The 72089-nt window shown below is 45.5% G+C and overlaps 1 protein-coding gene and 1 pseudogene across 1 annotated transcript; one reads left to right on the plus strand and one right to left on the minus strand.

Annotated features, from left to right (window-relative positions):
• Window positions 1–18098: 18098 nt before the first annotated feature.
• LOC138369233 (probable serine/threonine-protein kinase clkA) lies at window positions 18099–18692 on the plus strand. The gene has a single exon (XM_069332174.1). The coding sequence runs from the start codon at window positions 18099–18101 to the stop codon at window positions 18690–18692; it is 594 nt and encodes a 197-aa protein (XP_069188275.1).
• Window positions 18693–31411: 12719 nt separating this feature from the next.
• LOC138369234 (uncharacterized) lies at window positions 31412–40926 on the minus strand (annotated as a pseudogene).
• Window positions 40927–72089: the final 31163 nt, after the last annotated feature.

A 72089-nucleotide genomic window follows, 5' to 3' on the forward strand; every position in this document is an offset into this window, starting at 1 on the left:
GCAGCATCCTCAACCACATGGGGCACCAGGGCAGGCACAGGAGGAAGCGCCGGATCCACCCCATCACCCAGCACAGCCGGAACAGACGGCAAGGGTGCAGGTACAAGGTGAGACGCAGCAGAGGAGGAACTGGAAAACTTGGGATTCGAGCAGAAGGCAGTTGGAAGAACCCCAGGGACACCAGCTGGAGCAGGACGATCACCAAGCGATGACACAACCTCCGGAGGAGAGGCGACAACAACAGGGGGCGCATCATGTGGCGCAACAGGCGACACAGGGGACACATTCGCGACTGAAGAAACGTCCACATCCACCGAAGCCTCCTCCACAGGAAGCAGCGGAAAATCCTCCTCACTGAAGAGGTTCACGGGCGCAACAACAGGCGCAGAACAGTCAACGGCCTGATGGCCCGAGAGGCCACAATGATAACATGTCCGAGGCTGGCGGGCGTAAAACACCCAAACGTTGTATCCCATGAGACGCACAGAGGACAGTATTCTTCTTCTTCTTGAGAATAGGTGCAGTTTGCATGAAGGGGTAACCCTCCCGATGACTGCACCAGGACAGATGTAAGGAGACGCGTTGATGGTGAGGAGGAGAAGAAAGTCAAAAGCGGTAGATGTGATGGGCCGTAGAGAGAGGAGTGGCGACGAAAACAGAGGCGAACGTCAGAGGGAGACTCCCCGCACCGGGGGGCGGGGAGTCGTGGTCACGGCGGCAGCTGATCCAGGCACGGCATAGCCGTGTGCGCAAGATGGGAACTAATACTTCTCCGGAAACTTGCGTATCGGAAAGTGCAAGCAGGACGCTTCCCAAATCACCCACAGGTCGGCGGGCAGCCGGCCATCAGGCAGTACCCTCGGCTGAGACATCCTATCCGGCACCCTATAAACAAACACCTTCTCAGACGATACCCAGATAGTGGACGAGCACCATGGGATCGGAAGCACCCGGGCATCCCAATAAGGGCCCAACTCCGGACCCTCACAGGGCACGACCTCAGCAGACGGGACTAGGCAACCACTAGACCGGGGCAATGAAGGAGGGGGAACAGCAGGGGATGCAGGCGCGGCAGCGACCCCACCACAGGGCACAGGAGCCGAGGCCCCCTGGCGCACATCTTTCCGCAACATCACGACGAGGTCCCGATCATCAGGGACAACCCCCCACTGCGGGGATCCAACAGCAGGTGACACAGGAAGGGGGACACAGGTAGCAACTTCGGAGCCCCGCATAGCACTATCATCCACGGCGGGGGACGCCAGCTGAGCACCATACTCCCCCACCTCCTCCCAAGGCACACCACGAAAGGGAGACACACTCCGACCCCGCCGCAAACGCTTCAAGACAGGCCGCACCACACCACGCCCAGCAGGCCCCTCCGCAGGCACGGCCACCATCGTTACATCCACACAGGCCACACCCGCACCGTCCGAAGAGTCCACAGAGGCCACATCACCCACACTGTCTACATCATCCACGGAAACAGCCACAGAACACCGACGTGCACGCTTCTGCAAAGGAATGGAAAGAGCAGAACTACAGTCGTTAACACACACAGCCACGGCAGGCACCTCACCTTGCCGAAGCACCCCCTCCAAAACAGCAGAACCCGCGTCCCTGGGAGCCGTTACCACATCCACAGGCGGGGGTGGGACATGAACCTCCACCGGGACACCCTGCACTACACGCAGCGCAGGCGACGCCCCGTCACCCTCACACACCGGCTCAACAACCCCAGGGGCCACAGCAGTCACCTGTCGTGTCGCACGGGCCAGAGAACTCGCCTCAACAGGCGGAGCAGCAGACAGGCAGTCAGGCGCCTCAGGCACAGCACCCACACCGTCCGAACGCAACAAGGGCGGAAAATCCTCCGCACGAAGAACATGCACCCGACCGGTTGCTCCCACGTCGCACGCCGCAGCCAGATGACCTTCGTGACCACACCGATAACAGGTGCGCGGTTGACCCCGGTACTGGCAGCGGAGCGTGTAACCCAACACGGACATTGACGACGGTACACTACACTTCAGCGACATCGTCAGGGTGCGGGAGCCGTCAAGCATACCAACACAGTGCCCGGCAACGACCTTATTCCATCGAACACTTAACACAGCCCCAAACCGTTCGGAACAGGAGGTTAAAAAGTCGCCCTGAAATTCGAAGGGGGCACCATGCACCGTCACAGACGTCAAGGTGACACTGAGATTCACTACCTTAACGGAGCCAGCAGTATCAGGGAGAGGGTAAACACGCCCCTCACACCGCTCGAGAAACGCCTGAAAGGCAGCCTGGAGGCGGAACTTGACACCAGCACGGTGGCCCTGAAGCAGCTGGATGCCCACCAGGTCCGACAGCTCCACATGCAGCACGTCCACCAGGGCGACACCAACCAATGGATGGTCCACCGGCACCGTAAACGCCAGACCAGCTGACAGCGTCCTCGTCATTGGAGGGCGAGACGTTCCCATGGCTAAGCAAACGTCACCCTGTCAGTGGCAAACCACCACCAGCAGGGCAACAAGCGATCACCCAACGTAAACACTAGCCAGAAGCGGAGAGACCTCAGGAACGTCCGACCTGGCCGGTGGTCACCACGCAACTCAGGACAGTATTTCTGCCCGGAGCCGCATGCCCAGGGTGCGAATGTTAGTCCTCACACCCTTGAGCAGACTGGAGGAAATCATGTGCAACCGCACACTAACTACGGCGCCAAACCGGCCGAAGTACCGTCGTAGCAGACCCTCTGAAAACTCCAAAGGAGCCCCATGTACACTGACGTAGGTGAGGGCACCACTCCGATCAGAGAGGGTCACAGTGCCCGCACCATCCGCCAAGGGTAAGGTCCTCCTTTCGTATCGACGGAGAAATTCCCGATATACCAACTCCTCCATAAACTTCACGATCGCCCGACGTGCCGTCACTAGCTCGACTCCATAAATTTCTATCACAGGGACATGAAGCAAATCACACACCAGCGCTATCTCCGGGTACCCAGCCCGTCCGGAAAATTCGAGGCCCACAGACTGAGCACGCACTACAGGGGGAAGAGGGACCCCATCGTGAACTCCACATCAGCACAGGCGGGCAGAAACACACACGCCCCTAATCGGCCAAACTGGCAAACAACCACCAACTGCCGGAGAGTGCAGGGAACACGTCCACCCTCCACGACAGCTAGCAGTTCACTCACACTGAGGAAACTAGTATCAAGAGTTGGACATTTATTGTTATGTATGTTTATATTGTATGGGAATATTATGTGAAGGAAAAATGGACTCATTTATATAATCTACGAAGTATGGGTAAATGAGTCATTATAGAGTTTGACTTGGAATCAGGTGTGATGAGGCGAGTGACGTGGCCGGACAGGCGGACGTCGTCTTTTCTTGGTTGGAGGAGCACTGTGTTGACTGATCACTGAAACTTTTGAGGGTTAACTCCTACCAAAAATGCAGATAAACTTACTGTTTATTAAGTTCCAAGATATTATAGAGTAAAAGGAGGTTCTACCAAGTAGGTTCATTTGAGACAGTCCAGGTTTCCTAGTTCACATGTATATATTGTTACAGAAATTCCTTGCTTAGGCAAGGAGATCGTGCCTATTCCTTTACCGCCTATTCAACAACATATCTGCATACTCCAGTGTAAGGAATGAACAACAACAACAACAACAACAGGTGCTCAGAAGCCGTGAAGACAGACACCACCACTACCGTCCCCCCCCCCACAAGTACCCGTTACAACTGCACACCTGCTGTCTGGCGGCCCAGCTCCACTCGCTGGTCAACAAGCCTACTGCTCGTTTGAGACTGCCGGCTGGCAATTACCTGCACTTCAGTGCCACCTACATGGACTCTGCAGTGTATAAAATCAGCTCACCACCAGCTAGACCTCAGAATACTCTTCAGTACTCCAAGCTGCAAGATCTGCTCTCGCTCCCCTGGGTGTCGGTAGTCTCTAGCATTTTATATATTTATTTGACACTTTTAATTTTGAAGGAGGAAGGAATGATCATTCCTTCTGAAGATGTATTAATAAAATACGAAAGTACTTAAGGAAATTCTTGTTTCAATTCTTCCTCCGTGGTCTGACACACATTTTTCATCACGTGCTAATTTTCGTGATTTACACAAATATATATGTGTGACAAATATGCTGCCAGGTGTGGTTCATGTGTAAACTGACTATTGTGGGACCAGTTTAAGGATTACCATATTCCTGGAGTTCTTAGGTGAAGATAACTATTTTGCAGAGAAACTATTAACGAGAATATCACTAAGTTATGAGGAGTTCCTATTCAATATTTTATTAGGTGTATATTTATTTCTGTAAATATATATTGTTAGTGGGATACCCTCCCTACTCAGACGTTTCTCTACTCCTGTTGAAATTTACTTGACTCAACTTGAAGGTTACCATCAGTCATATTTCGTAGACAAATAAGTAAACTGGAATAACTATATGACCAGAACAGTAGTGTAGGGACATGGCCAAACTGGAGATTGGATATTAAGGGCCAGGCCGTGATATCAGTAACTTATAATCTGTAACATAGTAATGGGTGCCAGATGGTCACAGTGAATAGAAACGGAGAGTAGCGGTCTGTTAAACAATTAGTTGACTTGTCCGGCCGAAACCCTTAACAGTGGTCGCCATCACTAAAGTGGGTGGCCTGTCAGAAAGTCCCAAAGGTGTGTAGAAATTTAGACTTTAAATATTGGTATGATATAAGTGTGTTGAATGTGTTTTTTTATTATTTGTGCATAATTCATTAACCTTAATGAAAAATGTTTTCATTATTTTTATATCTGCGTATTCTCTGGTGCAAAAAAATTAACAGTTCAGAAGGCATTCAAGTGAACTACGGTGTCCGTTAGTATCCCAAAGTAATTATAAGTCTAAAAGTAAGTAAGTAATTATCAAAAGAAGGCACCAAACCGGGAAGGCTATGTAGCACCATCAAATACGCAAAATAATCAGTGGGCGCTAAATATCACCAAGGATGCCAATACGAGAACAAAAACGCATAAGGCGAATGATATCAAAAGTATCCGAGTCACCAAGAATTCTATCGAGGGACAGGTGACCGAAAGGCGCGGTCGGAAAGCAAGACACACGCTCGTCCTGGAAGTCAGGACATTCAAGAAGGACATGCACGACCGTAAGAGGGACAATGCAACTAGGACAATAAGGTGCAGGGCGGCGCTCCATCAAGTGACCATGGGTTAAGCGAGTATGGCCAATACGCAACCTCGCCAGAGCTGTTTCCCACCGCCGGGTACGGTGGAAGGAGGACGGCCACGAGGAAACACAACATTTAAGAGTACGTAGCTTGTTACCAGTAACAGACAACCAAGAAGCCTGCCAACGGGTAAGGACTGAGGAATGGATAACCGGGTAAAAGTCGGAATACGGAATACCTTTACGAGAGATGGGACAAGAGCGGACAGCTTCCTTGGCGGCAGCATCCGCACGCTCATTTAAAGACACACCAATATGGCTGGCAACCCAACAAAACTCAACCGACTTAAATTTACTGTGAACAAGAAACAGTCAATGCTGGATCTCGACAACTACTGGATGAACCGATTAAAGGACCCGAGAGCCATGAGGGCACTACGAGAGTCAACAACAACTACAAAGGAAGACTGACAACGAGAAAGCAGGAGACGAAGAGCATAGAGAATAGCATAAAGTTCCGCTGTAAAGATGCTAGTCTCCGGAGGCAAGCGACACATATAAGTGCGATCAGGAAAAACAACAGAGTAGCCAACACCGTCCGCTGACTTAGACCCATCGGTGAAGACAGAAACGGAGCGGGAGTGAGAAGAAAAGTGCTCGAGGAAAAGGCGTTTTAGAACCGTAGGCGGGGTAAAAGCTTTAGTGATACGGGTCAAGGATGTACAAAACCGCGGAAGAGGGACCCTCCACGGGGGCAAAGAAGGAACAACATGAGGAGAAACATCAGAAATACGAACGGAAAGAGAATCCTGTAGGCAAGATAACCGGACAGAAAGAGGGAGGTGGTGAAGAGGAACAGGAACCGCAGGAGGGGTAAAAGTTAAAGTACGACAGAGGCGAGAGGAAGGATGTTGCAAGGACCGCGCAAGATAGCGAAGACAGTAGCGATCACGGCGGTCCTGGAGAGACAGGAAGCCAGTGTCAACATACAAGCTAATGATGGGAGTCGAACGAAAGGCACCAGAACTGAGGCGCAACCCAGTATGGTGCAAAGCATCAAGACGGCGAAGAGTAGAAGGAGAAGCAGACGAGTAGGCAGGGCAACCATAATCGAGCTTAGACAGGACGAGAGAGGAATGTAAAGCAATGATAGTGCGCCTATCTGCCCCCCAAGAAGTATGGGACAAGACCCGAAGGAGGGTAAGGGCCTTAGAGCACTGAACACGGAGGTAAGAGATATGGGGAGACCAAGACAAACGAGTGTCAAGGAATAACCCCAAAAGCTTCGCGGAATCTTTGTATTCAAGGGAATGACCATAAAGTGACAATGAGGGACGAAGAACAACCCGTTTCCGCGTAAAAGTCATGGCATAAGTCTTAGAAGTAGAGAACTTGAAGCCATGATCTGTGGCCCAAGACGACACGGCATCAATTGCAAGTTGAAGCCGGCGTTGAAGGAGAGGCGAATCATCACCCTGACAACAAAGGGTAAGATCATCGACATAGAGAGCAGAGAAGACACCAGAAGGAAGAGAGGAAAGAAGACCATTGAGGGCAACCAGAAAAAGAGTAGTGCTCAGAACACTACCCTGGGGCACACCTTCGTATTGCTGAAAAGAGGGAGAGAGAGCGGTACCAAGGCGCACCTGAAAGGAACGATGAGAGAGGAAGCTGCGGAGAAAGAGAGGGAGATGACCACGAAGGCCAAAAGAATGAAGTTGAGATAGGATATGATAACGCCAAGTGGTGTTGTAAGCCTTTTCTAGGTCAAAAAGGACGGCAACAACGGAGGTCTTCGCAGCAAAAGCAGTACGAATATAGACCTCCAAGTTCACCAGGACATCTGTCGTGCTGCGGCACTTGCGGAAACCAAATTGAGAAGGGGAGAGGTGGTGATGGTGTTCCAGGAACCACATCAGACGAACGTTAACCATACGTTCAAAGAGTTTGCAGACACAACTTGTGAGAGCAATAGGGCGAAAGTCCTTAGGGGAAGTACCCAGAGACCCCGGTTTGCGAACAGGGAGGACAACGGCATCGAGCCAGTCCTCACCCAGCAAACAATTTTAGGTTGCCACAACATATCTGGAAAGTATTTGAAAGTATTGGAAACGTTTGTTTTATCGTATCAGATACGATATTGTGTGTGGACTTAAATAGGTTTCCAAAACTTATAACCAAGACATATGTATCTAACACTAATTTGAGATGTTGTGGCAACTTTACACTCCTAACATGAGTCATTCATAATCCATTCATATACCAATATGAATCTCTTATGAAAGGTTTGAGCCAATAATCTGAACCCTTTTCACATCTTTGTGTGTAAAGTTAAATTTCTTGAAATTAAATTATATTTTATATTATATTATTTTTTATTATATTTTATATTATATTATTTTTATTATATTTTATATTATATTATTATTTTCAATTTTAATATTAAAACCAATTGAAGGGTAAAAAATATCTAATAATTTATATTTCTTGATTATTTACTAACAATTAAAATTATTTACTAATGGAGAGAGGGGAGGCTGTACGGCGGAGAGTGGCAGCTGTGGCGGACAGTGGCGCCGGTGGCGGATAGTGGCGGCGGGCGGAAAGTGGCGGAGGGCGGACAGTGGCGGTGGCGGGCGGACAGTGGCGGCGGGCGGACAGTGGCGGCGGTGGCGGACAGTGGCGGCGGTGGCGGATAGTGGCGGCGGTGGCGGATAGTGGTGGCGGGCGGACAGTGGCGGCGGGCGGACAGTGGCGGCGGTGGCGGATAGTGGCGGCTGTGGCGGATAGTGGCGGCGGGCGGACCGTGGCGGCTTTCGCGGCGGTGGTGGACAGTGGCGGCGGCGGTGGTGGACAGTGGCGGCGGGCGGACAGTGGCGGCGGCGGGCGGACAGTGGCGGCGGCGGGCGGACAGTGGCGGCGGCGGGCGGACAGTGGTGGCGGCGGGCGGACAGTGGTGGCGGCGGGCGGACAGTGGAGGCGGCGGGCGGACAGTGGTGGCGGCGGGCGGACAGTGGTAGCGGCAGGCGGACAGTGGTGGCGGCGGGCGGACAGTGGTGGCGGTGGCAGACAGTGGTGGCGGTGGCGGACAGTGGTGGCGGTGGCGGATAGTGGCAGCGGGCGGACAGTGGCGGCGGGCGGAAAGTGGTGCGGCGGTGGCGGACAGTGGCGTCGGGCGGACAGTGGCGTCGGGCGGACAGTGGCGGCGGTGGCGGATAGTGGTGGCGGGCGGACAGTGGCGGCGGGCGGACAGTGGCGGATAGTGGCGGCGGGCGGACAGGGCGGCGGCGGGCGGACAGTGGCGGCGGGCGGTGAGTAGCGGCGGGAGGACAGTGGCGGCGGTGGCGGATAGTGGCGGCGGGCGGACAGTGGCGGCGGCGGGCGGACAGTGGCGGCGGCGGGCGGACAGTGGCGGCGGCGGGCGGACAGTGGCGGCGGCGGGCGGACAGTGGCGGCGGCGGGCGGACAGTGGCGGCGGCGGGCGGACAGTGGGCGGCGGGCGGACAGTGGCGGCGGCGGGCGGACAGTGGCGGCGGCGGGCGGACAGTGGCGGCGGCGGGCGGACAGTGGCGGCGGCGGGCGGACAGTGGTGGCGGCGGGCGGACAGTGGAGGCGGCGGGCGGACAGTGGAGGCGGCGGGCGGACAGTGGTGGCGGCAGGCGGACAGTGGTGGCGGTGGCAGACAGTGGCGGATAGTGGCGGCGGGCGGACAGGGCGGCGGCGGGCGGACAGTGGCGGCGGGCGGACAGTAGCGGCGGGAGGACAGTGGCGGCGGTGGCGGATAGTGGCGGCGGGCGGACAGTGGCGGCGGGCGGATAGTGGCGGCGGGCGGACCGTGGCGGCTTTGGCGGCGGTGGTGGACAGTGGCGGCGGCGGGCGGACAGTGGCGGCGGCGGGCGGACAGTGGCGGCGGCGGGCGGACAGTGGCGGCGGCGGGCGGACAGTGGCGGCGGCGGGCGGACAGTGGCGGCGGCGGGCGGACAGTGGCGGCGGCGGGCGGACAGTGGCGGCGGCGGGCGGACAGTGGCGGCGGCGGGCGGACAGTGGAGGCGGCGGGCGGACAGTGGAGGCGGCGGGCGGACAGTGGTGGCGGCGGGCGGACAGTGGTGGCGGTGGCAGACAGTGGTGGCGGTGGCGGACAGTGGCGGCGGTGGCGGACAGTGACGGCGGTGGCGGACAGTGGCGGCGGTGGCGGACAGTGGCGGCGGTGGCGGACAGTGGCGGCGGTGGCGGACACTGGCGGCTGTGTCTGGCGGTGGTGGCGGGCGGTGGCGGGTGGCGGCGTCTGTGATGAGTAGTGGCGGCTGGCGGTGGTGGGTGGTGGTGGCGGCGGCGGTGGTGGTGGGTGGTGGTGGCGGCGGCGGTGGTGGTGGTGGGTGGTGGGTGGCGGCGGCGGTGGTGGTGGTGGGTGGTGGGTGGCGGCGGCGGTGGTGGTGGTGGGTGGTGGGTGGCGGCGGCGTGGTGGTGGTGGGTGGGTGGTGGCGGCGGCGGTGGTGGAGGTGGGTGGTGGGTGGCGGCGGCGGTGGTGGTGGTGGTGGGTGGCGGCGGCGGTGGTGGTGGGTGGCGGCGGCGGTGGTGGTGGGTGGTGGGGGGCGGCGGCGGTGGTGGTGGGTGGTGGGTGGCGGCGGTGGGTGGTGGTGGGTGGCGGCGGCGGGTGGTGGTGGTGGGTGGCGGCGGCGGGTGGTGGTGGTGGGTGGCGGCGGCGGGTGGTGGTGGTGGGTGGCGACGGCGGGTGGTGGTGGTGGGTGGTGGCGGCGGGCGGTGGTGGTGGGTGGTGGCGGCGGGCGGTGGCGGGTGGTGGCGGGCGGCGGCGGCTGTGGTGGGTGGTGACGATCGGCGGTGGGGGGGGCTGGTGGCGCCTGGCGGTGGCGGCTTGCGGTGGCGACTGTGGCAACGGGCGGTGACGGCTGATAGCGGGCGGTGGTGGCGGCTGGTGGCAGGTGGTGGCGGCGGTGATGGGTGGTGGCGGCGGCGGTGGTGGTGGGTGGTGGTGGCGGCGGCGGTGATGGGTGGTGGTGGCGGCGGCGGCGGCTGGTGGTGGTGGGTGGTGGTGGTGGTGGGTGGTGGTGGTGGGTGGTGGCGGCGGGTGGTGGCGGCGGGTGGCGGCGGGTGGCGGTGGTGGGTGGCGGTGGCTGGTGGCGGCTGGTGGCGGCGGGTGGTGAGTGGCGGTGGCTGGTGGCGGGTGGCGGCTGGTGGCGGGAGGTGGCGGGTGGTGGCGGGTGGCGGCTGGTGGTGGTGGTGGCGGGTGGCGGCTGGTGGCGGCTGGTGGTGGCTGGTGGTGGGTGGCGGCGGGTGGTGAATGGCGGTGGTGGGTGGCGGTGGCTGGTGGCGGGTGGCGGCTGGTGGTGGGTGGTGGCGGGTGGCGGTGGTGTGTGGCGGTGGCTGGTGGCGGTGGTGGGTGGCGGTGGCTGGTGGTGGGTGGTGGCGGCGGGGTGAGTGGCGGTGGTGGGTGGCGGTGGCTGGTGGCGGGTGGCGGCTGGTGGCGGGTGGCGGCTGGTGGCGGGTGGTGGCGGGTGGCGGCTGGTGGCGGGTGGTGGCGGGTGGCGGCTGGTGGTGGGTGGGTGGCGGGTGGTGGGTGGTGGCGGCGGCGGGTGGTGAGTGGCGGTGGCGGCTGGTGGGTGGCGGCTGGTCGTGGGTGGTGGCGGGTGGCGGCTGGTGGTGGGTGGTGGCGGGTGGCGGCTGGTGGTGGCTGGTGGTGGCTGGTGGTGGGTGGTGTCGGGTGGCGGCTGGTGGTGGGTGGTGTCGGGTGGCGGCTGGTGGTGGGTGTGTCGGGTGGCGGCTGGTGGTGGGTGGTGGCAGGTGGCGGCTGGTGGTGGGTGGCTGCGGGTGGCGGCTGGTGGTGGGTGGCGGCTGGTGGTGGGTGGCGGCGGCTGGTGGCGGGTGGTGGTGGGTGGCGGGTGGCGGCTGGTGGTGGTGGCGGCTGGTGGTGGGTGGTGGTGGGTGGCGGCTGGTGGTGGGCGGCGGGTGGCGGCTGGTGGCGGCGGGTGGCGGCTGGTGGCGGCCAGCTGGGACACACCCTTCACCACTGAAGGTCTGAGTACAACTAACCATATGTCTCTCTCACCCCACCAGCCCAGTGTTGCCAGCTCGCACTCTCAAAATGTTTCCTTCAAAGATTGTATATTATCTTTGAACAACAAGTTTGATTATCAAGGAAATAATGCATATATTATTGTCACATTAATACTGTGCAATATCTTATTACATTCCTGCTAAATAATTATAATTTGAAACAGGACAAAAATCCAACATACATATAAAAACCAACATTAGAGATCACGAGGCCTAGGCCTCGCCTGTGACCACACATCCTGCCTCCCTGGCCTGCTACCCTCTCACACCTCACACTCTTAACTCTCTCATAATCACTCTCACTCTCTTACTCTGTCACTCTTACTCTCTGTCACTCTTACTCTCTGTCACTCTTACTCTCTGTCACTCTTACTCTCTGTCACTCTTACTCTGTCACTCTTTCTCTGTCACTCTTACTCTGTCACTCTTACACTCTTACTCTCTGTCACTCTTACTCTGTCACTCTTACTCACTGTCACTCTTACTCACTGTCACTTACTCACTGTCACTCTTACTCTCTATCACTCTTACTCTGTCACTCTTACTCTCTGTCACTCTTACTCTCTGTCACTCTTACTCTCTGTCACTCTTACTCTCTGTCACTCTTACTCTCTGTCACTCTTACTCTCTGTCACTCTTACTCTGTCACTCTTACTCTGTCACTCTTACTCTCTGTCACTCTTACTCTCTGTCACTCTTACTCTCTGTCACTCTTACTCTCTGTCACTCTTACTCTCTGTCACTCTTACTCTCTGTCACTCTTACTCTCTGTCACTCTTACTCTCTGTCACTCTTACTCTCTGTCACTCTTACTCTCTGTCACTCTTACTCTCTGTCACTCTTACTCTCTGTCACTCTTACTCTCTGTCACTCTTACTCTCTGTCACTCTTACTCTCTGTCACTCTTACTCACTCTCAGTCACCCTTACCCATTCATACTCACTCTCTCACTCTTACTCTCATACTCTTACTCTCAATTACTCTTACTCTCAATCACTCTTACTCCCAATCACTCACTCCCAATCACTCCTACTCTCAATCACTCCTACTCACATCTTACTCTTACTCCCAATCACTCTTACTCTCAATCACTCTTATTCTCATTCTTACTCTTACTCTCACTCTTACTCTTACTCCCAATCACTCTTACTCCCAATCACTCTTACTCTCAATCACTCTTACTCTCAATCACTCTTACTCTCAATCACTCTTACTCTCATTCTTACTCTTACTCACTCTTACTCTCAATCACTCTTATTCTCATTCTTACTCCTACTCCCAATCACTCTTACTCCCAATCACTCTTACTCTCAATCACTCTTACTCCCAATCACTCTTACTCTCAATCACTCTTACTCTCAATCACTCTTACTCTCAATCACTCTTACTCTCATTCTTACTCTTACTCACTCTTACTCTCAATCACTCTTATTCTCATTCTTACTCCTACTCCCAATCACTCTTACTCCCAATCACTCTTACTCTCAATCACTCTTACTCCCAATCACTCTTACTCTCAATCACTCTTACTCTCAATCACTCTTACTCTCACTAACTCTCAATCACTCTTACTCTCACTCTAACTCTCAATCACTCTTACGCACTATTACTCACTCTTTCTCCCAGTCATCCTTACTCACTCTCATACTCACTCTTACTCTGTCACTCTTACTCTCAGTCACTCTTACTTATACTCACTCTTACTCACACTTACACACTCTCTGGCACTCTCACTCACCTTCAGTCACTCTTACTCACTCTTACCCACTCTCGCTCACTCTTACTCACTCTAGTTAATAAGAACACGCCAATATAAGACAACAAACGTTTTCAGATTCTTTCTCACCACTTTCCAGCAACTTTTATAATTTATATAAATTATCTTAGGGAATAATACATAAATTATATATTTAAACATGATATTAGTGTTTAGTGGAATGCATAAGGAGTCAAATTGTGTTAAAAAGAGCGATTTTTAGAAAATTTGGAAACTACTTTTTTCTGTTCATATTATAACTAAATGGATTTTAAAGGTTTCACTCAGCCAATATATATCATTCACAATTTATTAATGAATTTTACAAAAAAAAAAATAAATTTTATATTTAAACATGTAAAAACTATTTGTTTTACATTTGGAAGAAAATAATTGTAGAAAAACTATTTATAATTAAACCTTTGTGTTTGGATTTTTGAGTCAAAGTTTCTCAAGGCTCTCCTGCACCATTCTCAATGCAAATCATTCCCACACCTATGGGAAGAGATAGGCGAACGTTGTGTAGATGATTTGTGTTTGCTGGGCAGGGACTGACGACGACTCCCAGATCCGATTATACAGACTCAGTAAATTCTGAGACGTGCTCGGAGGGAGATGGCGAAGCATCTCATAATGAATACCATCGGAGCCCGCCGCCGTAGAACCGCAGAGGGCCAGGGCAGAACGAAGTTTCAGAGAGAGAGAAGGGATCATTATAGGGAAGCTGAAGAATGAGTGCAGAAATCTAAAGGACGAGACTCAAGGACAGGTTTACGAAGAAGGAAAGATTGGGGAAGATGAAGACCAGAGCTAACAGAAGAAAAGTGGGAACCAGTTCGGAAGCGACCTGCAACGGGTCCGCCACAAGAGTATCATGGAGGTGAAGGACCGGGGAAACATCGGGAACGAACTTACCCGCTATCTTGCGGATACGCTTCCAGATCTGGGCCAGAGGGGTTTTGGACGTAATTGTTGAGACATAAGATGCCCAACATTCACGTTTAGCCGTACAGATGGCCCTACGGGCCACCGCACTCGCCTTTCCGAAAGAAAAGAAAAGAATCGGTCGTCTGCCTACGGCGGTGCCTCTTCCAGGCTGCACGCTTACAGCGGACAGCCCGAGCACAGTACGCATTCCACCAGGGAACGCACTTCCGTGGACCCCGAGAGGAAGAGCGAGGAATAGAGCGGAGGGCAGCGTTGAAGACAGTGTCATGAAAAAGGAGGAGAGCGCGAGAGAGAGGCAGAAGGGAGAGGTCAGAGAGAGCAGCACTGAGGGTAAATAGGGCCAAGTCTGCCTTAGCAAACTGCCACCTAGGGAAAGAGAGGGAAGGGCGAAAAGAGAAAAAGGAAACAAGGATGGGGAAATGATCACTTCCATGGAGGTCATCAAGAGCCTGCCACGTGAAATCTAAGTAAAGAGAAGAAGAGCAGAGAGAAAGATCAAGACAAGAAAAGGTGCGAGTCCAAGAGTCCAAATGAGTGGGCTCACCAGAATTCAGAAGAGACAGGGAAGAAGAGAGGAGAAACGGCTCAAGGAGGCGACCCTGGGTATTCGTCAGGACGTCACCCCAAAGAGAATGACGACAATTGAAGTCACCCAGCAGGAGCACAGGCTCCGGCAAGGAGTCTAGGAGTTGTTTCAAATCAGGAAGAGAGAGCGGGACACTCGGGGGAGATAAATGGAACAAACTGTGTACCATTTCCCACAAAGATACGAGCAGCAGAACAATGGAGAGGCGAAGGAAAAAGTAAAGGAACAAAGGGAACATCTGCACGAATCAAGAGAGCAGAAGAATTAGAAGCCCCAGCAATGGCTGGGGGGGGGGAAAGAAAGGAATAGCCATGAAAACGACCAGGACGAGCACAAGCATTAGCTCCTGGAGACAGACACAAAGGGGCGAAAACCGCGAAATCAGAAGTTGGAGTTCGAGGAAATTGCCGTAATAACCTCGAACGTTCCATTGAAGAATGGACAACGACGAGAAGAGAAAGGACAAAAACAGAGAACAAGGTAGAAACAAAGGCGAAAGAGCAACAGAGCACGTTAAAGAATATCAGGGTTGGGATCAGGGTCAGCAAAGTCAGGTTAGGGGGCATGGGTAAACCGAGCAAAGACGGAGGGAAGGAAACGGGAGAACAGATCAGAGGTGGGCGGGCGGGGTCCGGAGGAGGAGGAGGAGGAGAAAGAGGAGGAGACAACGGAGAGGAGCAGTCAAGGACAGCAGCAGGAAGAGGGGGAGTAGAAAGAGGGGAGCGCACCCCAGCAAGAGCAGCAACCGAAAGGGAAGCAGGGGCCAAAGAAACCTCCATAGCAGGAACAGGGGGCGCAATCACTGAAACGGGAGGGGAAGGAGCAACAGAGCCAGAAGTAGGAGCTGAGGAAGAAAGCGAAGCCTTCTTACCCGCCGGGGAAGAGGAAGGAGAGGAGCCAGGCTTACGCTTCTGACTTAAAGAGACCGGTGTCCCAGCAACTACGTACTGGGCAACGGATTCCAGTGTCTCAACAGGAGAAGCTGAACGAGAGCACACACGACGGCCGTTAGGAGAGCGATGGACATCCGCCCGCACCGACAGGCGGTGGGGAGAGCCGATAGATGGAGGAAGAGGATGGGAAGGAGGATCGGAGGGGGACGAGGAAGAAGACACAGGAGACATGACAGACCGGGTTGAAAGAAGGGGAACCCCAGACAGAGGACCAGGAGGGGGACCCCTCGGGAAAGAACTCAAAGGAACAGAGGAGGGGGCAGGTGGGCGTATCAGGGTCCAAGGCCCGGAAACGGTTGAGAGTCTGAGGAAGGGGGGAAGGACGAGGAAAGGAACAGCGCAACACGCGAGCATAAGAGATGTTAGTATAAGGCGGGAGCCGGCGAACCTGGCGCCTCGCCTCAGGAAAAGATAAACGCTCCCGGTGCTTCAGGTTAAGGACGGCCGCCTCAAGCTTGTAATGGACACAGGCACGGGAGAAGGTAGGATGGGCCTCACCGCAATTGAGGCAGCGAGCTTGGGGAGAAGTGCACTCCGACTTAGAGTGACCTTCACTCCCACACAAAGGACAGAGAGACACAGTCCCAGAGCAGCGGAGGGCACCATGCCCAAACCTCCAGCACTTATTACAAAGTCGAGGAGAAGGAATATACTCCTGGACAGAGCACCTAGCACCAGCAAGAATGACAGAGGATGGAAGGGTCCTACCATCAAAGGTGATCTTCACAACGCGAAGGGGTTGACGGCGACGACCACGAGGGGGACGAGTAAACGAGTCAACCTGGAGGACAGAATGGCCTTGGCATCAAGGATATGCCGAATATCATCGTGGCAATCCTGCAGATTCCGAACACCGGTTGCAACATGGGGTGGGAGGAGAATAGTGCCAACACTGGAATTCATCTGAACGTTCTTGGAGACCCGAACAGGGATCTCGCCAAGGCAAGATAAGGCAGCCAAGCGGGAAGCCGCATCCTGAGAAGGAGCAGCAACGACACGTGTACCGAGACGAGTGGGGTTGAAAGTAACAGACGCATCCACGGAATCTACAAGATGCCGATGGAGGGAGAAATCGTCAGGAGGCGCAGAATCAAGAGGGAGGAGATCAAAGTATTTGGCCCATGAAGCAGGACCAAACGAGGCCTGATACGCATCAGCACGGGAAGGAATCGAGCGAGTGCGGTTGGGGCGCGAACAGCGTTGAGAACCCCTAGAGAGAGAGGGGACAAAAGGCGCAGTAGTCACAACGAAAGACTTAGCCACACCAGGGGACGAAGTGGTCACCACCGGGGGCTGGAGGCTCGACCCAACCCCAGAGGAGGGAGGGGAGCTGGGGGAAGAAGTCAGGACGGTCAAATGAGGAGCAAGGTCGGGGCCCAACGCAGCGGGAGCTACAGAGCCTGGTCTTCCAATACAGGCCGACTCGGGGGCTTGGTCGCCCACCCCACGAGCCTGAGAGGGTACAACGGAAACATTCAACAACATAGAGACGAAAAGTGACAAATTCATCCACGAATGTGCCCCCATACCCACCATGGAGCCACAATTAGAGGCAGGACACCCAACAGGAAGCTATCGCCGATCATGCATGGGCCCCCTAGGGGTGCGTCGTGAGTATACGCCCCACAAACGCCACCTTAAGAACCGTCAGTCCGTCGAGATCGGGTTCAGCGACGAAAGGGGGATTGACAATAAAAGGTTCCCCTCGCTCGAGACGTTGGGTACTACAGTTCTATGGGTGCAAGAGAACCTCCTTAAGCACCCGGGTGTCAAAATAGAAGAAGTCCAAAGAAATAATCCAAAACAAGCAAAAGGTCGGCAGGAAACGACAAGCAGATAGGAGAAGAGGGGGGAGAAAAACGAAACATAAGGAAAAGGAAAAGCGATCCGGCACAATTGGAGAAGACAGCAGCAGGAGTGCAAGGCCAGAAAAGGACAGAGGACTGCCCAACGGAGCATCACACTCCGGCAGCCGTCCACCAAGCCCCCTCACGACGCCAACGGGCCGGATGGGGAGGGGGTCTAAGTCTAAAAGAAAAAGCGCTGGAGCTTAACAAAAATTCCGATTCTAGAGTTAAGTTTGCAAATAAAAATGTATTTAGTAGCACGACAAATTACAGACAATCCATGTGTTGAGGGGTTTAAAGCAGAAAAAAATCCGTGGTGGTTGGTAAGTACTATGGTCTAATATTGCACACGGGAATGATGCAGACAGAACTGCCATTAGAGATTATGACACACAGGGTAGATGCGCAAATTCTCCAACAGGAGATTTTAGAGCAGTCCCCGTCCACCAGTGGTGCAAATATGGAGGCTACAGGAAATGTGGAAACTCAAATGCAGTGGCAGGCAGAATTGGAACTGAGGAAGTTTCGATTTGAGACAAAAGAATCTCCAAGAAATTTGAGGCAGTGCAAACTCAGAAGGTGTTGAAAACATTACTAGCTATAAAATGGTTTAGAACCTTTAAACGAGATTAGACTAACAGAATTGGGAATTAAATAAGAAAACACCGGTATGTTTGATTTGGGACAACCTGGGCAAACAGTTACACAATGGCACCAGTGCACACATTAACACAGAAAGGACATTAAACTCAATGGAACAGGTGCACACAGTAACGACATTGAAAACCAGGGAACCAGTGCACAGTGACACTAGTGAACACAATAGCACCTATGCACAAAGTAACCCCAGTGAATTCAATGGCACCAGTGCACACAATAAGAATATTGAACACAAAGGTATCAGTGTATACAGTAATACCAGTGATCACAATTGCACCAGTGAACACAGTGTCACAAGACCACACACTAAAACCAGTGAACACAATGGCAACAGTGCACACAGTAAGAACATTGAACTCAATAGCACCGGAGCACTCAGAAACACCAGCAAATGCATTGGCACCAGAGCACACAATATAAGCAGTGAACACAATAGCACTAGAACACACAACAAATATATTGAATCCAGTGGCACCAGTGCACACAGTAGGGACACTGAACACAATGACACTAGTGCACACAGAAAGAACATTGAACACAATGGCAACAGTACCCACAGTAACATCATGGAATACAATGGCACCAGTGCACAAAGAATCACTAGTGAACCCAATTTCACCAGTGCACTCAGTAAGGACATTGAACACAATGGTACCATTACACACATGGAATGCATTAGGGGGTGATATGGAATGCATTAGGGGGTGATGTGGTGGAGGCTCACTCCATACACAGTTTCAAGTGTAGATATGACAGAGCCCGATAGGCTCAGGAATCTGTACACCTGTTGATTGACGGTTGAGAGGCGGGACCAAAGAGCCAGAGCTCAACCCCCGCAAACACAACTAGGTGAGTACAACTAGGTGAGTACACAATAACACAAGTGAACACAATGGCACCAGTGCACACAGTAAGGACACTGTACACAATAGCGCCAGTTCACAAAGGAACATTGAAGCCAATGGTACCAGTGCCCACAATAACACCAGTGAACACAATGGCATTAGCGCGCCCCTGACAATCAGTAAGCACAATGGCACTAGTACCCACAGTAACACCAGAGAACTCATTGGCACTGTTACGAACCTTACCTCCTGTGGAGGTTAGTATTTATTATAAACTGTTTTATTAATACAGAGTGGTGGATTAGAGAAGGTTCTTAAAAGAAATCTGCAGCTGGCAACTGGGAAGCCACGATATTACCCAGCCAGCTAATATATATTTTTTTTTTTTTTTTTTTTTTTTTTTACATGCGAACATGCGAATAAATACAATACAATAAATATAATAAAATAAGAACCAATAACAAACAATCAGACAACAAAAAAATACAAAAGCACAAAGCAAATATACACAAAGTAACACAAATACACTAAATACCGGCATGAAGGACCGACAACAAAATCACAACAATGAGCACAAAGAAACAACAATACTGGACGGAAATACAATAAAAACAAAACAACAGTCATGAAAAACACAACACCAGCCTGAAGGGCGCACAATAGGTACAATACATTGCAAACAAACCACAGGTCACAGCAAGCACACAGACTACTCAAATTGTTCATACTTATCCGGCCACTCCGCCGCCGGAACCGAACACAATACGCCTCCCACAGTAACATTACGTCATTCGGAACAGGTACAGTATTAACAGTACGAGGATTAGGCATCAACTCGGGCACACCCACAACAAAACACCGAGCCCGCTGTACCCAGATGGAAGAAGGGCACCACGGAACAGGATGCACGCGGTCAATAATGTAAAACTGCAGAGGATGCTGCGCACCATGCGCCACTCCGGAGGCCAAGATGAGAGGGAGGGGCTCCTTCCCACGAGGCCGGGCAATGGGCAGCGCACTGGGAGCCTCCTCGGCTGCCTCACAGTGCTCCGCGTCAACCACCGAACGTTGTTCCTGCCGGGACCCCCCACGCTTGGCATCCTTCTTCAGTACCAGCTTGATGCCTCGGCGCGTACCAAAACTCTCATCACCCACGTCAGTAGGAGCGACCACCCCCCACTGCGGAGAACCTTCTGCAGGAGAAAGAACAGGAGGTAAATCATAGGTACAACCATCGTCAACAGCAGACACATGGACGTCAGCCACCACCAGCGTCGTAGAGCGCGAAGCACCCGGAGGCGCCACAACATCTCCCGAAGCTCCACCTGCGTCGTAGTCCTCCGCATCAGCCCAAGCAGCAGAAGAACGCCTGGACCGCTTGGGCACTGGCCGCACATCCTCACAGCCGGAGGCGGACCCAGAACCACGGGACTCACGAACCGGGCGAACCGACGCCCGTCGCAGAATGGCAGCAGCCTCTACCACAGGGGGAACCGGACCACACACAGCAGGAGGCACCGCAGCCACCCCAGCACCCAGCACAGGAGGAACCCGAGGGGAGGACGCAGGGCCAGGGTCCACAGTCGAAGGACGAGGAAGCCGACGGCGACGCTCCACAGGGATCACCAGGAAGGTCCATGGGAACGGCAGGGCCAGAGACATGGTCAGGAGGAACATCCGATGGCACCGCAACACCCGGAGGAGGGTCCGCAACAACCAGGGGAACGTCGGGTTGACACTGGGGGAGCCGCAGCAGCGAACGGGACGTTCACCTCCTCACCCCCGGAGTCCTCCTCCAGAGGGAGCGGCGGGAAATCCTCCTCACGGAACAAGTTCACAGGAGCGACCGGATCAGCAGTACACCCGGCAGCCTGATGCCCCAACAAGCCACACCGGAAGCAAGTACGGGGTTGCCGGGCATAAAACACACGCACATAGTACCCCAACAGCCGGACAGAGCACGGTATGTCCGACCTCAGTCGCATCCCGAGGGTCCGAATGCTGGTCTTCACACCCGAATACGTGCCAGACGACAGTGAGTTCATCCGCACACTGACGACAGAGCCGTACCTCTGGAAGAATCGCCGGAGGAGAGTCTCAGGAAACTCCATGGGGGCGCCATGAACACTGACATACGTCACAGCACCACTACGGTCTCAAATGGTCACAGACCCGGTGCCGTCCTGGAGCTGCAAAGTACGTCCCTCGTACCTCCGTAAGAAAGCACGGTACACCGCCTCACCCACAAACTTGACAACAACACGGTGAGCAGTTACCAGCTCAATGCCATATACGTCCCCAACCGGGACACGAAGCATGGCACTCAATACCACGTCCACCAGCGGGTATCCAGCACGGCCAGTAAACTCCAAGCCGATGGAGTTTACCCTCACGACAGGGGGAAGATGGCCGCCCATCGTAGAAGCGCCACGTCCACACCACCAGGAACAGCAGGGAGGGTAGAGACACCCACACCCCCTGCCGGCGAAAACGTTAATCACCTCAAACTACCGGAGCGAGCAGGCGACACGTCCTCACTGCACGGTAGCTCAGGAGCAACTCCTCCAGCCAGCTAATTAGTACCTTTTGAGAAGGAAATTATTCAGGAAGAATGTGTATTGGTATAGCAAAAGTATGTTATTCAATAATTGGCTCAATACAAAAATTGCATGGGGAATATTGTAAATTGAGTCAGTAAAGAGTTTGATTGGAAATGTTGAAAAATACATTACATGACGCAACCAGGGGGGGGGACGACGGACGCCATTTTTTACCTGACGCGGAGCACCAGCTGTCTGACCAGCCCTTGTTTTCTGAGGGATTTCTCCGGCCGTATCATACGATAAGCCACAGGGTTCTATTAACAGGGTTGCAAGGATGAGTAAAATACTCTGATAGCCTACTGGGCAGTTTCTGAAGGAGACAGTCCAGATTTCCTAGGGATTTATATATGTGTCACCGACTGAGAGAGGTTGTGCTGGAGTGCACAGTTCCAGTGTCGGACTAAGAGCTATATGGGGACCTGAGCCCATTTGGGTGATAAGATATAAGTTTGTTTTCCTTCTGAATGCATTGATAATAATGAATGAATTATGTTATGCATTGTTGCGTGTGTTATATAACTAAACATTTGTGTCATTTATCTACTTGATTGTTTCCCTATGCCGTGAATTCCCCTTGGCACAATTAAAAGCCTTATTTCCCTAGACAATAAGGTATATGACGAGAACATGATAGCCACCATTGCAAACAACAAGAACATTGAACACAAGGCAGCAGTGCACACAACAAGAACATTGAACACAATGTCACAAGTGCACACAGTAACACCAGTGAACACAATGGCAACAGTGCACACAGTAAGAACATTGAACATAATAGCACCGTAGCACTCAGAAACACCAGCGAACACAACAACGACATTGAAACCAATGGGACAGTGCCAAAAGAAATACCAGTGAACACAATAGCACCATTGTCCACAGGAACACCAGTAAACACAATTGCACAAGTTAAAAAAATAATGACATTGAACACAATGGAACCAGTGCACACATTATTGACATTAAACACAATGGTACATGTGCACACAATAAGGAAATTGAACACATTTCCACAAGTACACACAGTAAGGATATTGAACACAATTGCACCAGAACACACAGAACATTGAACACTATGGCGCCAGTGAGCAAAGGACATTGATCACTATGGCGCCAGTGAACAAAGTAAGGACATTGAACATAATGCCACCATTACACAGAGCAACACCAGTGAACACAATGACACCAATGCACACAGTAACACCAGTGAGGATAATGGCAACAATGCACATAGTAACACCAGTGAACATAATGGCATCAGTGCCCAGAGAAGTACCAGTGAACAGAATAGCACCAGTGCACACAGCAACACTAGTGAACGCATTAGCATCAACAAAGAATTGCACCAGCGAACACATTAACGCCAATACAGACAATGGCACCATTGCACACATTAAGGACACTGAACACATGGGCACCATTGCACACAGTAAGGACACTGAACACATGGGCACCAGTGCACACAGTAAGGACACTGAACACATGGGCACCAGTGCACACAGTAAGGACACTGAACACATGGGCACCAGTGCACACAGTAAGAACACTGAGCACAATTGCAACAGTATACACAGTAACAATAGTGGACACAATGACAAGAGTGCTTAGAGTAACACCAGTGAACACATTGGCACCGGTACACCGTAAAAATAATGAACACACTGGTACCAGTGCACACAGTAACACCAGTGAACACACTGGCACCAGTGCACACCGGAACACCAGTGAACACAGTGGTATTAGTGCACACAGTAACACCAGTGAACACAGTGGTACCAGTGCACACAGTAACACCAGTGAACACCCTGGCACCAGTGCACACAGGAACACCAGTGAACACAGTGGTATTAGTGCACACAGTAACACCAGTGAACATAATGGCACCAGTGCACACAGTAACACCAGTGAACACAGCGGCACCAGTGCACACAGTAACACCAGTGAACACAGTGGCACCAGTGCACACAGTAACACCAGTGAACACAGTGGCACCAGTGCACACAGTAACACCAGTGAACACAGTGGCACCAGTGCACACAGTAACACCAGTGAACACAGTGGTACCAGTGCACACAGTAACACCAGTGAACATAATGGCACCAGTGCACACAGTAACACCAGTGAACACAGCGGCACCAGTGCACACAGTAACACCAGTGAACACAGTGGTACCAGTGCACACAGTAACACCAGTGAACACAGTGGCACCAGTGCACACAGTAACACCAGTGAACACAGTGGCACCAGTGCACACAGTAACACCAGTGAACACAGTGGCACCAGTGCACACAGTAACACCAGTGCACACAGTAACACCAGTGAACACAGTGGTACCAGTGCACACAATAACACCAGTGAACATAATGGCACCAGTGCGCACAGTAACACCAGTGAACACAGTGGTACCAGTGCACACAGTAACACCAGTGAACACAGTGGCACCAGTGCACACAGTAACACCAGTGAACACAGTGGTACCAGTGCACACAATAACACCAGTGAACATAATGGCACCAGTGCGCACAGTAACACCAGTGAACACAGTGGTACCAGTGCACACAGTAACACCAGTGAACATAATGGCACCAGTGCGCACAGTAACACCAGTGAACACAGTGGTACCAGTGCACACAGTAACACCAGTGAACATAATGGCACCAGTGCGCACAGTAACACCAGTGAACACAGTGGTACCAGTGCACACAATAACACCAGTGAACACACTGGCACCAGTGCACACAGGAACACCAGTGAACACAGTGGCACCAGTCGACATAGTAGATAAAGCAGAGGATGTTGGAATCACTAAGACATGGCATGATTGTAATCAAGTTCATTATGCCCAAGCAGGCAGCGATCTAAAAATATGTATTTCCCTCCTTTTAGATATGGACAAGACAGCCCTGTTTTAAATAAAATCTAAATGAGACTGATTACAAAATAATATGAGATAATTCTTGTATAATTTACCCCAGCACTGTGGCTTAGCACAACAACAAAATAATAGAACCTACTTATATAAACATCAATCCAAATTTTAATATCTGCTCAGGGCAGTGGTTTCCACATGTCGCAAACGATTGTGTAACTTAGAGGTTATTCCCTATTGCTTACACGTCTTCCCAAGACACCTGACTTGACGCTACAAAAGCAGCTACAGCTGGCATTCTCGCAAAGCCTGAGTAACTTCACAATATACACACCAACACCTTAATCATATTGCTCACAATGTACTCAGTAGGCCTGAGAAACTTCACAAGACATTCATCGCCACTGCAACCCGTTACGGGGGTTTTAACAACGACCATACGCTACAAACGCCTAAAAGTCAGGACTCGCCCCATGGACAGTCATGCTTTCACCAAAAGCGACCTCTTGAAGATCCTAAAAGAAGGCGCTAGTATTACACCCAGAGACCTTGGTCAAGAAGGGGGGTGAATATCGTGCTCTTCTTCTCGTGTGTGGAGGATCACGAAAAAATCCAAAAACTCGATCGCACACTTCGCCAAGTGCACCCCCTCTGTCCTCTCTTCCTATTTCAGTACACCGCCGACAGAACAGACTTTATCAGCGTGACCAGCAGCTGGATCGCTGATCAAGGACAAACGAAGATCATTACCAACAACGAGGAAGAAAACCCGAATCTTGGGTTATTCGATGCTACATTATGCAGCACCGACGACGACAAGCGCCCCACCATGAAGATATCCTTCACCACCTTATCCACGGCTAACTAGGCTGCCACACATGGTCTCCACTGCTTCGGCATCAAGATTCCACCCTTTCAAGTGAAGAAGGAACGATTCCACTAGCTCCAACACTACTTTCGGTGCTGCGATTACTCCCACCCCACCAACAAGTTTCAGCACCCTGTCCAGAAGTGCAGCCTTTGCGCCCAGGACCATTATTACTTCATTTGCAAATCCAAAACCTATTGCTGTCTGCTCTGCAGCGGCGATCACACTGCAATTTCCCACCACTGATCCCGCAGACAGGAAATCATTAGGATCCAGACTGAATCCAATAAAGTAAAACCTTCTACTTCCGCCGCTGGAGCCACCGGCACCAAACCCAGCACCTTAGCTCCCACCACCCTACTAGAAGACTTTTCAGTCCTACCAAACAGTGGCTCATCCCAACAGGCCACCCGGCCTCCACAATGGGGACCTAAGGAACAGCTAGCACTCTCACAGTCCCTTGCATCAGGCGCAGGCATTATCCCTGGTCTTATTCGACTAGTGGAGAGGCTTGCCAGACCAGACAATCAACGATTCGTCAAAGAATATAACACGCTGTACCTAGCCAATGGCCTGGACCCCATCCTATCCCCGGGCACAAGTCTCACAATCTCAACTACCACTCTGGAGACTACCACCAGGACCAACACGATGTCTTTCTCAACACAGACTCTAGAACCACCCAAGACCTGGGCAGCACAGAGGTTTGTGCTCCCTCTCCAGCTTCAAACACTCTCCAGCTCCCAACTACCATCATCTCAGCAAGCACGCTAGCAGACGTGCTGTCTTCAAATATTAACAGCAAGACCAACGCTCCTGAAAAAGCTTTTACCACTAATCCACGACACCTGAGCCAACCTCAGACTGTAAGACGAAAGACAAAGCAAGCAACTACGGATGTCACGGACTCCTCATACGAGGAAATATTAGTAGGTGCTCCATCGCCGCAGCACAAATACGACACCTACTCGCTACAAGACCTCCTCATGGAGGCCACCTCACCAAACTCCAATGACAGCACGGCTCAGCCAAAGTCTCAGAAAAAGAAAGAACGGAATACCTATAGCTCTACACTAACCCATCAGCACCATTCCTGTTACAGCCAGCCCTCCGAGGCTGAAATCCACCATGAAGACCTCCCCTCCATCCCCAAACCTGTAGTATGAGCGATTGATATAGATAATGGCTCCAAACAGCCTCCACAAACGGAGCTCCCCATAGCCCGTGCTACTTGGAACTTTTTGTTCTGAGTAGCTGAATCTAAAACAATAACAACAACGTCATTCTTTCTAATTGCTGAAAACGATCCCGGCTAACGACCAAAATATGGAGTCTAAGTTTCTTTGTTTTCAAAAAAGTGGGATTAATATCCTCAAAGAGGAACATAATAGAGCATTACCAGTTAACATAATAGGAATCGGTTCCCTTATTGTTTCAAGTGTAGGTTAGACATCTAAATGAGTTTCGGTGAATATAAATAAACGCTGCCACGTATGGGCCAAAAGGCCTTCTAAAATTGTATTAGTTCTTAAGTCCATAGAATCCCTGGATTATTTAAAAAATGGATTATACATAGATATGAGAGAGCTTACATGCATATAATTAGGAGCTGTCTTGCTTGAGACTTGGCCTCCTGCAGTTTTCTTTATTCTTATGATTTGCAATATTTGCATTATAAATACCAAAAATAATATTTTTTGGCAAATTGTACATTGTTCAATAAGCAACTATTTTGGCTAAGTGTGAGATTGTTACTATGAAATATTGTGACATATCACAATATTCGTCGTCCCTTCACCTTCTAGTGTGTGGTCTGGTCTACTTTAGCCACGTTATTGTAACTCATCGCCTTCGCTTGTGACAAATCATTTGTAATTGTGTGACATTAGCAGCCCATTATCCTGTTTAGGTAATACTTATAGTAAGGATGAGGACCATTGTACATATATTGGTGTAAAAGGCAATTAAATGGCAGAAATCGGTAATATTGAACTTTTACAAACAGGATTTTTTTTGTATTGATGATGCAAAGAAAATTGCACCCAACTTAACTATCCTAGGCCTAATACAAGCTATCTGAGGCCTAATATAATGCATATATGTTAAATACTAGGCCAAGGAATGTGTATGTTTTGTTTTTAGTTTTTGCTTTTCGGACTGTAAAAAGCGAATAGTACCAAACTCTAATAGACAAATAGTAATTGTCAATTACGTCAATGTATGTATGATGGTCCACATAGTTACCAAAAGTACTAGTTAAACAGGAGGATGGGTGGGACATTAGTTATGTAAAGTGCATAACGGTATATAGATGAATCTTACTGTCTCTTTATATGGTGTTGTATGACATTATTAATGTAAAGTGGAAAATGAGGGCATGTGAGTGAGTCTTACGGCGTCTGTTTATGGCGTCGACATCAACTCCGGCTTGGAGGAGCAACTCCACCACGTCGTTGTGACCATTGAACGCTGCATAGTGAAGGGCTGTCCAGCCTGTTGACAAATATCTCCATTAGAATTATGTATAAAGCTTCAGAAGCTTCTGGTATCTATTGAAATATTCTTGCATACTTGCATGAGATAGATATATTAGACGAGGAAGGGGGGAGTAGCCATATATGTTAGAAAACTTTTTATATGTAGTCTCAAAGAGGGAATCAGAACTGTGTCACAAACAAAAACTATTTAGCTAGAATAAAACGAAAACATTAAAATCTTATAATAGGACCTACAATAAAATCAGTATTTGTCATTGCGACTTTCATTTTAGTAGAATGAACCGGCTTAAGAGAACAGGGAATAATGAAGCAGAAGATTTTCTTGAATTATTTGACGATTGCTTCCGTAAGCAAACACATTAAGGAATCAATGGTAGGAAATATTATTTTGGACTTAGTGTAAACTAAGAGGGAAACGCAAATTAATGACATCGAAATAGGAGGTGAGCTAAGAAACAGTGATCACAAAGAAATCGGATTTAGCAGAGAATGGAATAGATTTGTTCGAAAAAAATCCAGAATAGTACCAGATTTTTGAAAAGCTGATTTTAATGTCCTAAGAAATTGTTTGGGTGAAATAGATGTGGGATGAGCTGGTCTTGGAACAAGACAAGAACCCAACGATGAGTGATGTAAAAAAAGATTTTGATGCGGATTCAAAATAAAACTTACTTAAAAATATTTTAAGCAAAGCACAGGAACATAGTATACAATACAAATGAAATAGATCGAATAATAATGACTCGAAATGGATAACAAACAATCTGAAGAACCTCATAATAAAAAAAGCGAGCTTGATACAATTTCATACAAAGGGATTAAGAATAACGAAGTCTGTTATGAACAGGAATTCGTACAACTGGTTAGAAATGTTAAAAAAGAGATTAAGAGGGCAAAAAGAAACTATGAAGTTCGCATAGCAGGGAAATCAAAGACAAATCCTAAAGTTTTTTTTCAGTTATATCAGAAAAAGATTAGAGAAAGGATAGGTCCATTAAAAACTGAGACCAATCAGATAACTGATAATGACGAAGAGACGTGTAGTACTTTTAATAAATATTTTATTCCTTCATTTACTAAAGAAAAACTGAACATTATGCCTTCAGCCAAACATGTGGGTGGGGAAGAGGATAGGTTGATTAATTCAGCAGTTACCAGGGAGGATGCTTTTAAACAAATAGTGAAACTCAAACCAAACAAATCTCCAGGGCCAGACGAAGTGTTTGCCAGGGTGCTTGAGGAATGCAAAAGGGAACTTTGCAAGCCATTGTCTACCATATATAACAGATCACTAGAGTCAGGCAGCATGCCAGAGTCGCAGAGGGTTGCTTATGTGGTACCAGTTTTCAAGAAATGAGATAGATCACTTGCGTCAAACTATCAGTCAAATAGCATAACATCTATTGCGGGAAAGTTACTTGAATCGATAATTGTAAATACCATTCGTCTTCATCTTGAAAAACATAAATTAATAAATAATTCACAATATGGTTTTACAAATGGCCGTTCATGTTTAACAAATTTGCTATCATTTTATTCCAGCATAGTTGAGGCAGTTGATAGTGGCAAAGTTTGTGATGTTGTGTACCATGACTTTGGTCAAGCTTTTGATACAGTGCCCCATGAAAGACTGATTAAAAAGACAGAAGCTCATGGTATTGGGGGTGTTATATTATGTTGTATTAGGGCATTGCTGTACCAAACGAAACAGAGTTAGTGTTAATGGGGTTAAGTCAGAGTGGGAAAATGTTGTATGTGGAGTGACTCAAGGCTTTGTCCTGGGAATCTGTTATTTATAATATATATAAATGATTTAGATTCAGGTTTGAGCAGCAATAATTGCAAATTTGCCGATGATACAAAAATCGGGAGGGAAATAGACACGGAAAAAGACTCCCTATTACTTCAAGACGATGTAAATAGGGTCAAAAGATTGGCAGATGAAGTTTAATGCTGAGAAGGAAAGGATCAGGGGAATAGCGCCAAGCCATTCCGACTATATTGCACTTGGAAGGGATCAGAATAAGGATTTAGGGTTGGACGGGGGGAGGGGGGGGCGGCAGTTACAAGATACGAGGTAGATGGTGTTGAGATTGCGAAGTCGTATTGCGAAACGGATATAGGAGTTTTGATTAGTAAGAATATAAAAGAAAAAAATCATTGCACAAATGTTCGAACTAAGAACATAAGAACAAAGGTAACTGCAGAAGACCTATTGGCCCACACGAAGCAGCTCCTATTTATAACCAGTGAAGCCCACTCATATACATGTCCAATCCACATCTGAAACAATTGATGGACCCCACCTCCACCTAGTTTTGCAGAAATTGGTTCCGCAAATCAACAACCATGTTACTGAACCAGAATTTACCCATGTCTTTCCTAAATCTAAACTTATCCCATTTATACCCTTTGTTTCGTGTTCTGTCTTATGTTGATACTTTAAATACCCTCTTAATATGCCCTTTGTTATGCTCATTCATCCACTTGTACACCTCTATCATGTCAGCCCTAATTCTTCGCCTTTCTGGAGAATGTTATTTAAGGATGTAATGCCCCCTTTTAAGGGGACATTACATCCCGATTTCCCCAAAAAAGCATTAAATGAAAACTGGTTCGATTTCAATCAAAGTTTTTTGACGAGTTGTACATGAAAAGAGTTTCATTTGGCCCAAGTCTCAGCATCGTAGCATAAATAGGAAGGGAGAAAAAAAAGTATTAAAGTAGGTGTCAAAATTATTCCAAAATGGTCAAAAATGATTATCAAACACAAATGTCAACTGAAATCATATCTATGGCTCAGCTATCACAATAACATATACTAAAAAATATTATAATTAGTTTTATTAGAAAAAAAATAGGGTAAAACAAATTTTTTTTTTTTCAAATTTAGTTTTTTGTTTTTTTATCAGACGATTTGCATGAAACTTTTGCACCTGACTGCACATAAGCCTATCTGTAAAGGTGCCAATTTCGGAGAAAACTGGTATGTCAACCTCAGCTACAGATGGCAGCACCTTAGACTTTATTATTTTCGTATTTATTTTCAAATAACCTATACGTTCAAATAACTTTTTCATTTTTTATTCAATTAACATGAACCTTACACCTTCTATGTAAAGTGTATATCTCTAAAATCGGTAGTCAGCGTGTTTTCCTAAGTTCATTTATTAATTTTATAATAGCAACAAAACATGACATATTTGCATAATTTTGGGGGGAACTTTGACTATTTGTATTAAGAAAACTAAAGATATTTTGGAAACTAGCTCACTACCGATCCTTTATTATATGCTAATGTGTCAGAAAAGTGTAATAGAATGATTATATCTGATAAGGTGTGTTATTTTATTTAGACTTGAAAATGTGTAAAATTCGTTGAAAAAAACCAAAGCAAAAAAATCTCCCTTTCTATTTATGCTGCAGTACTGAAACTTGGAACAAATGCAGCTCTTTTCATATTCATCTAGTCAAAAAATAATGGTTGACATTGAAAAACTTTCAATTTACAAATAATGCCACCTAATAAATCCGTGTCCTATTAGCTTTATTACGAACATTTATACATTGATTTTGGGGTTAAATTCTTACTAATCATAACTTCCAGATCCCTTTCACAATCCGTCTTCGCAATCTCAGCACCATCTAGCTAGCTCGTATCTTGTAACCCTATCATCACTAACTAGCCTCAAAACCTTACATTTATCAGCAATAACCTGCATCTACCAATGCAATTTAACGTCCCGGGGCAGTTTAGAAGAACTGCAAATATGGGAATAAAGACGGCAATGACACGTAGCTTCACGATGCATGAGGACCTGTGACACGCAGACAGAACGCCGAGGAACCGTGGACCAGCTACGACCATCGGAGTCCGAAAGGGAAGAGGCCACAGCAACAAAGCCAGGACTCAAGTTCATGTTGGGTACATTATGTATTAGAGCCGATTCAACAAGACGGCGTCTGTGTAGAGTAGAGGCAGGAAAGATTATTTTGGAGGAAGACCAATTAATGGGATGAATAGAATCCCTCACATGGCAGAAGAGAGCATTGTTAGTGTCTGCAGACTTAACACTTCTCTTGTGTTCTTTAAGTCTGTCATTCAGTGTACGGCCAGTTTCGCCAAAGTATTGGAGAAGACAAGATGAACAGGAAATAGAGTAGACACCAGCAGCATTAGAAGCAGGAGGAGCAGTGTGAACTAGATTACTACGAAGTGTGTTAGTTTGTCGAAAGGCGAGTTTAATGTCAAGAGGACGAAAGGTATTGGTAAAAGTTTTGAGTTCAGATATGAAGGAAAGGCATAGTACAGTGCTACTAGTGTTGGAAGCAGGTTTAGGATGAAAGAAATTTCGTTTAGCTAGAGAGTAGGCACAGTTGATGAAATGCAAATGGTAACCAAGGCGAGAGAATGATTGGTAGATAAAGGCAATTTCAGAATCAAGAAACTGAGGGTCGCTGATGCGTAGAGCGCGGAGGAAGAGAGAGACGAGGACACTTTTCTTAACAGAAGGAGGATGGTAGGAATAGAAGTGAATGTACATGCCACTATGCATGGGTTTACGGTAGACAGAGAAAGAGAACCCAGACACAGAGCTGTGAACGTGAACGTCAAGAAAAGGAAGGAGGGAATTAGATTCCCACTCAACTTTGAAATGGATAGAAGGAGCCAGATTGTTAAGAGAGGCGAGGAAAGGCTGGAAAAGATTAAGGTCATGAGGCCATAAAGCAAAAATGTCATCAACATAGCGAAGCCAGAGAGAGGGACGAGTATCAATAGAAGGAAGAAGAACAGTTTCGAAGTATTCCATGTAGAAATTCGCAAGAACAGGGGAGAGAGGGGAACCCATAGCGACACCGAAAGTTTGAGTGTAATAATTACCGTTGAAAGAGAAAGAGTTAGAGTCAACACAGAGTCTAATGAGATCGAGGAAAACGTCAGTGGGAAGTGGGAGAGGAAGGAGGCCCTCTGACGCCTTCTGTCTAAGGAAAGAGAGAACGTCATCGAGCGGAACATTAGTGAACAGAGAGTCGACATCAAGACTAAGCATCTTACAAAAGGGCTGCAGGCGCAGTCTTTCTATGAAGTCCTGAGAGTGACGAAGGTGGGCAGGGGAAAAAGTGCCAAGGTAAGGTGTCAGGGTTTTAGCGAGCCAGGAGGCAAGAGGATAGCTGACAGAGCCCTGTGAAGAAATGATAGGACGAAGAGGGACACCAGGTTTATGAGTCTTAGGAAGACCATAGAAATAAGGAAGAGAAGGGCAGATGACACGGAAACGTTTAATGAGATCAAAGTCAGGAGGGCAAAGACTAGAGAGCTGTCTTAGTTTGCGGTTAAAGAAAGTTTTGAGGCGATCCAAAGGGTTAGAAGTCAGAGGAGCATAAGTGCGAGAGTCAGAGAGCAAGACATCTGCTTTTCAGAGGTAGTCCTCACGGCCAAGGGCAACCACCGAATTGCCTTTGTCGGAAGGAAGGATAAGAATAGAGCTGTTAGATTTCAGGGAGGCAAAGGCAAGCTGGAAGCGACGAAGAAGGTGGTGATTTTTAGAAAACAAGATGTCAAGAACGGGGATAAGGGCCCCTCTAAAGGCAGACAGGTCCGAAAGAGTACTAGAGTTAGAATTGACAAACCTGTCAAAGGAACTAATGAGACCAATGCCACAGCGTGGGCCAGGGGAAGTAGCAAAAGACAGACCAAGGCCAAGAAGTTCTTGCTGGTGCTTAGAAAGAGAGTAGGATGAAAGGTTGGTAACACAATCAGAGAGAGAGCATTTGGCCCAAGGACTGTTGGAGATCAGGCGTTGAAGTTTGTTGTGTAGTGTGGAGGAGTGGTGGGAAGAGGAGACGTGAGCAGTGTCAAATGCAATGGAAATATGATATTGCATAGATCACTGGGAAGAGAAGAGGACAGAAAGCGTTGATGTTGACGAACAGCTAGAAAAGCCTCGTGAACTTGCAAGGAGGTGGCATGAATAAGTTCTTGAAGAAGAAGGCGGGTATATTCAGGAAAAGGTGATCCCGAAGTGTTGAACCGGAGAAAGTGAGATAAAGAAAGAGGGAGAACTTGCTCAGCAAGACAATCTTTAAGAAACCTGAGCCGGTTCTTTCGACGCTGGCAGGTGGGCGCCGCCCACCCTCCAGTCTCCACCCTCCCGCCCAGCGCCCGCCCATGTCGCAGCTCTCAACAGACAGTCAGGCTTCTCCAAACCAAGATGAGCCATCAAGCAGGGGTAGACAAGGCAGATGTCAGACGTGTGACAAGGTATGCTATATCCGGTCGAGTGACGGTAATGTGCGCAATCATTACCACAACGGAGCCAGGTGTTTGGGTTCTGGGTGCCCTCCCAGCGAGAACACCAATCAACAGCCCACACCGCCCGTAAGGCAAAACACCTCCCAGACCTTCATTCCCACAGAAAATTTATTAGAAGCTATCAAAGCAACAACAGCCAGAACCTTGCAACACATCCCTAAAGCAGCCCGCGCCCATGCAGCAGCCAAATTATCTGCTCTCCTGAGAAAGGCCACGACTCTCCTGGAACGACCCAAGCATGGCACAACCTCCTAATGTTTGGCAACATATGTCTAGCCACCCCTGCAAGGAGAGACAAAACCTTAGCTGCCTCAGTCATCAAAGCTATAAATGATTTTCCCAGGGAGGACAACCAGGTGCGCCTTCCCACTCGCGCGAGAAACACCCATGGCAGGAAGAGCAACAGTGGCATATCCGAGACATCAAAAATCAGAACATCAGTCACCAAGAAAATAGAAGAAGGAAACACTATTGGCGCAATACGAGTCATCACCAGTGAGGACTCAATTGCTGACAGAGATGCCGCAACAGCTCAAGCCCTAAGGGAGAAACACCCACCCAGAGCTCCGCGTGAGGACGATATTGTACAAGTGGGGGCTACCGGAGGAGAACCTCTTTGGGTGGCTGAATCTGTGGTCCATAAAGCAGCCATGTCCTTCCCAACAGGATCAGCAGGTGGGTTCACAGGACTAAAACCCAACCACCTCAAGCAAATGCTCAACCCTGCACTGGGTGACATTGCAAAGAACCTCTTGGTGGAACTAACCAGATTCACCAACACATGTCTAGCTGGCAACATACCAGCGACCATAAGACCTATCTTTTTTGGAGCATCTCTCTGTGCTCTAAAGAAAAAGGATGGAGGGATCAGGCCAATAGCTGTGGGCAATTCTCTCCGGCGTCTCGTCGCAAAGGCAGCTGCAAGAACAGTTAGTGATGCAGCGGCCAACATGCTGAAGCCAAAACAGCTCGGGTTCGGCATTCCACAAGGGTGTGAGGCGGCAGCCCATGCAGCTCGAGCCTTCATCGCCAACATCACAGACGAAAAGGCCCTTATCAAGCTAGATTTAAAAAATGCCTTCAATTTGGTGAGGAGGGATGCTGTACTCCGTGCGGTTCATAGTCATTTCCCTTCCCTCTACCCTTTTGTACATTCATGCTACAGTATGGATCTTAAGCTACTTTTTGGCGAACATGAAATTGACTCGCGAGAAGGCGTCCAACAGGGTGACCCCCTTGCTCCTCTCCTTTTCTGCTTAGTCATCAAACAAGTCACAGAGGTCCTGTCCAGCGAGCTTAACATCGGGTTCTTGGATGATGGTACCCTAGCTGGTTCCCAAGACTCCCTCCTGGAGGACATCAGAAAAATCCAGGAGCAAGGTGCAGTTTTAGGCCTCACCCTGAACCCTTCTAAATGTGAAATAATATGTTCCAACCAGGGCATCGTAGAGAGAATAGAGGGTCTTCTGCCAAATATCCATTAAACTAAACCTGAAGACAGCACACTCCTAGGAACTCCCCTGGGGGTTGAAAGCCATCGATGAGGTCCATGATAAGAAAATCGCCGACCTTAAGAGGATGGATGGGAGGATTGAGGATATTGATGCTCATGATGCACTCTACCTCATCACCAGATGTCTGTCCCTCCCCAGGTTAACCTACTTTCTGAGGTGTTCACCATCTTACAGTAGCCAAAAACTAAGTGAGTATGACCGGTTACTGAAATCAATGCTAGAAAAAGCCCTTAACCTCTCTCTTGATGACCTACAGTGGAAACAAGCCTCTCTTCCCATAAGACTTGGGTGCCTCGGAGTTCGAACAGCAACGCAAATCGCTTTTCCAGCCTTCCTGTCCTCCTTATCAGCATCCAACGACCTTGTGAAGGAAATTCTACCTGCCCACTTACATCAGCTGGCAGGTGTACATGATCCCAATTTTACACGCTGTGCCACAGAGTGGGCCTCTCGTGCAGGCCCATCACCTCAACCACCATCCCCAAAAGCCCACAAGCAATCCAGCTGGGATGGCCCCATTGTAGACCAAGTTGATGCAGAGTGCCTGGGTGCTGCAAAAACACAACACGACATTGCTCGCCTCACAGCAGTAGCAGCCACACATGCAGGGGATTTCCTGTTAGCAACCCCAGTGTCGGCAACTGGTATGTGTCCCACACCATATGCCCTCCGAATTGCTGTGGCCCTCCGCCTTCCTGCCCCAATCCACACCAGATATAGGTGTATATGCGGCGATGTGGTGGCTGACAGGTACGGCCACCATGGACTACCCTGCCAAGGCACAGGGGGATGGCACTCGAGGCACAGTGAAGTTAACGACATCATCAAGAGGAGCCTCACCACAGCTGGATGCCCAGCTGAAAGAGAGCCCCGCTACCTAACGCCCCGTAACTCTGATGCTCTTATTGGTCGCCCGGATGGTATCACAGTGAACCCCTGGAAGAATGGCAAGCAGTTGGTATGGGACTACACATGCGTATCAACCCTTGCTAACACCTACATTAACCTCAGTGTTGCACAACCAGGTGGCGCTGCCACCCACAGAGAAGCAGCCAAATCTCGTAAGTACAGAGAACTGGATCACCACTACAATTTTGTCCCCATTGCTTCTGAGACACTCGGCGCCTGGGGTAGAAGTGCTACCAGTTTTTTTAAGGAACTGGGTTCTAGGCTCATTGAAACAACAAGGGACCCTAGAGCTGCCAGCTATCTTTTTCAGCGCCTCAGCGTGGCGATACAGAGGGGAAATGCGCACTGCATCCAAGGTTCCTGCCTGCCATCTGAGGAGCTGGAGGAACTCGACAACCTATGATAACCATCTTTGTAACCTATATATAACTCCTTTTTTGTAACAAAGTTCAAATAAAGCAAATATATATGTGTACATACAAAAGAATGGGGGTGGTAGGAGAAGATAATATTAGTGTTCAGTGAGAAACCACAAGGTCTCTTTTGAATACTTTTTATTTTCTTCTTCGAGGCTATGGGTCCTCACATTGGCAGCAGAGGTGGTACCCTCACAAAATTTATATATATATATATATATATATATATATATATATATATATATATATATATATATATATATATATATATATATATATATATATTTAGTTACCTAGTTGCCAGAACGCACTTTTCACCCTACTATGCAAGGCCCGATTTGCCTAATAAGGCAAGTTTTCCTGAAATAATATATTTTTTCTACTTTTTTTCTTATGAAATGATAAAGCTACCCATTTCATTATGTATGAGGTCAATTTTGTTTTATTGGAGTTAAAATTAACGTAGATATATGACGGAACCTAACCAACCCTACCTAACCTATCTTTATAGGTTAGGTTACATTACGTAGCCGAAAAAGTTAGGTTACATTAGGTTAGGTAGGTTAGGTAGTCGTAAAAAAATGAATTCATGAAAACTTGGCTTATTAGGCAAATCGGGCCTTGCATACTGGGCTGAGAAGAAGGACTGAGAAGTTCGTTCTGGCTACTAGGTACGACATATATATATATATATATATATATATATATATATATATATATATATATATATATATATATATATATACAGTATATATGTATATATGTTCAGTATATATGTTCATATATACTGAACATCTTGTATTAGAATCTTTACTTTAAAAAGCATAACGTTTCGAATACTTCTCGTATTCATCATCAGATCTAAAAGAAAAAACAGAAATCACAATCAAATAGCTGGTAAACAAAGAACTCATACTGAATATAATTGCCTATCAAAGAACGGAAAATGCTTAAAAAACAAAACACTTAAGTGCACTTAAAGTGATCAATACAAATAAAACTTATTAACTGTCACATATATTAAAACTAATTTAAAATCCATTAAACTACAAGATGAAATTTATAACTACTAAACCAAACCATTCTATTAAACTTACGTGAAGTGATCAGAAGTGAAACTTGATACCTAACGCATAGATACTAAACACTATAACAAATATTTATATAATGACTACAAATCTACAAAAAATGTATGTAAAATACAAACAGAATAAACGACAATTATAAAGTACTAACCAAAATCTTATAAAAACTCAAATATTAAATAAAATTAAATACCAAAATTGTATTATATATCCTAAACAAAAGATTATATTAATGTAAAATGTTAAGACTTGAAATAAGTAAGAAAGGGCAAAGACATGGTAAACTAAATAAAATTAAACTACCAAAATAAACTAAAAATAAAATTACAGGGCCTACTGTGCACTATACAGTGTACAATTGAACAGCTGAAAGGTTGCTATTCAACAGAGGCCGCAGCTCCTTTATATATAAGGATTCCATTACTCTCAAATCTGACTGGCCATTCATACAAGTGTCCAGAATTTTAAAATCAGATTCCAGCAGAGAATGATCAAACTCATAACAATGGTTTCTAATCTCCGAAAATCCTGGTTTAGACAATGGTAATCCAGTCCTAAAAGATAATCCCCGGTGCTCAAGTATCCTAATCTTAAAGTTCCGAATGGAACTCCCGACATATCCAGCATTACAGCTGGAACAATTATACATATATACGACATTTGAGCACAAGGGGGTAGGCACTTTATCTTTAAATTTAAAATAAGAGCCTATGGTATTTGTGTTGACAAAAATAAATCTAAAGTCTACTTGAGGATAACACTGCTGCAACAGTCTCCTCAAACGACTCCTTACAGAAAAGCTAATACTGCCATAAAATGGTAATTTAATATATTTAAGATCCCTTTCCACTGTAGTAATCCTACACGATGGGTGAAACTTCTTTTATAAGAAATTCCTTATAAAAGTATAAACCATATGCACAGGATAACCATTATTTGAAAAAAATTTCACAAGAAAATTAATTTCCTGATCAAAGTTATTCCAATTAGAACATAAAACAAAGGCCCTATTCAGTAGAGTGTTAATAGCATTTTTCTTAAAAATATCAGGAACAAAGGAATTAAAATTTAAACCTAAACCAGTAAAGGTTGGTTTCCTAAAAACATTAGTGTTGAACCCATTGAGGTTATTCACTTTTACATCAAAAAACGACAATGAATTATCAACTTCACACTCTGCAGTAAACCGTATATTACTATGTTGTGCATTAAGATACTCTCTAAATTTCTCAATATGACATTGGTCCCTAAACAACAAAAAAGTGTCATCTACATATCTCCTGTACAAGACTGGTTTAAAGGCCGAAGGACAATTATCAAGCCAATTTATTTCGTGAAAACTCAAAAAAGCATTAGCCAGTGCAGGACCTAAAGGAGACCCCATTGCTACTCCATCAATTTGTTTATAATAAATATTATTAAACATAAAGTTGGAGTCTTTAACTGCAATTTCTAACAGCCGTCTGAATATTTTACTACAAAATCCAGACACTAAGTTAGTGTCAGCAAATAATTGACTTACACAGATATCAATGGTTTCCAACAGAGGAATATTAGTAAAAAGTGATTCAACATCGAAACTGGCCATTATAGTTGGGAACTCAAAATTTAAAGAGGAAAGTTCTTTTACAAAATCCTGAGAATTTCTCACAGTAAATTCATTATGCGTTAATGGTTCTAATAATGGAACCAGAAACTTAGCCAGTTTATAATTAAAAGTGCCAATCGCTGATAAAATAGGACGAATCGGTATATCTGTTTTATGAACTTTAGGTAACCCATATAAGATGCCAGGCTTAGAGCCAGTTGCAAGTAATTTAGTATAATCGAAAAGAGAGTCTTTCAAACTTCTTAAAACTCTATTCAGTTTATCCTCACATTTCAAAATATACGAGAATGGGTCTATATCAACCAACGTAAATTTAGAGGGGTCTTCCAACAACCTTTCCACCTTATTAACATACTCTAACTTGTCCAAAACCACTATACCCCTACCTTTATCTGGCCTGGTAATGCAAATACTCCTATCATTCTTTAAGCCATTAATACATTCCAATTTCCTTTTGTTAAAAGGAGGGAATGTAGATCTATATTTACCAAAGTCATTAAAGACTTCATGTGCTAAGGAGGAAACAGTACTGATGATATTGGTCCAACTATAATTTGTACCAGTCCTTAGGGTACAAGTTTTCAATGTGTTGCATAACCGCTCAAAACCTAAAAAATGATTAACAAATTTAGGTTTTTTACACGTCAACCCGAAGTCTAACCCTAGAGAGAGAAGTTCTTTCTCAATGGGAGACAGAACTCTCTTTGAAAAATTGAAAACCACCTTATCAGGGTCCACCGAATTAAATGAAGGTATACCCAAGTTACGCAATTTCTTCTCGTGAACAAGTCTACATTTTTCAACCCTTTTTTCATTATAATTTTCATATTTACATTTTAAAGATGCAAAATCAACCCAGGAAACCAAGATCTTGAATTTCTCCAAGTACACGTGCAATTCACTTTTCAGCTTATTTACCCGCTTCTGCTTTTCAGATATTTCAAAGTCCAACAATCTCAATAACCAAGAATTATATTCACTTGTCAACGCAAATTTGTCGGAATACACTTTAAACCTGAGGAATCTTGGGACCAAACGATGCGCCTTACAGGTTTGTAGAAATTCCAAATCCAAGTGAGCCTTCTTAACTGCGAAATCCACTTTCTCTATTCTTCTGTATAACGTAACTGTAGGTCTTCCATATCGTTTTAATAAAATATTTATGATCGATGTTCCCTTCGGGAATCTTAATTTTAAGATGAATAGGAAATAGGCCCAGTCAGATTTGAGAGTAATGGAATCCTTATATATAAAGGAGCTGCGGCCCCTGTTGAATAGCAACCTTTCAGCTGTTCAATTGTACACTGTATAGTGCACAGTAGGCCCTGTAATTTGATTTTTAGTTTATTTTGGTAGTTTAATTTTGTTTAGTTTACCATGTCTTTGCCCATTCTTACTTATTTCAAGTCTTAACATTTTACATTAATATAGTCTTTTGTTTAGGATATATAATATATTTTTGGTATTTAATTTTATTTAATATATGAGTTTTTTATAAGATTTTGGTTAGTACTTTATAATTGTCGTTTACTCTGTTTGTATTTTACATACATTTTTTGTAGATTTGTAGTTATTATATAAATATTTGTTATAGTGTTTAGTATCTATGAGTTAGGTATCAAGTTTCACTTCTGATCACTTCACATAAGTTTAATAAAATGGTTTGTTTTAGTAGTTATAAATTTCATCTTGTAGTTTAATGGATTTTAAATTAGTTTTAATATATGTGACAGTTAATAAGTTTTATTTATATTGATCACTTTAAGTGCGCTTAAGTGTTTGGTTTTTTAAGCATTTTCCTTTCTTTGATAGGCAATTATATTCAGTATGAGTTCTTTGTTTACCAGCTATTTGATTGTGATTTCTGCTTTTTCTTTTAGATCTGATGATGAATACGAGAAGTATTCAAAACGTTATGTTTTTTAAAGTAAAGATTCTGATACAAGATGTTCAGTATATCCCTGGTTTCCTATTCATCTTAAATATATATATATATATATATATATATATATATATATATATATATATATATATATATATATATATATATATATATATATATATGAATGAAAACTCACACCCCAGAAGTGACTCGAACCCATACTCCCAGGAGCAACGCAACTGGTAACTACAGGGTGCCTTAATCCACTTGACCATCACGGCCGTCAAAAGGAAGTGATAGCCAAGGCTATTTGAGCCACTTCCCCGACGGCAACTCGGATGGTAATCTTGGGCATAGCATTTCACGAAATCACCTACTTCTATGCCCAAGGAAGGTGAAATGCAATGCCCAAGATTACCATCCGAGTTGCCGTCGGGGAAGTGGCTCAAATAGCCTTGGCTATCACTTCCTTTTGACGGCCGTGATGGTCAAGTGGATTAAGGCGCCCTGTAGTTACCAGTTGCGTTGCTCCTGGGAGTATGGGTTCGAGTCACTTCTGGGGTGTGAGTTTTCATTTGCATATAGTCCTGGGGACCATTCAGGCTTGTTCGCATTTGTGTTCCTCACGTGTGCCCCAAAGAATGAGGTGATTTGGTGAAATGCTATGCCCAAGATTACCATCCGAGTTGCCGTCGGGGAAGTGGCTCAAATAGCCTTGGCTATCACTTCCTTTTGACGGCCGTGATGGTCAAGTGGATTAAAGCGCCCTGTAGTTACCAGTTGCGTTGCTCCTGGGAGTATGGGTTCGAGTCACTTCTAGGGTGTGAGTTTTCATTCGCATATAGTCCTGGGGACCATTAAGGCTTGTTCGCATTTGTGTTCCTCACGTGTGCCCCAAAGAATGAGGTGATTTGGTGAAATGTTATACCCAAGATTACCATCCGAGTTGCCGTCGGGGAAGTTGCTCAAATAGCCTTGGCTATCACTTCCTTTTGACGGCCGTGATGGTCAAGTGGATTAAGGCACCCTGTAGTTACCAGTTGCGTTGCTCCTGGGAGTATGATTTCGAGTCACTTCTGGGGTGTGAGTTTTCATTCGCATATTGTCCTGGAGACCATTCAGGCTTGTTCGCATATATATATATATATATATATATATATATATATATATATATATATATATATATATATATATATATATATATATATATATATATATATATATATATATATAAATATATATACACATATATAAAAAAATAAAATATTAATTAATATTAATTAATTAATATTATAAATTAATTAATTATTTAATTAATATTAATAATTAATTATTAATTAATATTAATTATATATATATATATATATATATATATATATATTTATATATTTAACTATTAATTAATTAATTTAATTAATAAATTAAAAAAATATTAAAATTAATTCATGAAAACTTGGCTTATTAAAGGGATCCACATCCTCGAAGAAGAAAATAAATAGTGTTCAGAGAAGACCTTGTGGATTCTCACTGAATACTTTAATCTTTTCCTCTCCTACCACCACTATTATTTTATTTTATTTGATTTTATTGCAATGCTACAGTTTACAGAAAACACACACTTATATAACAATATACCAATCAGTGTTCGAAGGCCTCGTCAAGCTCCTCGGGGGTCGGTTGCGTACCCAAGATACAGCACGCATTTCCCCTATGAACAGCGACACTGAGGCACTGGAACATAAAACTGGTCGCTCTTGGGTCTCTAGTCTTCCCAATGAGTTCCTCGCCCAGCTCCTTCAGGAACTTAAGTGCACATATACCCCAGACGCCCAGAGTCTCAGAGCCTATTGGCACGAACCTGTAACAACATTCTAGGTACCTGTACTTGTTACTTTTCTGGGTCTCCCTGAAGGTGGCCGCCCCGCCTCCCTCAGCTGCGCTGTAAGGTAGATAGGTATCAGCCAATGTGGATGCACACGTGTAGTCCCACACGACCTGTTTACCTTCCCTCCACGGCTGCAGGGTGACTCCATCTGGGCGTTTTTGACTGTTGTCAGGTCTGCACAACTGAGGTTCCCTTTGTGCTGGGCATCCAGCTGAAGCCAAACTTCTCTTGATGATGTCATTGACTGCTTCATGTCTGGCAATCTTTACCTGTGTCTTATGACAGATGAGACCATGGCTGCCGTATTGGTCTGCCCGTGCATGGCCGCAAATACACCGGTGCTCGGTGGAGATAGGAGCGGCAAGGCGCAGAGCAACACCAATACTTAGGGTCCGATGGTCCAGGCGGGTACTGAAGGCGGAATTAGGGACTGCCAACATTAAGTTCCCGGCATGGGGCGCTTGCACAGCTAGAAGACGCGCTTTGTCCTTCCTGGAAGCTGCCTCCAGCAATGATGTGGCGATGTTCTCCACTATGGGGCTATCCCATTTGGACTGTTTGCAGTCATTTGGAAAAGTCGGTCGAGGATGAGAGTTGACGAGAGTGTCCCACTGACCGGCTCCTTCCACGAATTTGGGATCATGAATCCCAATGGAGTCTCTTAGGTGTTCCGGTAGTATTTCCTTAACTAATTCACCTGTTGCACTGGTCGAGGATAAAAATGCTGGCAATGCTAACTGTGTCGCCTTGCGAATACCTATTCCCCCGAGTCTAACTGGGAGCGTTGCTTGGTCCCATTGGTCATCTTGCAGGGAGAGGTTTAACACTTTCACGGTTATTGACCTTAGGAGTGTGTCATATTCTGTTAATTTTGGGCTGTCGAAGGAGGGAGCACACCTTAGGAAATAGGTCAGTCTGGGCAAAGCTAGGCACCTTGTGAGAAGGTACAAAGCATCGTGGGCGTCCAAAGCCCCTATTCTTCCCTCCATCCTCCTCTGGTCGTTCAGCTTTTCTTCGAGGACTACCTCAATGGCGCTCGAGCCCAGAGGTGCCCCTAGCAGCACACTGTCAGTGGGAGCGAACACTTGGGCTCCTGGCAATATGGTTCGCACTGCATCTATGGTTGGTTGGCTAGATGAGATGATTTCACACTTTAATGGGTTTAGGGTGAGTCCTAACTCCTCTCCCTTAGATTTCACCAGCTGTAGATCTTCTAGCAGGGACTCCTGTGTCCCTGCCAGGGTGCCATCGTCCAGGAACCAGATGTTGTGTTCGCTGGTCAACCTGCTTGTGACCTCTTTAACAGCAATGCAAAAAAGAAAAGGGGCAAGTGGGTCTTCCTGCTGAACACCTTCTGCAGAAACAACTTCATGTTCCCCAAACAGCAGCGTCGATTCCCTACTGTACCCTGCTGAGACGAAGGGGAGTAGAGAAGGAAAGCTTGTTCGAACTGCTTCCAGTACCACATCCCTTTTTACCTGGTTGAAGGCATTTTTAAAGTCTAATTTAATTAATGCCTTATTTTCTGGGAGGTGCTTGATATAGGCTCGTGCTGCATGAGCTGCTGCTTCACAGCCATGGGGGACACCAAAACCTAGTTGATGGGGTCGAAGCATCGTCGCAGCGTCTACGCTAATTTTTCTGACAGCTGCCCTAGCAACAAGGAGCCGAAGTGTGTTACCCACGGCAATGGGTCTGACTCCAACATCTTTCTTCTTGAGGGCACAAAGGGATGCTCCAAAGAAAAAAAGTTTAATTGTGTCTGGGATCAACCCAGAGAGGCAGTCGTTGACAAACTTCGTGATCTCTGACAAGAGTGTCTCGGCAACTTCTCCGAGAACTGGGTTTACCATCTCCTTGAGGTGCTGAGGTCTTACTCCAGTGTATCCCCCTGCCGAGCCTGGCGGAAATGACATGATGGCTTTGTATACCTCTGACGCTTGGAGGAATAGAGGTCCCATGTCTGGGGCATTTGTGTCCCGAGCAGTGGGTTCCCATGGTACTCTAGGAGGGTGCTTCTCTCCCAGCGAGTTGGCGGTAGTGGTAAGGAGATTGTGTCTTCGCTGGTAAGTAACCTAATTGCCCCTACTGTGTTGCCCTCTTCAATTTTTTTGGTCACTTGTGTTCCTAGTTTAAAATTGTCATTGGAACTCTTGGGTCTGCCACGACGGTTTTTGCGTTGAGGAGGGATGGGGATCAAGTTGTCAGCTCTGGGGGAAATTATTTATTGCCCTAGTGACTGATGAGGCTAGTGACTTGCCTCCTCTTGCAGGTACGCCTAAGCAAATATTGCCAAACAGTAGCAAATTATGCCATATATATATATATATATATATATATATATATATATATATATATATATATATATATATATATATATATATATATATATATATATGTATATATGTATATATATATATATATATGGTTGAGGACGGAGGAGGGGGACGGACACGTGGTGAGCAAGGTTCTACACTTGAACCAATTTTAACATGGATCACGATGCCTGAGCCAGCCAAGACTTGACCTATGTAGGTATGAATACCTGCTGAAGGCCCCGGGGGTGACAAGAAGAACCGTATCTCCTTCATTCCAACACTATGAACGTAGAAAGGTGCGTTGTCTGAGCTTTGTGTATGGTGAGGCAGGTACAGTGTATGGGTGAGGGTGAGGGGAGGGTCGCCGCCGTCTCAGTGCCGCCACCCACCAGCCCCCAGGGGGGGGGGGGTACGGGGGGAAGGGGGGGGAGTGATGGGGGAGGCTCTCGAGCTGCCTACAGTGATGTTAGTGGAAAGTTAGTGCGTTCATAAGCAAATCGGTGAGTGTAGTGTTAAAAACAAAGTGCACTAGTGATTTCCCCGAGTGTTTGATAGTGTGTAACAAGTGTGACGGCGGCCTCCCTCGCGTGCCCACCCTCCACCACCCCCGCCCGCCATCTTCCCCCACCCCGCTACCTGCGCCCGACCCAGCCAGCCGCCCATCAACACACAGCCTACCCACACACGGTGCCCAGGCCATGCCCAACTCCCCCAGGAGGGTAATGCTTGCCGTGTTACTCTCCACCTGGGAAGGAGTGGGTGCACTCAGTGGGCAGCCGGGCGTCATCACATCTAGGCATGGCACATGTCGCTCCTGACACACAGCCTCTTTCCAGTCAAGAGGATGGCCACCCAAGAGGAAACTGTCAAGTGTGTGACAGACGGTATCGTCTCAATTCAAATGGAACTGTCCGCTATCATTCTCTCAATTCAGGTGGTTGTCTAGGGTCTAGGCGCCTGCCCCGGGGCAGTGACGATGGACAACCTGCTGCAGGAGCGAGGAACAATACCTCCCTCAACTTCATTTCAGCAGATAATCTGCTTGAAGCAATCAAAGCGACGTCCACCAGGACCTTGCCCCACATCCCCAAGGCTGCCCGTCATCAAGCAGCAGCCAAACTCACCAGTCTGCTGACAAAGGTCAACAATGCTCCCAGAACCTCTGGATCGTGGCACAATCTCCTTCTATTTGGGAATGCATGCCTAGCATTACCGCCCAGGAAAGACAAGTCATTAGCAACCTCCGTAATCAGAGCTCTTAATGAATTCCCCAGAGCAGACAACCTGGTCCGCCTCCCCCCTCGTGCCAAGAACACCAGCCGCAGGACGACCAACAATAACTCATCTGAGAACCACAAAATGAGAGCACAGATCACCAGGAAAATAGAAGAGGGCAATACCACAGGTGCCATCAGAATCATGACCAGCGATGACACTATTGCCCCCAGGAACGCCACGACAGCAGAGGCTCTTCAAGACAAACACCCACCCAGAGCCCCAGACAGCAGCAGGGATCCCCAGGAAAACAATGCTGGCATAGAACCCTTGACTGTTCGAGAATCTGAGGTGTACAAAGCAGCCATGTCTTTCCCAACAGGTTCAGCAGGGGGCTTTACAGGCCTAAGACCCCAGCACATCAAACAAATGCTGAACCCGGTGCTTGGAGATGCTGCAAAGGACCTTCTAGTGGAACTTACCAGATTCTCCAACATGTGTTTGGCTGGCGGCATCCCTGAGGACATCAGGCCTGTCTTTTATGGAGCAGCACTCTGTGCTCTAAAGAAGAAGGATAGGGGTATCAGGCCCATTGCCGTTGGCAACACCCTCCGTCGCCTTGTAGCTAAGGTTGCAGTGAGATCTATCAGCCAGGAAGCAGCCACCTTGCTGAAACCTCATCAGCTCGGGTTTGGGATTCCCCTAGGATGTGAAGCTGCAGCACATGCAGCGCGGGCTTACATTGTTGATCTCCCGGACCAGAAGGCACTTGTAAAGCTTGACTTCAAAAATGCCTTCAATCAAGTCAGACGAGACGCTGTCCTCAGGGCTGTACACAACCATTTCCGTCCCCTTTACCCATTTATCCGATCGTGCTACAGTGGGGACTCGAAGCTTCTTTTTGGGGAGCATGAAATAAACTCCTGTGAAGGTGTCCAACAAGGTGACCCCTTAGCCGCCCTCCTTTTCTGCCTAGCTATTAAAGAGGTCACTGATAGTCTGACAAGCGAGCTAAACATCTGGTACCTGGATGATGGCACTCTAGCTGAAACTCCGGAAACCATTTTGGAGGATATAAAGAAAATCCAGGAGCAGGGAGCAGCCTTAGGCCTCATTCTCAATGCATCCAAATGTGAGATAATCTCCCGCAACCTAGACATCACTGGGCAAATACAAAATGTTCTTCCAGACATTCTCGTTGTCGAGCCACCGGACTGCACTCTCCTGGGTGCCCCCATTGGCCCACGAGCAATCGAGGAGGTCCTGGTTGCAAAAATCACTGACCTAAAGAGAATGCAGGACAGGATTGACAAGATTGATGCCCATGATGCTCTCTTTCTCCTTACAAGATGCCTGTCTCTCCCTAAGTTGACCTACTTTCTGAGATGTTCTCCATCCTACAGCAGCCCTAAGTTAAATGTGTATGACACCCTTCTGAGGTCCATGCTGGTGAAAGTCCTGAACCTGCCATCGGACGACTCTCAGTGGGAGCAAGCTACCCTTCCTGTAAGACTCGGCGGCCTTGGTGTCCGCACAGCCTCCCAAATTGCTCTACCAGCCTTCCTTTCCTCCTCTCATGCATCGCACGACCTCATCAGAGATATTTTACCTGCAACCCTGAGAAATTCAGCAGGAATACACGATCTTGCTTTCACTGAATGTTCAAATCAGTGGGATGTTCTTGCTGCCCCAGCAACCATTATAGAGCCAACAAAACAACACAAACAGTCCGGCTGGGACCACCCTCTAGTGGAAAAAGTAGCTGATGCCATGCTCAGCGTCGCAACATCAGACAAGGAGAAAGCCCGCCTCAGAGCAGTGCGTGCCCCCCATGCAGGAGACTTCCTCCTGGCAGTACCCATATCAGCAATGGGCACGCGCCTAGATCCAGAATCCCTTCGTGTAGCAGTGGCCCTCCGCCTTGGTGCCCCAATTCACACTGAATACAAGTGTATTTGCAACAGGGTGGAAGCAGACCAATACGGACTGCATGGGTTGCATTGCGGAAGCACAAAGGGCTGGCATGCAAGACACAACGAGGTCAATGACATCATCAAGAGAAGCCTCGTCTCAGCTGGGTGCCCAGCGGAGAGAGAACCTCGCATCCTAGGGGTCCAAAACCCGGATTTCCCCGCACTTCGCCCTGATGGCATCACCATATACCCATGGAAGGAGGGTAGACAGTTGGTGTGGGACTACACATGTGTATCCACCCTGGCTGACACCTATGTACACTTCGGAGCTGATCAAGCAGGTGAGGCGGCCAACCACAGGGAAACAGCAAAATCACTCAAGTACAGGCGACTGGAAGGTCAATACCTCTTTGTTACCATAGCGTCTGAGACGCATGGCCCCTGGGGCAAGAGTGCCTTGGGATTTCTCAAGGAATTGGGTTCCTTGGTACGCCTTAACCCACTCTGCATGGGTTAAGGCGTACATAACCCACTCGGCGTGGGTTAAGGCGTACATAACAGGTACGCCTTAACTTTGGAGTGTTAAATACTCCGAAATTACCATCTCTTTTAAGGGTCTGAGCAGGTGGTGGAGTGGGTTAAGGCGTACCTGTTATGCCAGTTGCTGGAAGGCTTCTGTGCTGGCTAGGGTTCGAGTCTCCTGGTGGGAAAGTGTTTCTAAAGTTGTATATATATATATATATATATATATATATATATATATATATATATATATATATATATATATATATATATATATATATATGTTTGGCAACATATGTCTAGCCACCCCTGCAAGGAGAGACAAAACCTTAGCTGCCTCAGTCATCAAAGCTATAAATGATTTTCCCAGGGAGGACAACCAGGTGCGCCTTCCCACTCGCGCGAGAAACACCCACGGCAGGAAGAGCAACAGTGGCATATCCGAGACATCAAAAATCAGAACATCAGTCACCAAGAAAATAGAAGAAGGAAACACTATTGGCGCAATACGAGTCATCACCAGTGAGGACTCAATTGCCAACAGAGATGCCGCAACAGCTCAAGCCCTAAGGGAGAAACACCCACCCAAGGCTCCGCGTGAGGACGACATTGTACAAGTGGGGGTTACCGGAGCAGAACCTCTCTGGGTGGCTGAATCTGTGGTCCATAAAGCAGCCATGTCCTTCCCTACAGGATCAGCAGGTGGGTCCACAGGACTAAAACCCAACCACCTCAAGCAAATGCTCAACCCTGCACTGGGTGACATTGCAAAGAACCTCTTGGTGGAACTAACCAGATTCACCAACACATGTCTAGCTGGCAACATACCAGCGTCCATAAGACCTATCTTTTTTGGAGCATCTCTCTGTGCTCTAAAGAAAAAGGATGGAGGGATCAGGCCAATAGCTGTGGGCAATTCTCTCAGGCGTCTCGTCGCAAAGGCAGCTGCAAGAACAGTTAGTGATGCAGCGGCCAACATGCTGAAGCCAAAACAGCTCGGGTTTGGTATTCCACAAGGGTGTGAGGCGGCAACCCATGCAGCTCGAGCCTTCATCGCCAACATCACAGACGAAAAGGCCCTTATCAAGCTAGATTTCAAAAATGCCTTCAATTTGGTGCAGAGGGATGCTGTACTCCGTGCGGTTCATAGTCATTTCCCTTCCCTTTACCCTTTTGTACATTCATGCTACAGTATTGATCTTAAGCTACTTTTTGGCGAACATGAAATTGACTCGTGAGAAGGCGTCCAACAGGGTGAACCCCTTGCTCCTCTCCTTTTCTGCTTAGTCATCAAACAAGTCACAGAGGTCCTGTCCAGCGAGCTTAACATCTGGTTCTTGGATGATGGTACCCTAGCTGGTTCCCAAGACTCCCTCCTGGAGGACATCAGAAAAATTCAGGAGCAAGGTGCAGTTTTAGGTCTCACCCTGAACCCTTCTAAATGTGAAATAATATGTTCCAACCAGGGCATCGTAGAGAGAATAGAGGGTCTTCTGCCAAATATCCATAAAAGTAAACCTGAAGACAGCACACTCCTAGGAGCTCCCCTGGGGTTGAAAGCCATCGATGAGGTCCTTGATAAGAAAATCGCCGACCTTAAGAGGATGGATGGGAGGATTGAGGATATTGATGCTCATGATGCATCAATATCCTCAATCCTCCTCATCACCAGCTGTCTGTCCCTCCCCAGGTTAACCTACTTTCTGAGGTGTTCACCATCTTACAGTAGCGAATAACTAAGTGAGTATGACCGGTTACTGAAATCAATGCTAGAAAAAGCCCTTAACCACTCTCTCGATGACCTACAGTGGAAACAAGCCTCTCTTCCCGTAAGACTTGGGGGCCTCGGAGTTCGAACAGCAACGCAAATCGCTGTTCCAGCCTTCCTGTCCTCCTTATCAGCATCCGACGACCTTGTGAAGGAAATTCTACCTGCCCACTTACATCAGCTGGCAGGTGTACATGATCCCAATTTTACACGCTGTGCCACAGAGTGGGCCTCTCGTGCAGGCCCATCACCTCAACCACCATCCCCAAAAGCCCATAAGCAATACAGCTGGGATGGTCCCATTGTAGACCAAGTTGCTGCAGAGTGCCTGGGTGCTGCAACAACACAACACGACATTGCTCGCCTCACAGCAGTAGCAGTACCACATGCAGGGGATTTCCTGTTAGCAACCCCAATGTCGGCAACTGGCACGCGTCTCACACCACACGCCCTCCGAATTGCTGTGGCCCGCCGCCTTGCTGCCCCAATCCACACCAGATATAGGTGTATTTGCGGCGAGGTGGTGGCTGACAGGTACGGCCACCATGGCCTTCTCTGCCAAAGCACAGGGGGATGGCACTCGAGGCACAGTGAAGTTAACGACTTCAAGAGGAGCCTCACCACAGCTGGATGCCCAGCTGAAAGAGAGCCCCGTTACCTAACGCCCCGTAACTCTGATGCTCTTATTGGTCGCCCGGATGGTATCACAGTGAACCCCTGGAAGAATGGCAAGCAGTTGGTATGGGACTACACGTGCGTATCAACCCTGGCTAACACCTACATTAACCTCAGTGTTGCACAACCAGGTGGCGCTGCCACCCACAGGGAAGCAGCCAAATCCCGTAAGTATAGAAAACTGGATCACCACTACAATTTTGTCCCCATCGCTTCTGAGACACTCGGCGCTTGGGGTAAAAGTGCTACCAGTTTTTTGAAGGAACTGGGTTCTAGGCTCATTGAAACAACAAGGGACCCGAGAGCTGCAAGCTTTCTTTTCCAGCGCCTCAGTGTGGCGATACAGAGGGGAAATGCGCACTGCATCCAGGGTTCCTGCCCGCCATCTGAGGAGCTGGAGGAACTCGACAACCTATGACAACTATCGTTGTAACCCATATGTAACTCCTTTTTTGTAACAAAGTTCAAATAAAGTAAATATATATGTGTACATACAAAAGAATGGGGATGGTAGGAGAAGATAATATTAGTGTTCAGTGAGAAACCACAAGGTCTCCTCTGAATACTTTTTATTTTCTTCTCCGAGGCTATGGGTCCAATATATATATATATATATATATATATATATATATATATATATATATATATATATATATATATATAATATATATATATATATATATATATATATATATATATATATATATATATATATATATATATATATATATATATATATATATATATATATATATATATATATATATATATATATATATATATATATATATTGGAGCGGAGTCTTGAGGTGGGTAGAATATAGTCGATCTATAGAATATAGACTCTATAGGCGTTTAACGATGCATAAGCAACAGGGCTCCATTAAGGAACATATAATCTCTTCCCACAACCAAACCATCGCCAGAGAAATCCTAGTAAACAACACAGAAATCATCGATAGATGTTCCATGATAGAAGGAAATTCCTGTTTCATTTTCCTCCGTGGTCTGACATTGTCACATTCTTAATCACGTGTTTATTTTCGTGATACACACACACACACACACACACATATATATATATATATATATATATATATATATATATATATATATATATATATATATATATATATATATATATATATATATATATATGTATATATATATATATATATATATATATATATATATATATATATATATATATATATATATATGCGAAAAAGCCTGAATGGTCCCCAGGACTATATGCAACTGAAAACTCACACCCTAGAAGTGACTCGAACCCATACTGCCAGGAGCAACACAACTGTATCTACAGGACGCCTTAATCCACTTGACCATCACGACCGGACAAAAGGAAGTGGTTCAAATAGCTTCGGCTATCACTTCCTTTTGTCCGGTCGTGATGGTCAAGTGGATTAAGGCGTCCTGTAGATACCAATTGCGTTGCTCCTGGCAGTATGGGTTCGAGTCACTTCTGGGGTGTGAGTTTTCAGTTTATATATATATATATATATATATATATATATATATATATATATATATATATATATATATATATATATATATATATATATATATATATATATATATATATATATATTAGTATATTTTGGTAGCAGTCTTTAGTCTTTCCTGTAGACATATATTATTAAATATGACCGAAAAAGTAAGATTAATAATTCTAACACGAATTTTCTCAATCTTTCGTACATTACGCTTCACTGTTGGAGGTAAATCAAAAATCACTTCTCCAAAATTCATTTTTATTTCTAGTCTGACGCGACATGGGCGCGTTTCGTAAAACTTATTACATTTTCAAAGACTTCACAAATACACAACTGATTAGAACTTACGTATCTCTGATTTTATATCTACATTTGAGTGAGGTGGGAGGGGTGATGTGGCATTAACACATGACAGAACAAGAGGGGATATTAATAGGATATTAAAAGTATCAACACAAGACAGAACAGAAACAATGGGTATTGAATAGAAGTGTTTGTAGAAAGCCTATTGGTCCATATTTCTTGATGCTTCTATATTGGAGCGGAGTCTTGAGGTGGGTAGAATATAGTTGTGCAATAATTGGCTGTTGATTGCTGGTGTTGACTTCTTGATGTGTAGTGCCTCGCAAACGTCAAGCCGCCTGCTATCGCTGTATCTATCGATGATTTCTGTGTTGTTTACTAGGATTTCTCTGGCGATGGTTTGGTTATGGGAAGAGATTATATGTTCCTTAATGGAGCCCTGTTGCTTATGCATCGTTAAACGCCTAGAAAGAGATGTTGTTGTCTTGCCTATATACTGGGTTTTTTGGAGCTTACAGTCCCCAAGTGGGCATTTGAAGGCATAGACGACGTTAGTCTCTTTTAAAGCGTTCTGTTTTGTGTCTGGAGAGTTTCTCATGAGTAGGCTGGCCGTTTTTCTGGTTTTATAATAAATCGTCAGTTGTATCCTCTGATTTTTGTCTGCAGGGATAACGTTTCTATTAACAATATCTTTCAGGACCCTTTCCTCCGTTTTATGAGCTGTGGAAAAGAAGTTCCTGTAAAATAGTCTAATAGGGGGTATAGGTGTTGTGTTAGTTGTCTCTTCAGAGGTAGCATGGCTTTTCACTTTCCTTCTTATGATGTCTTCGATGAAACCATTGGAGAAGCCGTTATTGACTAGGACCTGCCTTACCCTACAGAGTTCTTCGTCGACTTGCTTCCATTCTGAGCTGTGGCTGAGAGCACGGTCGACGTATGCGTTAACAACACTCCTCTTGTACCTGTCAGGGCAGTCGCTGTTGGCATTTAGGCACATTCCTATGTTTGTTTCCTTAGTGTAGACTGCAGTGTGGAAACCTCCGCCTTTTCCATGACTGTTACATCTAGAAAAGGCAGCTTCCCATCCTTTTCCGTCTCGTAAGTGAAACGCAGCACGGAACTCTGCTCAAATGCCTCCTTTAGCTCCTGCAGATGTCTGACATCAGGTACCTGTGTAAAAATGTCGTCAACATACCTGCAGTATATGGCCGGTTTCAAGTTCATGTCGACTAAGACTTTTTGCTCGATGGTTCCCATGTAGAAGTTTGCAAACAAGACACCTAGGGGAGAACCCATGGCGACCCCATCTACTTGCTTATACATGTGCCCATCCGGGCTCAAGAAGGGTGCCTCTTTAGTACAAGCTTGGAGTAGTTTCCTCAGAATACTTTCTGGCATGTCAAGAGGAGTACAGGCTGGATCACGATACACTCTGTCGGCTATCATTCCGATTGTCTCGTCCACAGGTACGTTGGTAAACAGCGATTCTACGTCCAACGAGGCTCTTATCCCTGTGGCCAGTGTGCCCCGCAGTAAGTCCACAAATTCCTATGGAGACTTCAGGCTGAAGGCGCAAGGAACATAAGGAGTCAGCAGGCCGTTGAGTCGCTTCGCCAGTCTGTACGTGGGTGTGGGTATCTGGCTAATGATTGGCCGAAGTGGGTTTCCAGGCTTGTGCGTCTTGACATTTCCATACGCATATCCAGGTTTATATTCCCCAATGCTCTTTGGCAGGTGGAGTCCGGATTTCTTGGCGTTCACAGTTTCGATCAGTTTGTTGACCTTTGCTTTTGCACAACTATATTCTACCCACCTCAAGACTCCGCTCCAATATAGAAGCATCAAGAAATTTGGACCAATAGGCTTTCTACAAACACTTCTATTCAATACCCATTGTTTCTGTTCTGTCTTGTGTTGATACTTTTAATACCCTATTAATATCCCCTCTTGTTCTGTCTTGTGTTAATGCCACATCACCCCTCCCACCTCACTCAAATGTAGATATAAAATCAGAGATACGTAAGTTCTAATCAGTTGTGTATTTGTGAAGTCTTTGAAAATGTAATAAGTTTTACGAAACGCGCCCGTGTCGCGTCAGACTAGAAATAAAAATGAATTTTGGAGAAGTGATTTTTGATTTACCTCCAACAGTGAAGCGTAATGTACGAAAGATTGAGAAAATTCGTGTTAGAATTATTAATCTTACTTTTTCGGTCATATTTAATAATATATATATATATATATATATATATATATATATATATATATATATATATATATATATATATATATATATATATATATATATATATATATATATATATATATATATATATATATATATATATATATATATATATATATATATATATATATATTAAACGAAGAGGGGGGGTTGCCAAATATACTAGGGAAAATTTAAAATGTAGTCTCAAAGAGGGAATCAGAACTGAATCACACACAGAAACTATCTGGCTACAATTGAACGAAAATCTAAAAATCATATAATAGGAAATATATACAGGCCACCAAACTTAGACAGAATGTAAGCAAAGCACCTATGAGATGAAATATCTAGAGCATTTAGGTCAAACAGTATTTGTGTCATAGGTGACTAATTTTTGTGGAGTATACTTGACTAACAGAACTGGGAATAATGAAGCAGACGATTTACGTGAATTAATTGATGATTGCTTTCTTAAGCAACAAATTAGGCAACCAATGCTGGAAAATAATATTTTAGACTCGGTTTAATTTAACTAAAAGTGAAACACATATTAATGAAATCGAAATGGGGAGTGAGCTATGGAACAGTGATCACAAAGAAATAAGATTTAGCATAGAATAAATACATTTGTAAGATAAAGTTATGTTAAAGGGCCAGATTTTAGAAAAGTTGATTTTAATGGTCTAAGAATTTTTTTGGGTGAAATAGATTGGAAAATTCCTGGGCATGGTGGGGAGGGGGGGGTTATGGGCTCGTCATGGAGTAAGACCTAAACCCAGCGATGGGTGATGTAAAAAGGGATTTTGATGTGGATTCAAAATATAACTTATATAAAAATATTCTAAACAAAGGACAGGAACATAGTATACCATACAAATTGAACAGGATTGAGTGGAATTGGGTGGTTATAAATAGGAGCAACCTCATTTGGGCCAATGGGCCTTCTGCAGTTAGCTTTGTTCTTATGTTCGTATGAATAATAATGGCCCGATATGGAAAACAATGCATCTAAAGAACCTTATAGGTAGAAAGAGAGCTTGGTATAAAAGGATTCGGAATGGGGAAGTAAGTTTAGAACAAGAATTCGTCCAACTGGTTAGAAATGTTAAAAACAAGAGATAAGGAGGGCAAAAAGAATCTATGAAGTTCGCATAGCAGAGCAAGCAAAAAGAAATCCTAAAGGGTTTCTTCAGTTATATCGAACAAAGATTAGTGAAAGGATAGGTCCATTAAAAACTGAGACAGGTCAGATAACTGAAAATGACGAAGAGATGTGTAGTATTCGTATTAAAAATGTTATCTGTATTTACTAAAGATAAACTGAACATTATGCATTCAGCCGAACAAGTCTATTTAGGTGGATAAGAGAACAGGTTGACTAGTTTAGCAGTTACCATGGAGGATGGTATTTAACAAATAGTGAAACTCAAGCCAAACCAATCCCCAAGGCCGAACGAAGTGTTTGCCAAGGTGCTTAAGGAATGCAACGAGGAGCTTTACGAGCTACTGTCTACCATATTTAATAAATAGAGTCAGGCAGAGTGCGAGAGTCATGGAAGGTTGGTAATGTGGTGCCAATTTTCGAGAAATGAGATTGATCTCTTGCGTCAAACTATCAGCCAATTAGCTTAACGTCTATTGTGGAAAAGTTACATGAATCGATAATTGCACATACCATTCGTATTCAGGGGGGCACAAAGCTGAAGAAAATCGAAAAAAAACATAAAATACTGATAAATATATGTACAAATTCTACGTAGTTCTGGCAACAACATGGTGGAAACCGATTATTTTCAGGATGGAAGCTTTTGTTTTTTTGGAAAGTTTGCAGCTACAATTGTGCAGAATCCGGTGGCCTGCGGCTCTGGGGTGTGGAAGGGTATTGCTGCATACGTTCTAAACGTCAATTTTTTGTAACAACGTAGAAAATAACTGCTTATGCATAAATAATAAATATAAACTCATTAGCAACTGTCTCGTGCTAGAGAAGTAAGGAAAGGGAGCTCAGCACACCAGTCACATGCTGTGCCCTGTTGTGTGTGGAACTATTGTCGACGCACTCTCAACAATCTCCCTGGAATATCGCATTTGTTGCATCTACTGCACAGTGCCATGCAAATCGAAGACTCAAAAATTACGATAAGCATAAGCGGCAAACGCTCGCCTTGCTAATCAGCGACAAAAAGCCGATTTAGCTAAAACAAGGCAAGAGTGAGGATCGAGGAGGCCTAGGTGCGTCAGCTGTGAGCAGCGTGACGCCTTTCATGCCTTTCACGACCATCAGAGACTGCCTTTAGCCCTAAGGAGACGCCATTATAGTGCCACCTACTGCCGTTGTTGGGGCAGTGCCCACGACAGTGCAATCTACTGCCGTTGATGGGGCAGTGCCCACCACAGAGCAACCTACTACCGTTGATAGGGCAATGATCTACTCCCGTTGATGGGACAGTGCCCACCACAGTGCAACACACTGCCGTTGATGGGTCAGTGCCGACTGTGGGGAACCGACAGTGAGATTTATATTTATTGTAATTTATATGAATTTATATAGAATTTATGTTCATTTATATATTTCGATAGCAAATTGGGTGATAGTTTAAATGGACTGCATATCTGCAAATTCTCACAAATGGATCTCCTTACACATCAGGGGGGATGTTTATCAAATTTAGATATGCAGTTAATCAAAAATACAGTATTAATTAAGCTACATATATTAGTAATTAACATTGGGAAGCCTTATCTTATTGTATGGTAGGCCTGGTGCACCAGGTATATACATGGATGATGACACAAAATATTCCTCATGGTTGAGGCTGGCATCAACACCATGTACTGGTTTGCTAGAACTAATTCTTGCTTCCTTTTCAATTGTTCCTGCCAAAGGAAGCAATAAGCTTGCAATAATAGCAGTAATCATATATATATATATATATATATATATATATATATATATATATATATATATATATATATATATATATATATATATATATATATATATATATATATATGTCGTACCTAATAGCCAGAACGCACTTCTCAGCCTACTATGCAAGGCCCGATTTGCCTAATAAGCCAAGTTTTCCTGAATTAATATATTTTCTCTAATTTTTTTCTGATGAAATGATAAAGCTACCCATTACATTATGTATGAGGTCAATTTTTTTTATTGGAGTTAAAATTAACGTAGATATATGACCGAACCTAACCAACCCTACCTAACCTAACCTATTCTATCTTTATAGGTTAGGTTAGGTTAGGTAGCCGAAAAAGTCAGGTTAGGTTAGGTTAGGTAGGTTAGGTAGTCGAAAAACATTAATTCATGAAAACTTGGCTTATTAGGCAAATCGGGCCTTGCATAGTAGGCTGAGAAGTGCGTTCTGGCTACTAGGTACGACATATATATATATATATATATATATATAACAGAGTAACAGATGAAACAGAAGAAACAGATGGCAGTGACAGTGAGTGGGAGGAAATTATTTTTAAAATAAGTTCACGTGAGACAGTGCTAGTGGTGACAGATAGAAAGCTTGAAAAGTACCTAGATGATAATTATATATATGAGTATTGCTCACATAATGCACAACGTCATACAGTCAAGATTGATCAACATGATGTGCAAGTGACCAAAATCTGTAGTCACTGTAATATTACAATTTCCCGAGCATTGATAAAAAATCATGAGAATTTGATGATATTAGTGTACTCCAACATGTTAAATGACCAAGGACACATATTTTACAAGATTATGTATGCCCTAAATAGAATGAATTGTGTCACAGCTGGAGTATAGCAGGTGGCAGAATCATGTAAGAGATGCGGCTTATATGAGATGGGTGAAAGTGCAAGAAAACACTCGCACTATCATATTTGACCATTACAAAACCACTTAAATAGAGACCCAATTGATGGCTTCGTTGACATTGATGTGTCGTTTGACAGATCCTGGCATACAAGAGACCATCATTCACAAATTGGCACTGCTTTTGTTGTGGGAATATTCATAGGCATAGTTGTGGACCTCAATGTTTTCTGCAAAAACTGCAAGCAGTGTCAAATATTTAAGTGTATGAAACAAAAATGGAAAAATAACACAGGCCCAGTTTGACAATGCCATAGCTGAACATCTACCACATTGTGATAAGAACTACAATGACAGTGTGAAAACTATGGAAGCGGATACTTCGGTGTTGATGTAGGGGTCGATCACAAAAATCAAACTCAAGTATACTACCTTCGTGGGTGGCGATGACCCTTCTGCATACAATAAAGTTTGTGGAATGAACAATGGTGCTCGACCATATGGAGAAGTAAAGGTAGAAATGGCTGAAGTGTGCTGTACCACACTTCAGCAAGAGACTTGCTACGCTGATTCAAAACTTCCAGAAAACAGCTGGTGAAGTGAAGGAGTCAAAAAGGAAGACCAGACGAATGACACTGGTCAAAGTTAAAGGAAAACTAACTGACAAGACCATTCTGAAATTGTCAAGTTACTTCACAAAAACCATCTGAGAAAACATCAACATGGACTGGGATAAATAAGGGATGCCTGCCAGTCCGGACAGGCAGACCGGAATTTTAATGTCAGACGGACCGGCATTAAATTGCGTCTGCCAATCTTTTGACCATTTCAAAACCCAGTTTAGATCGACTTGAAGTGACAGTGAGTCTTCTTCGGTGTTTATTTGCCTATCGAGTTTTGTATCATTGGCAAATTTGCAAATGTTGCTACTCAAACCTGAATCTAAATCATTTATATATATTATAAACAACAGAGGTCCCAGGACAGAGCCTTGAGGCACTCCACTTACAACATTTTCCCACTCTGACTTAACGCCATTTATACTCTTTCTGTTTTCTTTGGTATAGCCATGCCCTAATCTAACTTAATATAGCACCATGAGTCTCTATCTTTTTAATCAGTCTTGAATTGGGCACTGTATCAAAAGCTTTGCTAAAGTCAAGGTACACAACATCACAAACCTCACCACTATCAACTTCCTCAACTATATAGGAATAAAATGATAACAAATTTGTTAAACATGAACGGCCATTTGTAAAAGCATTTTGCGAATCATTTATTAATTTACGTTCTTCAAGATGAAGACGAAATATATTTGTAATTATCGATTCACGTAACTTTCCCACAATAGACGTTAAGCTAATGGGCCGATAGTTTGATGCAAGTGATCTATCTCCTTTCTTAAAAATTGGTACCTCATTAGCAACCTTCCACGACTCTGGCACTCTGCTTGACTCTATTGATTTATTAAATATGGTAGACAGTGGCTCGGAAAGCTCCTCTTTGCATTCTATAAGCACCCTGGCAAAATCATCATACAGTCCTGGGGATTTGTTTGGTTTGAGTTTTACTATTTGTTTAATAACATCCTCCCTGGTAACTGCTAAACTACTCAACCTATCCTCGTCCCCACCCCACATAGACTTGTTCGGCTGAAAGCATAGTATTAAGTTCCTCTTTAGTAATACAGAGATAAAACATTTATTAAAAATACTACTCATCTCTTCGACACCATCCGTTATCTGACCTGTCTCAGTTTTTAATGGACACTATCCTTTCCCTAATCTTTGTTCGATATAACTGAAAAAAACTTAATGAATTTGTCTTTGCTTGCCCTGCTATGCGAACTTCATAGTTTCTTTTTGCACTCCTGATCTCTCTTTTTAACATTTCTAGCCAGTTGTATGAATTCCTGTTCTAAACTGACTTCCCCATTCTTCATCCTTTTGTACCTAGCTCTTTCTACCTATAATTTTCTTCAGACCCTTTGTTATCCATTTTGGGTTATTATTATTCGATCTATTCAATTTGTATTGTATACGTTCCTGTGCTTTTCTTAGTGTATTTTTAAATAAGTTATATTTTGAATCCTCATCGAAATCCTTTTTACGTCACTTATCGCTGGGTTCAAATCTCGCTTCAAGACCGGCCCACACCCCATACCCAAGACTTTCCAATCTATATGACCCAAAAAATTTCTTGGGCTATTAAAATCAGCTTTTCGAAAATCTGTTACTTTAAGAGAATTTTCTCCAACAGATCTATTCCATTCTATGCTAAATCAGAATTTTTTGTGATCACTGTTCCCTAGCTCACTCCCTATTTCCATGTCATTAATTTGTGTTGCCCTGTTAGTTAACACTAAATCTAAAAAATTATTTTCCCACCTTGGTTCCTTAATGTGTTGCGTTAGAAAACAATCGTCAATTAATTCTAGAAAATCTTCTGCTTCATTATTCCCTGCTCTGTTAAACCAATTTATTCCGATAGTGGCAAACAATACCACCGATAGTGGTAAGGTTTGAGATGTTGTGTACCTTGATTTTAGCAAAGCTTTTGATACAGTGCCCCATGAAAGACTGATTAAAAAGACAGACGCTCATGGTATTGGGGTGTTATATTATGTTGGACATAATATACGCATGCCAGTGTGTTGAGTGACATGGGTGAGACACATGCTAGTGTTTTGTGTGACATGGGTGAGACATTTGCAAGTGTGGTGTGTGATATGGGTGGGACCTATGCCATTGTGTTGTGTAACATGAGTGAGACACGTGCCAGTGTGTTGTGTGACATGGGTCAGACAAATGTGTTTTGAGACATAGGTGAGACACTTGAGGCATGGGTGAGACACATGAGACATTGCAGTACCAAACGAAACAGAGATAGTGTAAATGGGGATAAGTCAGAGTGGGAAAATGTTGTAAGTGGAGTGCCTCAAGGCTCTGTCCTGGGACCTCTGTTGTTTATAAAATATATAAATCATTTAGATTCAGATTTGAGCAGCATGGGTGAGACACATGCCAGTGTTTTGTGACATGGGTAAGACACATGCCAGTGAGTGGCGTGACATGGGTGAGACACATGCTAGTGTGTTATGTGAGGAACGTGCCAGTGAGTTGTGTCCCATGGGTGAGAAACATGCCAGTGAGTTGTGAGCCATGGGTGAGAAATATGCCAGTGTGTTGAGAGACATGAGTGGCACACATTCTAATATGGTGTGTGACATGGGTGAGACATATGCCAGTGTGGTGTGTGACAGGGTGAGACACATGCCAGTGTGGTGTGAGATATGGATGGGGCACATGTAATTGAGTTGTGTGACATGGGTAAGACACATGACAGTGTGGTGTGTGATATGGGTGAGGCAAATGACATTGTGTTGCGTGACATGGGTTAGACACATGCTAGTGTGTTGCGTGACATGGGTGTGACACATGCCAGTGTGTTGCGTGACATGGGTGTGACGCATGCCAGTGTGTTGCGTGACATGGGTGTGACACATGCCAGTGTGTTGCGTGACATGGGTGTGACACATGCCAGTGTGTTGCGTGACATGGGTGTGACACATGCCAGTGTGTTGCGTGACATGGGTGGAACTCATGCCAGTGTGTTGTGTGACATGGGTGGAACTCATGCCAGTGTGTTGTGTGACATGAGTGTGACACATGCCAGTTTGTCGTGTGACATGGCTGAGACATATGCCAGTGAGGTGTGTGACATGGGTTAGACATATGTCGGTTTGGTGACATGGGTGAGAAATATACCTGTTTGAAGTGTGACATAGGTGAGACATATTCCTGTGTGGTGTGTGACATGGGTGAGACATATGCCTGTGTGGGGTGTGACATGAGTGAGACATATGCGTGTATGGTGTGTGACATAGGTGAGAAATATGTCTGATGTGTGACATAGATGAGACATATGCCAATGTGTTTTGACATGAGTGAGACACATGCCAGTGTGTTGCTTGACAAGGGTGAGACACATGCCCGTGTGCTGTGTGAGATGAGTGAGGCACGAGCCAATGAGTTGCGTGACATGGGTGATACACATGCCAGTGTGCTGTGTGCCAAGGGTGAGACACATGCCAGTGTGGTGTGGGATATGGATGAGACACATGTAATTGAGTTGTGTGACATGGGTGAGACATATACCGGTATGATGTGTGACATGGATGAGATACATACCTGTGTGTTGTGACATGGGTGAGACACATGCCAGCGTGTTGTGAGACATGGATGAGACACATGCCAGTGTGTAGAGTGACATGGGTGAGACATATGCCAGTGTGGTGTGTGACATGGGTGAGACACATGCCAGTCTGTTGTGTGACATGGATGAGACACATGCCAGTGTGTAGAGTGACATGGGTGAGACACATGCCAGTCTGTTGTGTGACATGGATGAGACATATGCCAGTATGGTGTGTGACATGGGTGAGACACATGCCAGTGTGATGTGTGACATCGGTGAGACACATGCTAGTCTGTTGTGTGACATGGATGAGACACATGCCAGTGTGGTGTGTGACATGGGTGAGACATATGCCAGTGTGGTGTGTGACATGGGTGAGACACATACTAGTGTGTTGAGTGCCATGGGTGAGACACATGCCCGAGTGGTGTATGATATGGGTGAAACACATGACAGTGTTGTGTGACGTGGGTGAAACATATACCAGTGTGGAGGGTGACATGGGTGAGGCACATGCCAATGTGATGTGTGACATCGGTGAGACATATGACATTGTGGTGTGTGACATGGGTGAGACACATGCCAGTGTCGTTCATACCTTCATTATCAGTAGCGTTTATATCTGCTCCGGCCTGGACGAGGACCTTCACGACGTAGATGAAACCGTTATATGCAGCGGGGAAAACAGCTGTCCTGCCTGCCAACAGATTCATCCTTGTCATCAACACTCTACAAGATTCTAAAACAGTTGAAATATGTTTGGCTTCTTACATTTACATTTTTTATATCCATGTGAATTATACTACTTATAAATATTAGGAACTAGATGTACCCGAATACGCATTGCTGTGATTCAGCAATGCATGCACCTTGCTTAGTCACAGCAACCCTCCAACCTGTCTCCTGTTCTTTCCACAATTCTCCACTGCCCCGTCCCCTTGTACTCCTAACCATTCCCCACTCCCCTGTCCCCTCATCCTCCCCACCTTTCTCTCTTCCTCCGTCCCTCGTCCTCCCCACCATTCCCCACTCCCCTGGCCTCTCGTCCTCCCTACCAAACATTACTTAACTGTCCCTCTTGTCCTCACCGTTCTCCATTCCTCCGTCCCCTCCATCATTATCCCCCTTCCATATCCACTTGTCCTACCAACCATCCCCAACTTCTCTGTTCCCTTGTCCTCCTTAACCATTCTCCACACCATCCCCTCGTTCCCAACATCTCCCACATCCCTGTCCCCTCGTCTTCCCCACTATCCCCCTAATCTCGTTCCTTCTTCCTCCCCACCATTCCCCACTCCCTGCTCTGATGTGTTCCCATCACTAAAAAAAAATAGATAGGACAGTTAAAAAAAAACGAAATGAAAAACAAGGAAAAAATACAAAAATAAACTATACTCACGAAATGAACAGTACAACTCAATTGTATGATAAGAACAAATGAACAACACAGCTCAATTCCAATGCAATGTCACACAAAATAATGAAATCCAAATGAAAATAAATCAAAATCTATGAAAATTTATTTTATAAATGCAATCGGAAACATTGAAATGGAATCGTAACATATTTAGTATTGCGTGTGTTGCTCTTACGCCCAACAGATGGCACTGTTTTTCAAAAAAAGCATGTTTTTTACTGTCAGAGGTTAGGCATGTATCTAGGACGTATATAAAAACACGCGCCTGTTCGAATGCATAGTTGAGTCAAAGTTTCAAAGCAATTGGTTAAGAGGTTTCGAAGATTTCTCTCACATTAAAAACTCATGAAAAACACAGTTTTTCAAAAAAGCATATTTTTTCCCGTTACAGACGAGGCATCTATATAGTATATATATATAAACCCGCTCGGATGCGAATGGATTGTTGTATCAAAACTTCAAAGAACTCAGTGAAGAACTTTCGGAGATTATCGATTTTGAACAAATGAACATTTATATTTTTATTTATATAGATCACTAGCAGGCCATGCGTTGGTGTGGCTCAGCAATGCATGCCCATTCCTGATCCACAGCAACCCTCCCCTGTCCCCCTGTCCTCCCCACCCTTCCCCTCTCCCCCGTCTCCTCATCATCCCCACCATTCCCTCCCTCCCCCGTCCCCTATTTCTCCCCACCCTTCCCCCCTCCCCATTCCCTGATCATTCCCACCATCCCCCACTCCACTGTTCCCTTGTCCTCATCGCAATTCTCCATTCTCTTGTCCACTCGTCCTCCTCACCATGCCAAATTACCCCATCCCCTCGTCCTCTCCACCATTACCCCCCTTTTCCATCCTCCCGTCTTCCCCACCATCCCCCCGCCCCCAATTCCATGTTCCCTTGTCCTCCCCGCCATTCTCCAATTCCCCCCGTCCCCTCGTCCCAAATATACCCCACTCCCATGTCCCCTCGTCCTCCCCACCATTACCCCAACCCCGTCCCCTTGTCCACCCCACCATTCCCCTACTCTCGTACCCTCGTCTCCCCCACCATTCCCCACTCTCTCGCTCGGTGTGTTCCCAAATGATCTCATGTTCCCATCAGAAAAATGGGAACATCAATTGATCTGATTTTCCCCATCACTGAAAAATAAATTAAACAGTTAAAAAAAGAAATGAAAAAAATGAAAAAATAAAAAATAAACTATACTCAAGAAATGAACGGTATGGTAAACAACACCACTCAATTCCAATGACATATCACACAAAATAATAAAATAAAAATGAAAATAAATCGAAATCTGTGAAAATTAAATTCATCAATGCAATCAGAAACATTGAAATGGAATCGTAGCATTTAGTGTAGCTTGCGTTGTTATTACGTGCAGCAGATGGCCCTTATTAAAAACAAAACTCCGATTTACACATGAAAATAGTGGAAATAATAGTCTGCCATTCTTGGATGTACTAATAACAAAAACAGGAACCTCTTTAAGCACCAACGTATATACTAAGCCTTCCAACATAGGATTATGCCTGAACGGTAGAAGTGAGTGCCCCTAAAGATACAAAGCCAGTGTTCTCAATGCTTATATTCGTCGAGCGCTTACCCACTGCTCCGAATGGAGCAACGTGATTAGAGAGTTTGAAAGAATAACACAGATATTGGTGAACAACGGATTTAGCAACATGGAAATATATGTTGCTATTAGAAGACACCTGGACCATTTATTTTATAAATGACGCAATTATCACTACGAGGGCTGTTCCTTACTAATAGCTTACCAACAGTGTTTTCGTAGCTAATATATATATATATATATATATATATATATATATATATATATATATATATATATATATATATATATATATATATATATATATATATATATATATATATATATATATATATATATATATATGTGAGGTGGGAGGGGTGATGTGGCATTAACACAAGACAGAACAACAGGGGATATTAATAGGGTATTAAAAGTATCAACACAAGACAGAACAGAAACAATGGGTATTGAATAGAAGTGTTTGTAGAAAGCCTATTGGTCCATATTTCTTGATGCTTCTATATTGGAGCGGAGTCTTGAGGTGGGTAGAATATACAAGGTTTCTTTCCTCCTTCTTATTGCAGAAGGAGGAAAGAATCGAGGCAACTACAGAAGCACCATACTGTCCCCCGAGCTTAAAGCGGCAGCTAAAAGCCTTCGTGAGAACAAGGAGATAGTTGTCAGGAGAGGTGACAAGTCGCCAATATATGTCATTCTTAAAAAAGACGAATATCTGGCGAAAATGAACATCATACTCTCTGACCAAACTAAGTTCCAAAGGGTAACGAAGGACACTACAGCCGAATTAAAAGCAAAGGTCAACAAACTGATCGAAACTGTGAACGCCAAGGAATCCGGACTCCACCTGCCAAAGATCATTGGGGAATATAAACCTGGATATGCGTATGGAAATGTCAAGACACAAGCCTGGAAACCCACTTCGGCCAATCATTAGCCAGATACCCACACCCACGTACAGACTGGCGAAGCGACTCAACGGCCTGCTGACTCCTTATGTTCCTTGCGCCTTCAGCCTGAAGTCTCCAAAGGAATTTGTGGACTTACTGCGGGGCACACAGGCCACAGGGATAAGAGCCTCGTTGGACGTAGAATCGCTGTTTACCAACGTACCTGTGGACGAGACAATCGGAATGATAGCCGACAGAGTGTATCGTGATCCAGCCTGTACTCCTCTTGACATGCCAGAAAGTATTCTGAGGAAACTACTCCAAGCTTGTACTAAAGAGGCACCCTTCTTGAGCCCGGATGGGCACATGTATAAGCAAGTAGATGGGGTCGCCATGGGTTCTCCCCTAGGTGTCCTGTTTGCAAGCTTCTACATGGGTACCATTGAGCAAAAAGTCTTAGTCGACATGAACTTGAAACCGGCCATATACTGCAGGTATGTTGACGACATTTTTACACAGGTACCTGATGTCAGACATCTGCAGGAGCTGAAGGAGGCATTTGAGCAGAGTTCCGTGCTGCGTTTCACTTACGAGACGGAAAAGGATGGGAAGCTGCCTTTTCTAGATGTAACAGTCATGGAAAAGGGCGGAGGTTTCCACACTGCAGTCTACACTAAGGAAACAAACATAGGAATGTGCCTAAATGCCAACAGCGACTGCCCTGACAGGTACAAGAGGAGTGTTGTTAACGCATACGTCGACCGTGCTCTCAGCCACAGCTCAGAATGGAAGCAAGTCAACGAAGAACTCTGTAGGGTAAGGCAGGTCCTAGTCAATAACGGCTTCTCCAATGGTTTCATCGAAGACATCATAAGAAGGAAAGTGAAAAGCCATGCAACCTCTGAAGAGACAACTAACACAACACCTATACCCCCTATTAGACTATTTTACAGGAACTTCTTTTCCACAGCTCATAAAACGGAGCAAAGGGTCCTGAAAGATATTGTTAATAGAAACGTTATCCCTACAGACAAAAATCAGAGGATACAACTGACGATTTACTATAAAACCAGAAAAACGGCCAGCCTACTCATGAGAAACTCTCCAGACACAAAACAGAACGCTTTAACAGAGACTAACGTCGTCTATGCCTTCAAATGCCCACTTGGGGACTGTAAGCTCCAAAAAACCCAGTATATAGGCAAGACAACAACATCTCTTTCTAGGCGTTTAACGATGCATAAGCAACAGGGCTCCATTAAGGAACATATAATCTCTTCCCATAACCAAACCATCGCCAGAGAAATCCTAGTAAACAACACAGAAATCATCGATAGATACAGCGATAGCAGGCGGCTTGACGTTTGCGAGGCACTACACATCAAGAAGTCAACACCAGCAATCAACAGCCAATTATTGCACAACTATATTCTACCCACCTCAAGACTCCGCTCCAATATAGAAGCATCAAGAAATATGGACCAATAGGCTTTCTACAAACACTTCTATTCAATACCCATTGTTTCTGTTCTGTCTTGTGTTGATACTTTTAATACCCTATTAATATCCCCTCTTGTTCTGTCTTGTGTTAATGCCACATCACCCCTCCCACCTCACTCAAATGTAGATATAAAATCAGAGATACGTAAGTTCTAATCAGTTGTGTATTTGTGAAGTCTTTGAAAATGTAATAAGTTTTACGAAACGCGCCCGTGTCGCGTCAGACTAGAAATAAAAATGAATTTTGGAGAAGTGATTTTTGATTTACCTCCAACAGTGAAGCGTAATGTACGAAAGATTGAGAAAATTCGTGTTAGAATTATTAATCTTACTTTTTCGGTCATATTTAATAATATATGTCTACAGGAAAGACTGCTACCAAAATATACTAATATATATATATATATATATATATATATATATATATATATATATATATATATATATATATATATATATATATATATATATATATATATATATATATATATATATATATATATATATATATATATATATATATATATATATATATATATATATATATATATATATATTAAATATGACCGAAAAAGTAAGATTAATAATTCTAACATGAATTTTCTCAATATTTCATATGTTTCTTTTCAATGCCGATGGTAATTGAAAAATAAATTCTCCAAAATTCATTTTTATTTCTAGTCTGATGCGACACTTGAACGCGTTTCGTAATAACTTATTACATTTTCAAAGACTTTAATTTACACACACACAACTATAACCCGCAAACACTAAACAGAGTTCTACAATGCTATAATTTAAACGGCTTTCATTTTATATACCTGCATTGGGTGAGGTGATATGTTACAACAGTTTTGGATGAGGTGAAAACAAACTTTCAACACAAGACAGAACACGAAACAATGGGTATAATATTGGCTAAGTTAAAGGGAAGAATGGAAGTAACTGCAGAGGGCCTATTGGCCCATATTTCTTGATGCTTCTATATTGGTGAAGAGTCTTGAAGTGGGTAGAATATAGTTGTGCATTAATTGGCTGTTGATTGCTGGTGTTGACTTCTTGATTTGTAGTGCCTCCCAGATATCAAGCCGCCTGCTATCGCTGTATCTATCGATGATTTCTGTATTTTTGTTAAGACTTGTTTGGTGACGGTCTGGATGTGGGAAGAGATTATATGTTCCCTAATGGAGCCCAGATGCTTATGCATCGTTAATCGACTGGAAAGAGATGTTGTCTTGCCTATTTACTGAGTTCTTACAGGCTTACAGTCCTCAAGTGGGCATTTGAAGGCATAGACGACATTGGTCTCTTTTAAAGCGTTCTGTTTTGTGTCTGGAGAGTTTTTCATGAGCAGGTTAGCCGTTTTTTTGGTTATATAGTAAATCGTCAATTGTATCTTCTGATTTTTGTCTGTAAAGATAACGTTCCTATTAACAATATCTCTCAGGACCCTTTCCTCTGTTTTATGAGCTGTGGAAAAGAAGTTCCTGTAAAATAGTCTAATAGGGGGTACAGGTGTTGTGTTAGTTGTCTCTTCAGAGGTTGCATGGCGATTCACCTTCCTTCTTATGATGTCTTCAACGAAACCATTGGAGAAGCAGTTGTTGACTAGGACCTGCCTTGCCCTACAGAGTTCTTCATCGACTTGCTTCCATCCTGAGCTGTGGCTGAGAGCACGGTCGACATAAGAGTTAACAATACTCCTCTTGTACCTGTCTTGGCAGTCACTCTTGGCATTGAGGCACATTCCTATGTTTGTTTCCTTAGTGTAGACTGCAGTGTGGAAACCTCCGCTCCTTTCCATGACTGTTACATCTAGAAAGGGCAGCTTCCCATCCTTCTCCATCTCGTAAGTGAAACGCAACACAGAATTCCGCTCAAATGCCTCATTCAGCTCCTGCAGATGTCTAACATCAGGTACCTGTGAAAAAATGTCGTCAACATACCTGCAGTATATGGCTGGTTTCAAGTTCATGTTGACTAAGACCTTTTGTTCGATATTACCCATGTAGAAGTTCGCAAACAGGACACCTAGGGGAGAACCCATGGCGACCCCATCTACTTGCTTATACATGTGCCCATCCAGGCTCAAGAAAGGTGCCTCTTTAGTACAAGCTTGGAGTAGTTTCCTTAGAATGTTTTCTGGTATGTCAAGAGGAGTACAGGCCGGATCATGATACACTCTGTCTGCTATCATCCCGATTGTTTCATCCACAGGTATGTTGGTAAACAGTGATTCTACGTCCGACGAGGCTCTTATTCCTGTGGCCCGTGTTCCCCGCAGTAAGTCAATAAATTCCTTTGGAGACTTGAGGCTGAAGGCGCAAGGGACATAAGGAGTCAGCAAGCCGTTGAGTCGTTCACCAGTCTGTACGTGGGTGTGGGTATTTGGCTGATGATTGGCCGAAGTGGGTTTCCAGGCTTGTGTGTCTTGACATTTCAATACACGTATCCAGGTTCGTATTCTCCAATAATCTTTGGCAGATGGAGTCCGGATTTCTTTGCGTTCACAGTTTCGATCAATTTGTTGACCTTTGCTTTCAATTCGGCTGTAGTGTCCTTCGTTATCCTTTGGAATTTAGTTTGGTCAGAGAGTATGAGGTTAATTTTTGACAGATATTCGTCTTTTTTAAGAATGACATATATTGGCGACTTGACACCTCTCCTGACGACTATCTCCTTGTTCTCACGAAGGCTCTTAGCTGCCGCTTTGAGCTCGGGGGACAGTATGGTGCTTCTGTAGTTGCCGCGATTCTTTCCTCCTTCCGCAATAAGTTCTGCTTGTAAGGTGTCTTTGGTGGTGACCTTCTTTTGTGTATCGAGGTCGAATATGTCGTCCAACAGGATCTCTAACTCCACTTTCCGGGCCATCTCACTTGGACTGGACATAACGTGACAATTTATACCCAGATTTAGGAGAGTGGCTTGGTCCTCAGTGAG

The sequence above is a fragment of the Procambarus clarkii genome, chromosome 27 (assembly GCF_040958095.1).
Source record: "Procambarus clarkii isolate CNS0578487 chromosome 27, FALCON_Pclarkii_2.0, whole genome shotgun sequence".
Taxonomy (NCBI): domain Eukaryota; kingdom Metazoa; phylum Arthropoda; class Malacostraca; order Decapoda; family Cambaridae; genus Procambarus; species Procambarus clarkii.

What these genes read in the sequence shown, in the direction of transcription:
- LOC138369233 (XM_069332174.1), top strand. Translation starts at nt 18,099, where the DNA reads ATGGAACAGGTGCACACAGTAACGACATTGAAAACCAGGGAACCAGTG.